Here is a 72089-nt window from a genome sequence, read left to right as displayed (position 1 = left end):
GATAAGATTAGAGCCCAAATAAATAGAATAGCCACGGATGGACTTGCGATCATCCCCGTTGCCACCTCAATCAGTATCAGTGAAGGCATGCAGAGTGGACCCTAGAGACCATTGTAGAAGTAACCCATGGGAGTGAGTGTGTCTCAGATAACGTGGAATAGACTTGATCAAGCCCAATGATCCTGAGTGCGAGCTGAAATAACCTAGATGGAGGTGAATAGGTTGTACTAGTGGAATAAAAAATTATTTATTTAAAACCCCCAAATATATGATTGTAAATAAAATACGAAATATAAATAGTAATTAAAATCACACAATGAACACAAGGATTTATAGTGGTTCGACTCAACTTGAGTCTAGTCCATTCTCTACAAGTTCCACTTGTAAGGTATAACACTAGCTCTTCCCTTTCAGTACAATAAATAGGGAGCAAACACTTTTACAATCTCTTTTTGCAGGATAAGAAAATCATTTACAAAATTTCTTTCACAAGTAGAGAGGGACCTTCCAAATCTTTTTATGGGCTGAGGGGGACCTTAAAAATCTTTTAGGGATAAGAGAATCCTACACACTAGTCTAATGACAGTCTAAAACAATGTGTAACAACAGTTCAATACTAGAGTTAATGTCACACTCTGCCTCAAATATAGACCAACATATGCGGCACTGGATTCTCAACCAATTAGCTTAGCTCTAACAAGATCACAGATGTAGTCTATGGACTCACAAAAACCATGAGATCACTACCAAAATCAGGGTACACGTATAAAGTTCATAATTTAATATTACCCCTGGTGATCAAGTCTAAAATGATAAAGATATTATTACAGGCACAAATTGAATTCAACCCATAGATACATAAATAATTACATTATACAATCAATGTAAACATAAATCACAATAATAAGAAGGGAATCACTATCTTCTTTATGGTGTCTCGTAAACACGGGCTCACAACCTTTGTTGAATACTTGTCCGCTTCAGCTCCGGTTCCACCATCTAAAAATAGAAAATCCACGAGGGGTGAGCTTCATAAGCCCAGTGAAGGGTGAGCAGGCAAGCACACACATTCATACTTGATGCCAAATGCATGCTCACAATAATAGTCACAATATGATGCCACAGATGCACAACCAGATGATCCATTTTCATTTATAATAATTCCACTCTAATTACTAAGTTTCAAATGTGGGTATAAGTTCTATAAGCAACGTAAGTGATATCCCCTCCCCATTATGTTGGGCTCCAAAGATACAAGCAAGTTGCAAGTAGCAGCCAACTAGTCCTAGAAAGAACCTTGGTATCCCATTTAACCCCTAACAATCATGGTCCCAAAAAACCTATCGATCACCCATGTTGTCCATTAGTCATGTGTACAATACGTCGTACCATGATGTGCCCATCTAGGATAAAATATGTCGAATCTGGGCATAATAATCCCCAAAGACCCACCACTGAGTGGGATTACTCAATACCTTACCCCTATTGGCGAGGGTTATAACACAGTGTAGACAACTGATTTTGTCCCCCCTTGACAATGATGAATTATGGGCAATGATAAAAAATGTATTTCACTTTCGCAAAGAAATCCAATTTTTGGCAGAAATCTAGTCTATCTCATCTAATTTCAGTTACCCCCAACCTAAACCCATTATTCAAGAATTTTTCGAGTACGATTGGGTGTATAATTGTAGACACCCAATTTTGTCACCCTCTCCTGGCTATGATGACATATGGATCTTGGACGCGACTTTCGTTTTCAATCAACAAAGATGATAATTGACTAAGGTAGCTATTCCCAAGGGTATTCCACACTCACCCAAAATTCCCAGAAAACCCACACGAGAGAGAAGAAGGGTCTAATTATGACATTTTATATACGAAGGAGTCCGGTCAAAGTGACCACACAAATGCATAGTACTCAGAATTATAATTCCAACGATATATGGTACGTCCAAATCTGACAAATGGATATCCTGCAATTATTCTCGAAAATCCCACTGAGTGCCCAAACCCCACCCACGCGAGCACCCATGCCTTGCCTTAAGTGCCCACCACCAAGCCCTGTGTGCATGCAACAAAGCCCCTCATGCACGCAACCAAGCCCCACATGCCCACCACCAAGTCTCGCGTGCACGTAACCAAGCCCCGCGTACACACAACCAAGCCCTGCATGCCCACCACCAAGCCTCGTGTGCACAACCAAGCCTTATGTGCACACAACTAAGCCCCATGCATTCTCGACCAAGCCCTGTGCATTCCCAGTTGAGTCCCTCGCATTCTCGATGGAGTGTCTCACATTCCCGATCAAGTCCCACACATTCCTGACCCGTTCCCACACATTCCTACACCCATGCAGTAACCCAGCCCCACTTTCGGAGCCCCAATACCTGTGCTGGAGCCCCAACGGTTGTGCTAGAGCCCCAACGGCTTTGCTAGAGCCCCAACACCCCAGTTGGACCTCCAACACCCCTGCCGAAGTTGTTACACCCCTGCTGTGACCTCCGCCATTCCCATCGATGATCGAAATCCCCCTTTCGATGATCGAATCAGAGAAGGAATTCCCTCTTCACCCGCCTACGTACCCTACATTGCCCCACTAGCGTACCCTACACCGTGGCCTTCCATTGGTCCAAAAAGGAATCTTTTCCCATGATTGGTAAAAAAAAATTACCTTTCACCCTATTGGCTATTTTTTATTACCCTTCACCCCATTGGTCCAAAATTTTTTCCTTTCATCCCATTGGTTGAGAAAAATTACTTTTTACCCCTATTGATTGAGAAATTTTCTCTCTCCTCCCTATTGGTTTAGAAATTCTATAAATACCCCCCTCGTTTGGATTTAGACAACAATAATCCATGTCTCTTAGTGAGCAATCCATGGTAGTAGAGCTCTACCCTCACTCCTCCTCTTTCCCCCTTGAGGTTTTCAAGTCTTCGGAGAGATCTTTATAAGATCCAAAGTGTTCTTTAGGCATTCGGGACTCTTCATTCCTTTGCTTTCTTTGAGTGAGATTTTTAGGAAAGTTTTCCTCCTAGCCCTTCGATAGCCTATCCCTAGCGGAAGCTCTATTCGAGTGCCACCTCAGCCTAGCCCTCTGATAGCCTATCCCTAATAATGGCCCTGTCTGAGCTCCACCTTAGCCTTGCCCTCCGATAGCTTATTCCCAACGGAAGCCCTTTTCGAGCGCCACCTCAGCCTAGCCCTCTGATAGCTTATCCCCAGTGGAAGCTCTGTCTGAGTGCCACCTCAGTCGAAACCCAAAAATAGCTTTCCCTAGCTGAAGCTCTATCCAAACCCAAATCCTGAAGTAACCGTTCCCAACTGGAACTCTGCCCGAATATCATCACAGTTAACATCTCTCGAGAAAGAAAGTTGGAGGTCAAGACCATCTTTCCATGAGCTAGGAGAATCCACAAGAGATCCTGTACCAGCATCAACCAGGGGTTCCACCCCTCTTGACCCGAAAAGGGGTCAAGCTCAGGTATAATTTCTCAGCAGAATTAGCACAATGTAGACTTTCTATAGACTTTATTTTAGTGTATATAGTTATTTAAATTCAGTCAATGTATATATGTGTGATAACTTAGCCATGCATTCAGAATAGGAATAATTATGAAAAATGTTTGTTCTTAAGCATCTAGTAGGACGACCGGTTTAACCGAGCAAATTGGGTGCCTAACACCTTTTCAATTCTGTAACCTGACACTTACCCTAAATCTTTGGATCAGACCAATTTTCAAGACCTTTTCTCAGGAATTGGGCCCACCCCTGGGTCCTGGGCCCAAAATCCTAGGTGGTGACTCCAAACCCTTTTGTATGATCCCGATCCACATATTGGACCATCATCAAACCCCCGTCTCAAATGGTGCATTTTACACTCTTGTAAAATAGGCCTCCACGTATCTCTGAGTGACGATATGAGGGTACGGGGCCCGTAGGGTAAGCACACACGACAGACCCCTCCCTCACATAAAAGAGAAAGAGAGGAGAGAGGACAGAATTGATGCATAAGTCCATTTCTAGCCGCTACCCTCATAGTGGTGACTCCACTAGGGACAAATGTCAAGCTTTCGACACTAGATGCTACCATTAAATGCAAGAATATTTTTCACTACATCTGTTTGAAAACGTGTTTGGCTAACCCCAAGTTTGTATTTGTACTCGCTAACGGCATCATGCATCATGCTCAAAGTGAAATCATTTGGCGAGGGACTCCCTATCATGCCCGTACCCTCGGGGAGGTCAGTGCATGTCATGGAGAGTACTCTGAGAGCAAATGGTAGCCGCTTCCTATACAAGGGTGTGGGGTATTGTTAAACTGCGAGGATATTCATAATTGTGCTAGCACCCTCGGGGAGGTCCGTGCACTTTATGACATTCTGAGATCGAATAATGATATTCCAACATTACACTTTTGCACACAATCACTCATGGTTCCACCACCCCGTGGCCAGTTGCTTAACCTCGTGTGTAATCACGAGTAATGGGCAAGAAAGTCACCCCTTTGATCTCGTACCTATGGGTATATCAAAAGAATCACGTACCTAGCGCATATAGATCCTGTCAATGAAGCCTTGTCGATCCTATTGCATCCACTACATACTTGCATCATATAGGAAATAGATGGAGAACGCTAGGAACGCCACAAGCTGATCTGTAGAATTTGTTTACGGTCTTGAAAAGGAATTTTCCTATAATGTATTCTAGTAATAAAGAAATGCTCTCCTAAGTGGGTTTGTATGAAAGGTGTTCTTCCTCCTTAGAAATGAAATGGATGATTTGGTATACGTGATCCGGGCTAATTTTTGTCAAAGTCCCGCAAAATGCTGAATTATATAAAAGACCCGAGGAAACTAGGAGGAAGCTTACCTAGTGGGATAAGAGTAAGGAAAGTATGACTTTATTGGCAAAGAAAGTATTAATAGGGGTATTTTGATTAAGTCATTTGTACGAATCTCCCGCTTATGGCATTAAGTGGACTAGAAGCATCAACCCCTACCCACTCCCCTACCATTAAGTGGACTAACTTTTGATGGATCATTGGTTGTTAATCTAGTGAATGTGTGAACAAGGGGTTGGGAATTCAAGAATCCTAAACTAAACCATTTTTGGTTTAGGCACAATTCCACACCTCAAGTATTCTCCACGGTCCATTTGGACACATCAGGGTAACCACTCGACTCGTCTAAGTCCAATGTCACCCCTGTCGTCTCTCTGAGATTGTCTACCGCCAAGTGATTATAACCCAGTTAGCATGGATCCACACGATTCTAAATTTCCCGAACAAGCATGGGTCCATCCTGTAGGACTTTGCAAATAGAAATGGCTGAGGTCAAGAGAGGAATAGCCCAGACATTGAATGGACTCCAAAACACTCCCAGGGTTGAACCAACACAAGCAACAGGAGAGTTAGATCATAACAGAGCTATGGGCCATCGTGAGAATTCTTTTTGAGTTGACTCAAGAGAACCAGAGCAAGTTAGGCCAACCGATCAAAGAGGAGTTTCACCTACCTGTCCAAATGTTCAACGGAGGACCTATTCCAGGGTCCCTCCTCCTAGGGTAGTGAATGAAGATGAGGAAAAGGAATTTGCAGCACATGTTCCAATTGAGCCTCCAAAGACAGAGAAGGAAAGAAAGCTCAGAGAGCAATTAGAGAAGTTGGAGAATATGATCCGACTGAGAAAGAGCTCGGAAAGTCAAATAGTGGATTCAGATGAAATTAGTTTCTTTTCGAGGTAAGGATTCCCGAGAAGTTCAAATGGCAAACTGATAGGTTTGATGGGTCAGGAGACCCCAAGGCTCATTTCAAAGTTTTTCTCAACATCGCCAAGTTGTGGCAACTCGTGGATAACCAGATGGGACAAGCCTTCATGTTAACCCTATTAGGACCAGCGCTAAGGTGGCTCACATAGTTGGAGTCATCTCAAACTCAGAATTGGACAATAGTGGTGAAAGCCTTCACCAAGCAATACTCATACAACACCAAAGTGGATATGAAACGTTGGGAGCTTGAGACATTGAGACAATAGCCTAGAGAAGGATTCACCGCCTTCTTGATGAGGTTTAGGGATAAGGCCGCCAAGATGGCAGATCGACCTTCAGAAGCAGAGCAAGTAGAGATGTTGATAGAGAACTTATCAAAGCCATATTATGATGTTCTTTACTACCAACATCTACAGACCTTCGATGCCCTAATAGCCACCGGTACACTTGTGGAGAACAGAATTCTGAGAGAGGCTAAGTATCAAGGATCCTCCCAAGATGCAAGTAAGAACACTAGAGTTGGACGGGGAAAGGGTCCTAAAACTAATGTGGTAGGCACAATCCAGCAGTCAGTCTCACCTATCACCTCTTCACAACCCTTTGTGATACAAGTAGATACACCCTCCCAGAAGGCTCCTCACCCAAGAAGACAGTTTTCCGATTTGGGAATGCTGGTGACAGCAGTGTATAAAAAGCTAAGGAAAAAAAGATTCATAGGGATAGTGGCTCCAAGAGTGATCAGCAACCCTCCTCCAACTTGGTATAGAGATCACGAATATTGTACTTACCATACTCAGAAGAGGCACACCACTGAAAGATGCATAGGTCTCCTACATGCGATCCAGGATTTGATTGATAATGGGACAATTGAAGTCAAGGTTAAGCAACCTCCCAATGTCAACATCAATCCACTTCCTAATCATGTGAACAATCTAGATAAAGAAGCCACAAAGAGTGATCCCACTTAACTCATTGCACCCAGAGCGCAGAAGAATCACATGAATACCCACGCTTATAGGAAAATCATGAGTCAAAGGGCCAGAGTCACGAGGACTCTCAAAAGAAGAGAGTCATCAGAAGAGGAATCAGAAGATCGGACTCCCACGGTTCATCCTTCCTCATCAACAGAAGAATCCACCTTACCATATTACCAACCTCCACCATATCATCAACTTTCACCATACCATTAAGGAGGAGGAATTTCCTCATCCTATCACCCCCAATCTTCATATCCTACCTCTCAATTACATAACCTTTATACCACCCCGCCTCATATCCCTCATCACCCTCATACCAATCCCATTCTCATGGTTCGGTGTATAACCTAAAAGAATGATGGACTAATGGGTACAATTGGAAAGATATGCTTACACCACCAGATTCCTTAAAGATGACTTCGTCAACAGGATCAATGAATGCTTTAGGAGAAGACCAAGAGGGTGATCCCACTTCTCTAATTCAGCTCACCATACCTTTAGAGAATAATCAAGAGATGATTGAAGAAATTACAGATGATCTTCTCAGAGCTGTAATAGTATTGTTAGTAGGAGAACAAATCAAAGAGCATGCCTCCCTAATCCACATACGGAGTGACACAAAGGATGATGACAAGGACCAGAACGAAGATGAGAAGGATAAAGATGACTCTAGTTCTCAAGATGATGATGAATACCCAGATTGGTATGACTACCAAGGACTTTGGCACAATGATATGGATGATGAGTCAGAATATTACTCACCGGATCACCAAACACGTTTCTCAGTTTATGCTATCGGTGGTGATGATCTAATAGTTGATCGGAAAGGTGTCATTTACCCTTCCTTCTATATGGGAGGAGATGATTCTACATCAGATTTAGAAAATGATGAAGAATCTGGAGAGCCGATGCAAGTCTATATGGATGAACATAACTCCACATTGGAAATGGAGGAAAAGTTATGGCAAGTGTACTCCAACATATAGAGGACGTAGGAGAGAGTAGAAGAAATTAACAACATACTGGGTGAAGTAATTATCGGTGATCGTTACTACCATGAGCAGCTGAATGATCTAGAGGAAATAGGGCCAGATGACACATTCACAGAGGTCGTAGATGCTGCATTCCAATGGCTTTCTAATCCAGTCAAAAGATTATGAGCTAGGACTCTCGACATTTATGGAGGACCTCGACTTCCCACTTCGAGTCGAGAAGGAGAATCTGAAGAGGATGATCTTATGGTGGGAATAATCACCATATGGATAGTGATGATGAGGACAATTATCCCACAAATTATTATGAAGAAGTCAGTCAATGTGATGGAGACCCAAAGTGGGAGAGATTACAAGGGCAAGGCCCTAGCAGTGGAATAGTCAAGGGCCAATGAGGCCAGAACTAGTAGCTTGAAGAAAGAACCAGAGAATCTAGTCTTGGCTCAACTCTAGAAGTCCTAGGCTAATATCTCAATTTGGGGATTGTTGATGGCCTCCCCCACACACTATGAAGTAGTCTTGAAGTCTCTCACCAACTTGTAGGTGCCGATTGAGATAAATTCGATGCATCTCGCACACATAGTAGGGGCAACATATGCAGTACAATCCTTAATATTCTAAGATTCAGAGCTCCCCAAAGGAGCCTAGCACAATAGAGCTCTCCACATCATAATAGAATGTCTTAACAAGGTGGTTCCCCAGGTGCTTGTTGACAATAGTTCTGCTTTGAATGTTCTACCCTTAAGATCAGCAAATAATATTGGCATCAACCTGGAAGAAATGAGGCCGACTACCCAAACTATAAGAGCATATGACAATACCAAGAGGAAAATCCTTGGCATCCTCACCCTTACCATAAAGATTGGCCTGGTGAAGTTTGATATTGATTTCCAATTCATTGATATCTCTGCATCTTTCAACATGCTCTTAGGAAGGCCTTGGGTACATCATACGAAGGCAGTGTCCTCTAGTTTCCATCAAAAGATGAAATTTATTCATGAAGAAAAGGTGATTATAGTAGCCGGAGATCCCGAAGTGGTTAATACCTTAGCCAATATTGAAAATGGGGAAGAACAAGACCAGGAAGTTCAACTAAGTGGTTCTGAGTTAGATGTAACTTACGCAGCCATTGCCAAAGAAATTCCAAATGAGAAAATCTCGGCTAACTATGAGGCCGTCTGGAGTCCACCAGAGAATCAGATGATGAAGAATATGCAATATTTTTTTGGCATGGGACTAGGGAAATGTCATCAAGGATTTCCAAAGTAACCTAGTTTAGTAGTGAACAAAGGAAAGAATGGTCTCAGGTACACTCCTCTGACCACCAAGGGGCAGAAAATGTTGAAGATGACTAGGAAAATCTCCATCTCTTACTACCCTATTCTCAATGGGTATTTTATAAAAGAAGGAGAGGATTTCCCTTTCTGCGGAAATGTGGAGCCATGGTTTGATGAAACCGCCACAAAGATGCAACCAGGATTTGAAGTATTTTTTCAAGCCAAGTTCTACTGGGTGACTCATGAAGTAGAACAACAACAAATGCTAGTCAAAGAAAGTGATCAAAATAGTTGCATCACTGGGATAGCAGAGATTGCACTGATTGAGAATGGGTCTTCATCTAGTAACCCTACAACATTGATCCGATCAAAGGAGGCATAGAGTCCTCGAGTCCTCCTGAAAAGAGAATGGGAAGAGAATATAAGGCTCACATGGAGCCTACAGCTTCCCATTGATTTGAAAGGCTATATTTTCTCCCTCCTACAAGAACCAAGGGCCCTGAGAACTACATGAACTCAAGCCTCATCCTTTCAGAGGAAGAAGTGCATATGCAAAGCAAAGAAGAGCACAAAGAATGATAATTTACATGTACTGTGCCCGAATCGACTGCAATGGGAAGGTCCGTGAAGGTGGTCAAGGATGTGACTGAGGCACTGGGATGGCATTCCTTAATAGGTTGAAAAAGATAGATTTCATAGAAAGAGGATTGAGTAGTCTCCACTAATCTTCACCCCTCAGAAAGTTTGGTTTCAAAAGCACGAGGTTGAGCAGCTAGTATTTGTTAAAAAGCAGACACCTATCCAGAAGAACCATTGTGCTGCTAAAGAGATAGCAGCAACTTTTTCAGAAGGGAAAGAAGACCATTTGCCATATCTCCTCATCCATCGAGCCATCGGACCGCTCTTGAATTGGACCGGCATTGGAGAAGACTTCAAGTTTACTCATGCTATCGAGTCAACCAACCTGAATACCACTGAAAAAACCATCAAGTCTGTTGTCAAGTCTATAGTTGAGTTTGTTGTTGAGTCTGTTGTTTACGATTCCATGTTGGCCTCCCCTTTTGAGGGGAGTCCAGAGTTTGTGTATGTCGAGTCTATTACTCCTTTTTTCATGAATGAAATTTTTTATTTCAAGTATGATTTGCCTCCTTTTTCTGATGGTGATCTTAATAAATATCAAGAGTTAATAAAACAATGCAACCCAAAGAAAGCCCAACCTATCCATGAGGATACCTGGGTTATTAACCTAGGAACTGACCAATGCCTTCGAGAGGTAAAAATTGGTACCACCCTAGATGATGAAGAAGCAGAACAGATGATTAGCCTTCTAAAGGAGTTTGTTGAAGTATTTGCTTGGTCTTATAAGGATATGCCTGGTATAGACCCTAATATCGTGCAACATTGATTGCCGACCTACCATGGGGCAAAAATGATAAAACAGAAGCTCTGAAAAATGCGACCAAAATGGAGTGAGAAGATCAGAGAAGAAGTTGTGAAGCAATGAAATGCGGGGTTTCTACAAGTAGTGAAGTACCCCCAATGGTTGGCCAATGTAGTACTAGTGCCAAAGAAAGATGGCAAGGTACGAATGTGCATAGATTTTCGAGATCTTAACAAAGTAAGCCCTAAGGATGACTTCCCATTACCTCACATTGATGTATTGGTCGACAACATAGCGGGGCATGCCTTGTTATCATTTATAGATGGATTCTTGGCGTACAACCAAATAAGCATGCACTTAGAGGATCGTGAGAAGACAACCTTCACCACTCCATGGGGAACCTATTGTTACAAGGTGATGCCTTTTGGACTAAAGAATGCTAGGGAAACTTATCAAAGAGTAGCTACGGTCTTATTGCATGACATGATGAACAAAGATGTGGAAGTCTATGTGGATGACATGATTGTGAAATCAATAGATCGACAGGGGCATATTCCCGCACTAAGGCAATTCTTTGAAAGGATGAAGAGGTATCAACTAAAGTTGAATCCTTAGAAATGTGTATTCAAGGCAATAGTAGGAAAGTTGTTAGGCGTTTTGGTAAGTGAAAGAGGCATTGAAGTCGACCCTATCAAGATCAAGGTAATTCAGGAGATGCCTACACCTCGGACTAAGAAGTAAATACAAGGATTTTTGGGTCACATCCAGTACATCAGCAGATTCATAGCTCAGTAACTACAATCTGTGAACCAATTTTCAAGCTGCTAAAGAAGGATTAGCCCACAGAATGGAATGACCAATGCCAACAAGCTTTTGATAAGATCAAAGAATACCTCATGAACCCACCAGTATTGACACCACTGGTGAGAGGAGAACCACTTCTGTTGTATTTATCCATGAGAGAATATTCCAGGGTCTCATTGCTGGCACAAAAGGAGACAGAAAAAGGTGCAGAGCATGCCATATATTACCTTAGCAAGAAGTTCCTAGAGTATGAGATACGGTACACATCTTTGAAAAGAACTTGTCACATTTAATTTGGGCAACAACAAGGTAGCGACACTACTTGGTGGCATATCTGGTACGTTTGATCTCCAGAATGGATCCAATCAAGTACCTTTTTGAGAAATCAGCCTTAACAGGAAGGATGACATGTTGGCTACTTTTGCTATCAGAATTTGACATCACCTATATTGCTCAGAAGTCTATCAAGGGGCAAGCTATAGCCGATCATTTAGCTACACACCCTGTAGAGGATGGAAGAGCCTTGAATGATACTTTTCCCAATAAATGGATCACAACAATAGAGGAAGAAGATGCAACAAATAAATGGCAATTATTCTTTGATGGAGCGGCTAATAAAAAAGGGTGTGGTACGGGAATATTGCTTGTCAGTCCTGACGGCCTTTATTTACCTTCATCATTCTGCCTCAATTTTTCTTGTACCAACAACCTTGCTGAATATGAAACTTGTGCCTTGGGACTTGAAACGGCCCTGACCATTGGGGTTAAAAGGATCAAGGTGTATGGAGACTCATCCATTGTCCTTTGTCAGATACAAGAAAAGTGAAAAACCAGAGATGAAAAGCTGAAGTCATATCAAGAACATCTGGAGGAAGTGATTGAGCACTTTAAGAAGATCTCATTCGAATACTTCCAGAGATATAACAACAGGTTTGCTAATGCCCTTGCAACCTTGGCTTCCATGGTAGAATGCAACCCTATGGCTAGGGTTTGACCATTCTTGGTAGAACAAAGAAGCAGACCCATTTATCAAAATTCGGTGAACTCTCTCACAGTGGATGGTCGATCTTGGTTTGCTCACATAGTGGATTTTATCAGGGAAAGGAAGTATCCGAGTAGAGCAACTATCAGAGAAAAGAAGTTTCTAAGGAGATATGCCACCCAATTTATTCTTTAAGAGGATTTGTTATACAAAAGATCCTATGACGGAATACAACTGTTTTGTGTGGATGAGGAATAAGTAGCAACAATCATGGAAGAAATTCATCAAGGCCTTTGTGGACCCCATATGAATGCCAAGATGCTAACTAAGAAGATTTTCAAGCTATGATACTATTGGAACACAATGGAAGCAGACTGTGTAGGCTTTATCAAAGAATGCCACAAATGTCAGATATTTACCAACATTATACATATCCTGCCAATAGAGTTGCATTCGTTCACTTGGTTATTCTCCACTTGGGTATTGACATCATTGGAAAGGTCAACCCCAAAGCATCCAATGGACACCAGTTCATCTTGGTAGCCATTGACTATTTCACCAAGTGGGTAGAAGCTCAGTCATATGCAGTCCTCACATCTACTAAAGTAATAAAGTTCATCTAAGAAAATATCATTTCCCGATATGGAGTACCTCAAAAGCTAATATCGGATCAAGGTCCCACTTTTGAGGTAAGACTAACAAAATCTGCACAAAGTTTAGTATCAAAAGGCATCGCTCTACCACCTACCGACCACAGACCAATGGGGCAGCAAAAGTAGCCAATATGAACATTAAAGTAATCCTATAGAAAATAACTTAAACACACTAGGATTGGGCGGATAAGTTACCGCTTGCTTTGTGGGCTTATCGGACTTCTGTACGATTCTTGACAGGGGCAACCCCTTTTTCTTTGGTGTACGGGATGGAGGCAGTTCTACCTGTGAAAATCCTAGTACCATCCTTGAGGGTGCTTCTTGATAGTCAGTTACCTGAAGGAGAATGGGTGAAGGCCAGACACGATGAACTCAACTTCCTCGATGAAAGGCGTATGAAGGCCATGGATAATTTGAAGAAATATCAATTGAGAACGGCAAGGGCCTTCAACAAGAATGTAAAGCCCCATCACATAGAAGAAGGTGAACTTGTTCTTTGAGAATAAAGACCTCTAATTCATGACCCAAGACAAAAAATCAGGCTCAATTGGAGTGGCCCATGCACTGTTAAAGAAATTCTATCGGGCAAAGTTGTAAAACTCATAGACCACAACGGCGAAGAAATACCTAGATTGGTCAATATGGATCAACTCAAGAAATATTATGTCTCAAAGGGTGAATAGCCCGAACTACGTCAGACCTGATTCCTCTCAAGGGATACATAGGCAACTTAACATGTGCAAGTGCGGGCTCAATAATCTCAAGGAAATAAATTGGTTCCTAAATTAATAATCAAGGTATCACAAAAGATCATCATAGTTTATATTCCTCAAGAATCGTCATTTGGCATGCAAGGCCATTAGGTATCTGTCATTCGTCTATTGGTCCATCAATTCTTATCTAGGATTCTATCCCCTAAGAATAGTCATTTGGCATGCAAGGCCATTAGGTATTTGTCATTCACCTGTGGCCTTTCCAATTCTTATCTAGGATTCTTTCCCCCTAAAAGTCGCCACCCGGCACCCGTTTATCAAGGTCAGTTTGTTCTCCATCCTTAATCAGTAAAAAAAAAGAAAAAGAGAACTTGATGCAACAGTGGTAAGGGTTTGGTTGTGTCAATAGTTAATAAGTAATACTTTGAAAAATCATCACATCTTCTCTTTGCTTGTGATAACTGCAGAATAAGTCATGAGCTCCTTGGATGAGACATTAAGGAAATGGAACTTGAACACAAGCATAGTGACACCAGGACTGCTAGAATCCCTAAATATGTTAATGCTCAGTCGAATTGGGTGCATAAAGCAACATCACAATTTTCTTCAACAAGTGCCTCAGCATTGGGATGTCGATCTTCATGCGTTTCGATTTGGGTTGGTTGAGACATTTCCAACTCTCGAAGAATTTTGAGTTTATATGTTATTCCACCTAAGGGCAAGTTGATTTAACCATCTTTAAAGAAAGATCACTCAGAAGAGATTCAAGACTTTTTTTGGATGGGAAAAAGAGGAAATAAAGCAATTCATCAAATGTGGAAAGATCGACATTCTAAAGGTGGCCAAGATCTTCGTTCAATACCTACCACTAGGAGGAGTCCATCAGCAAAGGTCACAAGATGCTTACCTATTGTGCATGATAGCCTGTTATGGTCTTCAAACTCTAGGATGCGGTGCGCCAGTTGTGTTGATAGAGGTGATAAATCAATTGAAGAAAGGAAGAGATATCATTCCTACAGTCCTTACAGAGACATTCAAAGGACTTGATGACATGAGCCATAGCCATAGGTTTGGACTCGATCATTATCATTGAAGTCCCATCATTTTCCAACTATGGCTACTTGATAAGCTGCGGCTGAACCAACCATCAAATGGAGGTCAATTTAGGTTTGTTGGTTACCAAGAAAGGAGGGAAGCCCCGGAGTTCAAACTCATAAATGATTGGGAAGAATACCTATAAGGGAGAACTAGAGAAGGCATTACATGGAAATGCCCAGAGAAGCCACAAGAAGACTTTCTGATGAAGATCCTCGGCTACAACTACGTCAGGCTAATGGGATTGATTCACACGTCATTTTATTTGCCTACATACATCAATCAATAATATGGTCTCGAGGCTATGGACCCAGAGGAGTTAGTGAACTTTCACCCACCCCAAGAGATGTCTCCCCACCTTGTTACTTACCTATCTTGTCTATGGTAGGAGGGTTATTTTCATGTAATTCACTTAGTAGTAGAATGAAGGAATATTTGGATTTTGTGTCATCCTGATTATTCTAATTATGACTTGAGTTGTGGAATTGATTATGCCTAAACATTTCAAACCATAAACCATTAAAAAAAAAATGAAAGGAGATTTTATTTGTGCCAAAGATAGGTTTTCATTCCTAAGATGCCATATTAAAATGATAAACAAACAAAGGGGAGGGAAAAAAGGAAAAATAAAATACATATGTTTGTGTTTACAGGAAATACAGGAACAAATCCTTATGGATCAAAAGTCATCATCTGAACCATGCTCGACATCATCATCATAAAAGGCCATAGAACTGGAGGGTCCCAATCCTGAGCTTTCCAGCCTCTGTGCCTGGTCCTCAACCTACCTCCATAAATGGGCAATATCCCATCGGTAAGAGCTAACTTGTCTCTTCAGAGCGTCGTTCTCCCTTTCCTGAAGAACATGTAGAATGATCAAGAAAAGAAGCAACCAAAGAGGAAAAAGATTAAGGGCAGAAGGGTACCTTCTCAACCACAACCTCTAATAGGCTCTGATGCATCCTCCTTAGTTCGGCATTGAGCTCTGGAGACACCTGAGAACATACATGCCAGTCACAAGATTTAAGAACCAGTTAAACAAGGGGTGTTTTGATACTCACATAGTCATATGGGATAGGATGTCCAAGGGAGGCATCTCTATGCATTCTATGCTCCAAAAGCTCAGGAATGCCCGGACACGTCGCATTGGGATAGGACTAGCCCAGGAAACCACTAAAGGGGTTGAGGCCATCCGAAGAGGTCCCCTCACAACAGTGGAAGCCATGACCTGAGAGGAGGACGTAGCACCTGCTCGGACCGAGTAGGAGCGGGAGCCACATGTCGTGCCCTCCACTGAAAGAACATCAATAAAAAAAGAGAAGGATTTGAAAAATGAGAAAAAATGTTCAAGAAAGGAAACACACCAGTGGCACCCTGGGACCAAATGGAGCACAAACTGTCTCCTCCTCAAGGAAGGCCTCATAATCCCTGCTATCGTCCAGTATGGAGTCATCCCATACTCCTTCGGCCCATGTCTCTATCTCACCATTGGGAAGAAGCTCTAAGTAAAGCATAGTCAATGGAGGGAAGCAAGGTAGAGAGTGTATAGTAGAATCAAACCACTGAGGAGTAACATACTCCCCCAGATACCAGGTGTGGCCCCAAATACCCCGGAATAGCACTCGACTCTCTATCAAGCACTTGGCCGAGAAAATTCATCAGGAAAGAAAGGTGGGAGATGCCAGAATGGCCTCTAGTTGACCTGCAAGATGAAGAAGAATTCAGTACAACATAAGGCAAAGACAGAACTTGGTACTGGATGTGGCTTACCTCTGTGAGATTGTCTAGAAGAGAGCGGTGAGTGATCTCGGTGGGATAGCATCGGTTCCTCGATACCCGGCTATCTCCCCATCTGCTTGCCATGGGGAATGGCGAATTCAGAGAGTCCTTCAGCATAGGGGCGAAGATCTCTATGTGCTCATAACACCAAGGGTGAATTGAGATATTACAATAAGGATGTGTAATAAAAGAAAAGAAAAAAACAACAAGAAATGCAAAGTTACCTGAAGTATGTAGCCTGCCCCCTTGAGACCCCTGTCTCCATATGCCAGTAGGTCTAGGGTACGCAGAAGATACGCATATAAGGCCCCACCCAAATCCCAAGAATCGATCTCCTGAAGGTTCCGGAAGAGGGCCACCATGTGGATGTCCACCCCGCCTTAGAGAACACTAAAGAGGCACTAGGCCACAGCAAACAACAAGAAAGAGCGGGTCACCTACGTAAGGTTACTCGGATTCACTCTCAAATCCCTCCTCATCCAGCGGGCAGTAATCACACTAAGGCTGATATGTGTATCGTCACCCAAAATCTCAATGCCCGTCAACTCTAGGAACTCCTGTGCTGACAATGTCTCAGGAAGCAAAAGAGGCCTCTCCCCGAAGGGTATGCTAGTCAAGGTATAAAAGCATAAAGGAGTAATCGTGATCTCCCCAATGGGAAGGTGAAAGGAATGAGTGCTCAGCCATCACCTCTCCACCAAAGCTCCCGTCACCGTCGAGTTGAATTTCCTAGAGTCTAGTAGAGCTAGGTGGCACAAGTAGGTAGAATTTATTTGTCCCTACACTCTATGAGGGAGCATCTCGTACCACTCCCAAACTACATTGGGGTGGCCATATCTAGCAACTACGGGGGTGTCCCATCACCATGTTCCTAAAATAAAAAAAAATGATAATGAAATAAATGCAAAAAAAAAAAAAAAAAAAAAAAGCTTGCCCATTTACCCTGTGCCGTGTTGCAGATATGATCTCGGGTTTTTGAAAGTGTCCGCCCAGTGTACCATTCTACGTGGCTATCATCCCCTTAGGAGGATTTGCTGCATCTCTCCCCAATCCCCAGTCGGATCTCCCCTGGAGTCCTCCTCTTTCTCCTATAAGCCATATTTCACAAATTACAAAGAGCACCAAGAAGTTTCCCAATTTGCAAAGAAGCCCGAGAAGACTTCAAATTCTACAAAATGGCCCCCTCCTCAAGAACTATGAAGAACTTCATGGAGACTATGAAGAACTTCAAAGGAAAACTCAAGAAAACCCAAGAAAATTTGAATCCTTGAAGAAACTCAAAACCCGTATTCACCCACTCACGAATCATTCCAAAACTCAGTAAACTTGGAATAGTGAGTGAACAGGAGGTGGGGGGAGCATTTGATGGTTAAAAAATTCATCCTTCACCAAAAATAATAAAAAAGATTCTAATTCCAAGGTGTAATTTAAAAGTTTTATCACCAAAAAGAAAAATTCAAAGTAAATCCTCATGGTAGGTGAAATTGGAATCACATGGCAAGTAAAATCTACTTGGTAGATGAAAACACATGAAATTGATAGATGAAGAGTCAAAATCAAAAGATTCTAAATCAAGGCTCAAAATTCAAAATTCCAAATCAAAAGTCAAAATCAAGAGATTCTAAATCAAGGCTCAAAATTCAAAATTCCAAATTAAGAGTCAACATCAAAAGATTCCAAATGAAGCACAAGAAAGCAAAAAAATCAAGATGCCAAGTCTCAAATCAAGAAACAAAGAATCAAGACTCAAAATTCAAAGAGCTAAGATCAAGATTCCAAATCAAAAACCAAAATTCAAAGTTCAAAAGCCCCACTCAAGAAAAGAATCAATCTCATTGAATCGGCTCCGAGTGATCAGATCTCATGGATAAATCCCTAGGACTGGCAGATGGAAGTCCAGCCTAGGAAGAACATTTTTCATGTGCTAACATCTTCTGCGGGGAGGGCTCAAATCTCTGCAAATGATGGATCAATTCCTAGGAATGGCGGATGGAAGTCTAGCCTAGGAAGAACATTTTTCATGTGCTAAAATCTTCTGCAGGGAGGGCTCAAATCTCTGCAAATGATGGATCTATCCCTAGGGCTGGCAGATGGAATTCCAGCCTAGTAAGAACATTTTTCATGTGCTAACATCTTTTACGGGGAGGGCTCAAATCTCTGCAAATGATGGATCAATCCCTAGGAATGGCGGATGGAAGTCCAGCCTAGGAAGAACATTTTTCATGTACTAACATCTTCTGCAGGGAGGGCTCAAGTCTCTGCAAATGATGGATCTATCCCTAGGGCTGGCAGATGGAAGTCTAGCCTAGGAAGAACATTTTTCATTTACTAACATCTTTTGCAGGGAGGGCTCAAATCTCCACAAATGATGGATCTATCCCTAGGGCTGGCAGATGGAAGTCTAGCCTAGGAAGAACATTTTTCATATACTAACATTTTCAGTAGGGAGGGCTTAAATCTCTGCAAATGATGGATCAATCCCTAAGACTGGCGGATGGAAGTCCAGCCTAGGAAGAACATTTTTCATATACTAACATTTTCTGCAGGGAGGGCTCAAATCTCTGCAAAACAATGGTTCAACATTTAATAACAGGATCGAAGGGGCTTAAATTTCTTTCCTGTCATCAGCGGCCAAGTAAGTTCTCAACTTTAAAATTGTTAAGAGATATTACCTGTTGCACTTTCAACTCCATCATTGATGAGAAAGATGACGGCAGTACATACTTGGGTGACAAAATGTGGTTGTTATTTTCTTTGCTCTTCGGCTGTTGGCACAGGCCTTAGCCAAAGAGGGGCATTCCGTAGACACCCAATTTTGTCACCCTCCCTTGGCTATGATGACATACTTTCGTTTTTCAACATAGATGATAATTGATTGAGGTAGCTTTTCCCAGGAGTATTCCACACTCACCCAAAATTCCTAGAAAACCTATGCGAGAGAGAAGAAGGGTCCAATTATGACATTTCATATACGAAGGAATCTAGTTAAAGTTACCACATAGAAGCATAGTACTCAGAATTACGATTCTAGCAATATATGGTATGTTAAAATCGAACCAATGGATCTCCTGCAATCATTCCCGAAAATAGCACTTTAAGTGCCCAAACCCCGCCCATGCAAGCACCCATGCCTTGCCTTGAGTGCCCACCACCAAGCCCCGCGTGCACGCAACCAAGCCCCATATGCCCACTACCAAGCCTTGCATGCACGCAACCAAGCCCCGCGTGCACACAACCAAGCCCCGTATGCCCACCACCAAGCCTCGCGTGCATGTAACCAAGCCCCGTGTGGACACAACTAAGCCCCGTGCATTCCCAACCAAGCCTCGTGCATTCCCGACTGAGTCTGACATGTTACTGACTGAGTCCAGCACATTCCCAATCAAGTCCCGCACATTCTTGACCCATTCCTGCACATTCCCGCACCCATACAGCAACCCATCCCCACTTGCAGAGCCCCATCACCTGTGTTGGGGCTCCTATAGTTGTGCTAGAGCCCCAGCGGCTGTGCTGGAGCCCCAGCGGCTGTGCTGGAGCCCCAGCGGCTGTGCTAGAGCCCCAGCGGCTGTGCTGGAGTCTCAGCGACTATGCAGGAGTTCCAACACCCCCACCGAAGCTGTCGTATCCTTGCTGTGACCTCCATCGTTCTCGCCGATGATGGAAATCCCCCTTCCGGTGACCTGTTCGAAGAAGAAATTCCCTCTTCACCTGCCTATGTACCCTACACAGCCCCACTAGTGTACCCTACACAGTAGCCTCCCATTGATAAAAAAAAAATTCTTTTCCCATGATTGGTCCAAAAAACTTACCTTTCACCCTGTCCGGCTAATTTTTATTACCCTTCACCCAATTGGTCCAAAATTTTTTACTTTCACCCCATTGGTTGAGAAATTTTATCTCTCCACCCTATTGGTCTGTAAATTCTATAAATACCCCCTCCTTTGTATTTAGACAACAACAATCCAAGTCTCATAGTGAGCAACCTATGGTAGCAGAGCTCTGCCCTCTCTCCTCTCCTTTCCTCCCTTAAGGTTTTCCAAGTCTTCGGAGAGATCTTCATAAGATCTGAAGTGTTCTTTGAATCTTCAAAGTGTTCTTTGGGCCTTCGGGACTCTTCAATCCTTTGTTTTCTTTGAGTGCGATTTTTAAGATATGTTCCCTCCTAGCCCTCTAATACCCTATCCCTAGCAGAAGCTCTGTTCGAGTGCCACCTCAGCCTTACCCTCCAATAGCCTATCCCCAGTGGAAGCCCTGTTCGAGCACCACCTCAAATTAGCCCTCCGAAAGCTTATTCCCAGTGGAAGTCCTATCTGAGTGCCACCTCAGCCTAGCCCTCTGATAGCTTATCCCAGCCCTGTCTAAGTGCCACCTCAGCCTAGCCCTTCGATAGCTTATCCCCAACGAATGCTCTGTCCGAGTGTCACCTTAGCTGAAACCCGAAAATAGCCTTCCCTAGCTGAAGCTCTGTTTGAACCCAAGTCTAGAAGTAACTGTTCCCAGCCAGAACTCTGCCCGAATGTCATCATCGTCAGCATCTCTCGAGAAAGGAAGTTAGAGGTCAAGACCATCTTCCCCTGAGCTAGGAGAATCCACATGAAAGCTCGTACCAACATCAACCAGGGGTTCCACCCCTCTTGACTCGAAACAAGGGTCAAGCTCAGGTATAATTTCTCAATAGGATTAGCACAATGTAGACTTTATATAGACTTTGTTTTAGTGTACATAGTTATGTAAATTCAGTCAATGTATATATGTGTGATAACTTAGCCATACATGCGAAATAGATTAATTACGAAAAATGTTCGTTCTTAAGCATCCAGTAGGAAGACCGGTTAACTGAGCAGATTGGGTTCCTAACACCTTCTCAATTTTGTAACCTGACATTTACCCTAAATCTCTAGACCATACCAACTTTCGGGCTCTTTTCTCAGGAATTGGGCCCACCCCCGGGTCCTAGGCCCAAAATCCTAGGTGGTGACACCAAACCCTTTTGTATGATCTTGATCCTCTTATTGGACCATCATCAAACCCTCATCTCGAATGACGAACTTTGCACTCTTGCAAAATAGGCCTCCACGTATCTCTGAGCTACGATACGATGGTGTGGGGTCCACAACATAAGCACACACGACACACCCCTCCCTCATCTGAAAGAGAAAGAGAGGAAAGATGATGACATCGATGCATAAGTCCATTTTCGGCCGCTACCCTCACAATGATTAGTCAGGAGTTCAGCATGATATCGTTAAATGATGCGAGGAGGGTGACCAAAAGTGGTCATTGATGCCTTTCACTAGAATACTATAATTGAACCTAGCATGTGCTTGATTCCTATATTATTGGAGAGTATTCGGGCTAAGTGTAAGACCAATCAGGAGTTCAGCCCATTATTGTTAAATTATTCGGGGAGGTGACCAAATGTGTTTATTGATACCTTTCACTATAATATGGCAATCGAGAATAGCATGTGCTTGATTCTTGTACCATTGGATAGTACTCAGAAATATGGTCCTGTTGATATTTTGCATGAAAAGAACAGATACCCATATGTGTTGTATTGTCCACCTAAGCTTTAAAACCATTAAACTAGACCAAACCCAAACCAAACTGATGAGCACATTTATGTGTGAAATCTAGTGGTAAAATATGTATTTTACATGTTTAGAATGGAGCTACCTTGGATTTTACTCTCTTTTTGCAGGTTTTATATTTTTAAGGCCTTAAGAACTATCGGGCACTATATCTCCAATTTTATACATAAAGAGGTCCTATTTATTTTCATACTTGCAAAGAAGATGAAATTCTGAGCAAGATGGATGTGTTCAATTAAAAGTACACATTCGTTTGGTTACCCGTACAAGTGATTATTCTTTTCAGGCCAGAAAAAGAATAATGGATCAGAACTGAACCGAGATGCAGAACCAGCCCGTTTGCAGTTGTCCCGGAGATACAAGGAATATTCTAAATGCCAACAAGGATCAATGGATCACATCCTTAGGTGATTGAAGATTCATTTTTGGTAACAACAACTACCTAGCATAGTTGGTGAGTTGTAGTGTGCAAAATCCCTTGCTTATTAGGAGGTCTCAAGTTCGAACCTCTTAGCTGCCATTTTGTTGAAGTTTTATTTTAGAAGATTTTCTCTCTCCTACTCATCACTCAAAGGAGGTCGGCCAAAGGGTTTCTTACGCAAGAGGAAAGAGAAATAAGGAAATAAAGAGAAAAATAGAAAAATGGAGAAAAATAGGAAGGAAAAAAAAAGAAAAAAATAATTAAAAAAAAATCATCCAAGATGCTACCCACGTTTGAAGAAGAGAGAAAAAAAAATAAAAATAAAAGAAGGAAAAAGGAAGAAAAATCGTTGGAGATTCCCTACTTCTTACAATTCTCTTTCTTCTCTCTCCTCCACTTCATCAACAAGATAAAAAAAAAATATTTTTTTAGAAACTAAAATCATTAGCTTCCCTCCCCCATTCTCTATATAATAGAATTAACACAAGGGGAGGAGGCACTTCATTCTTCTTCTAGGGTTTTTTCTTAGTTGCTCTATATCTTTCTCTAGCTGTTGTTCTAAGTTATGCTTTAAACACTTTCGTAAGTTCTTTTTATTCAATTAATGTAAGCACTTTTGTTTTTGATTCAGTCTTTTATTTTTATTGTTTAAACAAGTGAAGTTGTAATTTTCAAGTTCTAGTTCTAGGCTTAGTTCTAGGTGATAAGAATAAGCTATGAAGCATGTCTTTCAAGTTCAATTTTTTTTCTTCAGATTTGTTTTCTCTAGTACTAGAAATTTCAGATTTGGTTTAATCCAGATCTGATTTTTAGTACTGGTAATATCTCAAATCGATCAAGTTTTCAGTTCAGAGGTTGAAGTTCAAGTAAGTAGGCTCCTTCAATAGTCTTCTCTCCCCTCTCTCATTCCCTCTTCTGACTACCCTTTCTTTCTTAATTTAGGATTTTAATTTCAGTCGTTACATTATTGTTATCCCTTTCACCCAAGGTTCATGGCTAGTGTATGTGTTGGCTTTGCCCCTCCTAGCCATAGAACCATCAGTTTATTGTTTTTATTTTAATTGTCTCCCTTTCCCTAAAGCCAAGTAGAGTAACATAAGAGTGACTCTCTAGTCAAGTAGGGAAACTCATATTATGATGCATCCCTCGGGCTAAGTAGAGAAACCTACTTGTGAGTCTCTCTCTAGCTTTATTCCCTTTCTTTTACTTTATTTTTATTTCATTATTATTTTTTCTTTCATTGCTTTTAAATTGCGTGGGGTGTTTATTTTCAGCTATTTATTTATTTAATTTTAATTGCATGGCTTGCGTCTTTAAATTCTTAGATGATGAATGGTTAGGATGTTATTTTAGATACATATGTTTAGGACGGTAATTAGAATTAGATCACAACCATTAATCGGTTCACTTTCGCATTATTAAAAGAAGAAACAAAAATAAGGTGGCTACTCTTCTTGTGTTCGACCCATAGCTACACTGGTTCGTACGCTTGCAGTTACATTTTAAAATCTCAAACACAAACCAAACCTATCAAAGCCTATCTTCCCCTCAGCTAATAGGACTTAGCCGCCCAAGCTACTAGGTAGCCGCCCATCCTATGTGTCCCACGGATCTAGGGAAGTGCTTCCATGGAGAATCGTAAGATAACCATATCTGTGTAAGCCTTACCATCTCCCTTTAAGCCTAACCATCTCTATGAAAGCCTTACCATCTTCATGCAGGCCTTACCATCTCCCTTTAATCCTTACCGTCTCCATGTAAGCCTTACCATCTCCCTTTAAGCTTTCAAGGATCTTAATCCTTTAGATTTTTTCCACTGAGATAATAAGCTTCTTTTAAGGATTTTCACGGATATTTTTCTTTTCCAATAAATAGTGATCGAGGTCACTGTGAGGAAGGGGTTGGAACTTCCTGAGAGAAAGAAATCCCAGTTTTAAAAACCCTACCAGAAAGAGAGGGGGAAAGAAATGTAAAAGTCTTGGAAATTTCAATTCAAATTTCAATTCTAATTGTTCAAAGCTCACTGAATTCGGCATCCTAGTACAGAAGCCTTGCTCTAGTTTTAGAAACCTGTGTCATCCATTTTAGGTTAGTGCGGAGGCACCGCTTAAATGTTTTGTAGTTATTTATTATAATGTGGAAGTACTGCATTAATATTTGTATTCCTATCTATTTTCACGATGTAGCTTGGAAGCCCAACCCACATTCTAGTAATAGGTTCCTATTATAGGAATATAACACGAAAGCCATGCCTATATTCCCATAGCTGATTCTTGTTCTAGGAATAGAGCGCAGAAGCCTTGCCTGTATTCCCACAGTTGATTCCTATTATAAGGAATATAGAGTGAAAACTCTATATGTATTTCCATAGTGGATTCCTGTTCTAGGAATATAGCGTGGAAACATTGCCCATATTCCCACAACTAATTCCTATTCTAGGAATAAAGCACAGAAGCCCTACTCGTGTGCCCACAGTTGATTCCTATTTTAGAATATAACACGGAGGCCCTGCCCATATTCTCATAGTTGATTCCAATTCTAGTGATGTAGTGAGGAAGTGCTGCCTAAATTCCCAAAACCAAAGTCCATTTCTAAACCATAGCACAAAAGTCCTGCTTGATTTCTTACCCAAGTGCTAGAAGTTCTAATTTCTCCAAGAAAGGGAGAAGAAAGCTATATATTTGTGCCTGAGTCAGCGAGAATTACTGGAAATTTCATTATTGTCATCAATTGTTATCATGTAAAGTTTAAATCATAATTTCATTTGTGTTTGCATGACACGGACCCCATCTTCACATACATTATTTTATGTGTTCACCACATAAAATAACGACCTCTTTTTATCATTTCAAGCATTACGTTATAGATTTGTACAGTAAATGATAGTCTACTTCAGCATTCCATATGTCATCATATGTGCTCCTCATATAAGATAACAATCATAATCATCATTTCATAAGGAATCACACATATATGCAAATAAGTTAGTTTCATTTTCGATCATTTTTATGTGATTTCAATATATAGATTATGTGTTCTTCCATCTGATGTCTTAATATTTTCTGCAATTATTTCGTGTAATAGTATACATGTACTACAATATCTCATGTGACAAAGCTTCCATACTGACTTAGGCTGTTAAAATTATTGAGGGAGAATATTTGAAATCCTAGCATCTGATAGAATGACTGGAAATTCCAGGTAAGGTTGGTGCTTAACATCTTCTCATACTCATAATCTGACACAGACCCCTAGCTTTGGAACAAACCAAAATATGAAGTCAAAATTAGGTGGATTCATCCTTTCATAGGAATCCAACCCCTACTAGAGCTCAATCCCTTGATCAAAATTAGGCTCCACAACAAGATTCTAGGTCCTGAATCCTAAATGGCAACTCGAAAAATCATACTTTTCCTATCCCCCATAGTCGCCAGCCATGTTTGGAGACACCACCATGTAAGGCAGACTAGTGAAAGGAAGTAGTGAGAAAATGACAATAGGAAACATTTCAAAGGAACCCTAAGGGAATGAAGGAGAAAATGGGGGAGGCGTAAATCCTCTCTCTCTCTCTCTCTCTCTCTCTCTCTCTCCATCCAATCCCATCCATGCCCCTTACAATGGTGACTCCACTGGGGACTATCAAACTTTTTATACTAGAGCTTAAAACATGCTTGTATATTGCTTGCTAACTGTATCATGCATTATGTTCGAAGTGAAATCACTTCATGATGGTACTCCCTGTCATGCCCGGACCCTTGGGGAGGTCAGTGCATGATATACTATGTACTCTGAGATCAAATGATGCCCACTTCCTACATAAGAGTACTCGAAGTGAAATTGGTTGACGAGGATGGTCGTCAATAGTTCAAAACCCTCAAGGGTAATAGAACATATCTTTCCATTCTGTGATTAACTAATAGCCACTTTTTGCACTACACTTGTGCACACACTCTCTCACGGATACACATGCCCATATGGTTAGCCGACTGAACCCATGTAATATCATGGACAATCACCAGAGAAGCCACATCCCTTGATATAGTACCATACGGTATATCAAAGGAACCATGTACCCATAATTCACTTTCAACAATAGGTATATTGGTTCTGTCAAGGGTGGCTTCGTGATGTCCTATGGCCTTGCATCACATCATGTAGGAACTAGACCATTGAATAACTAGGGTGCACCACAAACTGACTCAGTAATTGTTTGCGGTTCAAGGTCGAATCCCACTCGCCTGTTTCATATAGAATAAGATTTTCCCTGTGTATGGTTAAACTTGATATGTTATTTGACAATTGGGGATGGGAGATGCAACTATATCGGTTTTGGTTCACACAGCCATGCTTGCAGGGTGATGCCCGCTTCACCACATTATATTAGCATGTGTTTCAAACTGATAATGTTCCGCATGACCAATCCAAGAGTCAAGAATGATTAGGTACTTTCATGTTTTTATGGGGAGAAACAAAGTAACTTCATGAAACCAACTTGTTTGTTTGTCAATTTCATTTGAAAATCCATGCAGATTAGTGAATCGAAGACGTTTGGACATAGAAGAAGAAGAATAGAAAAATGGTCCCTTATTCAAAGAATGCCTTCATCCTTGAGGCAACTGAGAAATGGTTGCTATTAAACAGAGACAAGAATGGTGAAATGTTGAGGCAACTGAGAAGACTTTTGTATTAAATTTTCTCTAAAACTGTATTGTGTGTTGTTATATACAAACGGTTTAAGGAATAAGATTGTATTTAGTTTTCTCTACAATACCGTAGAGTGTGTTCTATACAAGAGAGAGCCAAGAGACCTAGTTGGCTGTTGCTTTAAGGATTACAATTCTAGTACAATTGGTAACTAACAAATATGGTCATTATCACATTTGACGAAATAATAAGTCAATATTGTTGGAGATCACATGGGACTCCTTGGAGGTATGCCTTCCTATGCACGCTGAAGTGAGTTGTGCATCGATACACTCCCACATGTGGAAGGACGATGACAAAAAACCATCAACTGTCCCTCATGAACTGAAAATGGGCAGTAGGAAGGGCCCTTGTTACAATGTCAGCGATTTGTTTCATTGTAGAAATAAATTGAATAGAGAGCTAACATTTGGTAACCTGGTCGTTGATGATGTTAAAGTCAATTTTCACACGCTTGGTGCTGGAATTGAAGATTGAATTGGTAGAGAGATAAGTGGCCCAATTTTGTCACACCATAGTAAAGGATGCCCTTTGAGGGGGTACCTAATTTCTTTAAATAAAGATTCAAGCCAGATGAGCTTGGCGGTAGCGTTAGCTAAAGCTTTGTACTCTGACTCAGTGGAAGCGAGCCACTATTTTTTTCTTTTGAGAACCCTAAGAGATAAGATTGGAGCCTAAAAACACTGCCTAGCCATCGGCGGACTTGTGATCATCCACATTGCCAGCCAATCAACACCGGTGAAGTGTTGTACAGTGGAACTCAGAGATTGTTGTAGAAGTAATCCGTGGGAGTGTCTCGGATAACATGCAATACACTTGACCAAGGACCAATGGTCCTCATTGGAGCTGGAATAACCTAGATTGGGGTGAATAGGTTATAGTAGTGGACTAAAAAAATTCTTCGGTTAACATCACCAAATATATGATTGTAAATAAAATGTGAAAAATAAAGAGTAATCTTTTTTCTCCAAAAGGATCATATATAAAAAATGAGAAAGAATATAAGAGTACAAGCTAACAAAAAACCAGGAAAACAAACTACAACCAGTTAACCAACCTCTTCACCCACCTTCGACATTGCCATCAGTAGGGGAAGAGACTAGCATGTACAGGAAAAATATTACATAGAAAGAATCGAGAACCAGCTTAAGTAATTTTGTATCTCGGTCTGCTGAGAGCATCATCCAATAGAAAATGATGAACTGTAGAAGTCCACTCCGAAACCACATCTGATGGCTCCTCTTTTGCCGGAATTGTAGCCAGATGCTACTGGATTAGCTTTCCGATAACAATGAGAAACTTTCCTAACAAAATTGGTTAAGAAAGCTAAAAGATTTGTCCACCTTTGCTAAACGAACCAAGGAACCACTCCTCTCTGCACCATTTGCACTACCGTAACCGAATCAAATTCTATCCACAAGTGGGTGCATTGAAAGTCTTTCTTTAATCAAAGCAAAAAACTCTTCTTGAAAATTTATCATGATCCCCAAATAAGATCATAATACGTAAGAATTACTACTTCGTATTACTCGACCAGCTCCTACTTTTCATGGATCACCCAAGGAGCAACCATCACAATTTAATCTCAACCATCCCTCTTGAGATGGTGATTAAATAATAAAGTAATATCACAAGCACACGGATCGTGTGTAGCTACGGGTCCATCACAAGGAGGTGAGCTCTATGAAAAATTCAGTTCTAATCTAAACAGAATGTACTAACTAATGGGACTATCACAAATTAAAATAAACTAAACTAACAATGGTGAAATGCAAGAATTAATTATAGAGTTAAATTAAACATGCAATAATAAAGTGAACCTAAGATTAAAATTAGAATGAATTAATGAACCTAAAATTATGTAAGCACTAGAAAGGTGTGAAATTATGATGTGGGAAAGCACTTAAGAATTAGAACCCACCATGAGATTTAAATAAATTACAAACAATCTAGCCGTATATTGCATGGTTGAATAAGTCAATAGGAAATATGGATTTTTAAATCTAATATATCCAATGAGTTATTCAACATATACATAGCATTAGATTATAAGCAAGATCGTATTGGAAGTTGATAATTATGCATACAAAAGGTAATCAATGGTGTACATAATTTTAACTTTGCAATAGGGTTTTGGTTACATGGAATTAAGAAAAAGGGCATCAATTGCTTACAAGTTGGTCTTCATCTCATGGTTTCATCCAATCCCTAAGTTTCAAGATTTAGCTAACCATGGGAATGAGGAAAAATGAAGAACAACTAGAAAATGTGGGGAAGCACTAGTAAGGTATGAAATTATGATGTGGAGAAGCACTTGGGAATTAGAACCCACCATGAGATTTAAAAACAAATTACAAACAATCTAGCCATATATCGCATGCTTGAATAGGTTAATAGGAAATATGGATTTTTAAATCTAATACATCCGTATAGCATTAGAATATAAGTAAGACCGTATTGGAAGTTGGCAATTACGCATACGAAAGGTAATCAATGGCATACATAATTTTGACTTTGCAATAGGGTTTTAGTTACATGGAATTAAGAAAAAGGGCATCAATTACTTACAAGTTGCTTTTCATCTCATGGTTTCATCCAATTCCTATGTTGCAGGATTTAGTTAACCATAGGGATGAGGAAAGAAAAAGAACAAATAGAAGAAGGACAAGACATTATATGAAATTAAATCTGAAATTAAAAAGAAAATAAAAAAGAAGTGCGTTACTAAATATGTACTGCAAAATCCAAGCGTAAGAACTTCAAACTTAAAATTTCAACTTCAACTTCAACTTCAACTTCAACTTCAACTTCAACTTCAATCTTTGCTTACAACTCAAGAGAAAAGAAAAGGCTAATAAGAAAAAGCTCTCTAAAAATTTTTGTGCTTCTCAAATTATGAATTAGGTCTCTATATATAGGCTAAGGAGGATGTGTTAGAATAGTTTAGAAATGGGAGAGATACTTGTAAAATAAAAAAATGGAGAGTTAGAAACCAAGTAGAAAAGAGACATATACTTGTAAAAGAAAGAGGGAAAGGAAGAATGCAACCAAGAGGCAATAGGATTTGGAAATAGAGAGTTAGACGTAGGAGAGAGGAGAAAGATAATAAAGTTAATCTTTAAAAATTTTTAAATTCAACTTAAATTCCAACTTAGCCTAAAAAGGTTTTTGGGCTATATCTCTCCATCTTAACCATGGATTGACTCGAACCGAGAATTAAAGATGCATCATTTTTAATTACGAACTCAATGAGTCCAATATTCACTATGTTCCGATGAACTCCTCATCTTTCAAACTTACCATTATGCCCCAACACTTGTGCAAGTTCTCTCGTGTCTAATTCTTCTTTGTTACACAATTTCTTGGTCGATCTTCTAAATTGAGGTGAAATTCCTCCTATGCTCTTGATTGCTTTAGTGAAACTTCTTCCCATCATGTCTTTAATCACATGTGAATCGATCCATGGGTAAACTGGTGTCTAGATTATATTGGATCCTCCGATTTAGCATCTTTTTGTGCATGATCCTATAACTTGCAAATGTAAGAAAATCACATTATGTATTCACTTTTATCATTGATCTAAAATCAAAATGCTCAATTAAAACGGTCATTGATGTATAAAATATGGCTTAATCATCTCCCCCTAAGTTGGAGCGTGAAGGTTATGTATGTCCAACTTGGATAGTAGTAAGAGAAATTGTTCACGACCAAGAGACTTGGTATAGATATGTGCGAGCTGATGTATCATGGCAATTTCGCGAGGGTTAATGAGACCCTGTTGAATTATTTCCCAAACGAGGAGACAGTCTATTTCAATATGCTTGGTGCGTTCCTGGAAATGGGATTAGCCGCAATATAGAGAGCCGATTGATTGTCACAATATAAGGGGATAGGACCTTGGCAAGGTAGTCTGAGTTTATTAAGTAGGGTTGACAACCAAGTGAGTTCACAAGTAGCAATAGTCATGGCCCGATATTCAATTTTTGCAAAAGATTGTGAGATTATGTGTTGCTTTTTTGTTTTCGAAGAGAAAAGATTTGTCCCTAGGAGTATACAGTATCCCGTGGTGGAACGCCGCATCATTGGACAAGATGCCCAATCGGAATCACAATAAAAGCTTCAAGACACAGTATCGAAGTAGGAGAGAAAAATAGGCCTTGGTCGGGTGTGGCCTTAAGGTATCATAATAACCGATTTGCAACATCAAGATGTGATCATCGTTGTTGATGCATGACCTGACTAAGGATATTGACTGTGCGAGGAATATCAGGCCTTATGACCATTAGATAGATCAATCATCCCACCAAACGGTGATAAGATGTAGGATCGGGCAGGATATCACCATTGTAATTTGTCATTGTACATTTTGCTCCATGGGGGTTTCAACTAGTCGAGTGCATGTGAGACTGCTATCAGCGAATAGATCCAGAGTATATTTGCATTAACAAATGTAAATGTTTTTTGATGAACGAGTGACCTCAATACCCAAAAAATATTTGAGTTTGCCAAGATCTTTGATATGGAAGTGTTGAGTTAGCATTGCTTGGATGGACTTTATTAAGGCAGTATTGGAGCTCGTGATGAATGTCATCCACATATAGGAGAACATAAACACAAGCATCATGACGCTTGAGCATGAATAACGAGTAATCAACCTATGAGTGGGTGAAACCAAAATCATATAATGCTGTGGAGAACTTGGAGAACTACTGGCACAAAGCCTGTTTCAGGCCATATAAGGACTTATGAAGACGGCAAACAAGGTTCTCCCCCTTACGACGATAACTAGAAGGTAGAAGCATATATACTTCCTCATGAAGATCGCCATGAAGAAAGGCATTATGGACATCCATTTGGTGCAAATCCCATCCGTGAGCTGCGGCTATAGCAAAAGAACTCATACGGTACCAATTTCACCATGGGAGCAAATATGTCATTAAAATCAATGCCCTCAACTTGATTGTAGCCTTTGGCAATGAGATGAGCTTTATAGCGTTCGACATTGCCATCAGATTTATGCTTGGTTTTGTAAATCCATTTTGATCTAATGGGTTTTTTGTTTTGAGGTAAAGGAACAAGAGACCATGTTTTATTTTCAGAGAGAGCCGTGATTTCAGCCTGAATTGCATCACGCCACTTCTGGTGCCTCATTGCTTCTGCAAGGGTGTATGGCTCAGTAGTATCTGAAAGAGAGGTTATAAAAGCCATATGGGGTGCAAAAAAATGAATGTAACTCATGTAGTTTACCAAAGGGTGAGATGTACCTGAACCAAGATCGTTTGAAGAAGATTGAGACGACGTAAGAAATGGTAGTCTTGCAAATACCGTGGTGGATTGCTTGGGCGCTAGGGACGAGGGGTTGGGTTCACGAGTGTAAAACTAAATGGTATGAGTGAGGGTCTTCAGTAGTGGGAATTCGTGGGTCCATGTGTTCAATATCAGTGGTTGCATCTTCTATAAGAATGGGCAATGGGAGCACTAGTGTTCCAATGGCAGATGGGAAAGGGATCAAAGCATAGGGAAAAACATGTTCGTGAAATGTAACATCACGTGAGAAAATAAATTTTTTTGTTAATAAGTCAAAAACATCATATCCCTTTTGGCCATATGGATACCCACAAAAACTCCAGATGATGCATGCTTATAAAATTTATAGAAAGATGATGTATTCTTAGCAAAGCATAAACAACCAAACACATAGATATGGGAAAAATTGGATTTTTTTCTAAAAAAGAATGTCATAAGGGGTTTTGCCATTAAGCACATATGTGGGAAGGTGATTGATGATATGCAATGAGAAAGTAACGTGCATCGGATAAGGAGGTGGTGCGGTATGGTCCCCAAATATCCAAATATATTATTTCAAAACCCGATGTGGTGGAGATCATGCTACTAGGAAAAGGTAGTCTGGTGTACTTTGCCAAAGGACACACAGTGCAAGTACATTTATTTGAAATTGATATGCTAGAATCCAAAGCCTTGAAATAAGTTGTTAAGCTAGGGACAGGATGACCCAAGTGCCAATGCCGAAGATCAAAATGGAAACCAGGCGATGTAGAAGATGAAAATGGAGATGGAGGGCATTATTCCAGGTAATATAGGCTGCCATAAAGTTTACCCGTCACAATAATCTTCATCGATCGTTGGTCCTAAAAAATTCAAGAATTAGATGTAAAGATGATTGTACAATTATTTGTAGCAGAAAATTTAATGATGGAAAGAATATTATATAGAAATGCAGGTACATGCAGTAAATGGTCAAGGGCAATACCAGGGAGCAAGGGAATGATACCAACATGTGTACAGGTGTATATTTACCATTGGGTAATGTAATTGGAAAGGATGTGGTGGGACGGAAATAACTTGAAAAAAACAGAGAAGTCATAGGAAATATGATAGGTGGCACAGGTATCCAGAATCCAGGTGGCCACCTGATATGGCCGAATTGATTGCCCGGTAGGGTAAGGACACGTGTCACCCACCAGATAGAGGCTGTAAGGACTTCACCACGTCAACCGCGTGAAGAGAATATTCCCCGTGAAGGGGATAGGACGTATTCAAGTAGAACTCTAAAAAGAAAAGAGGTGGATCCGAGGAGGACTCCTTCAAGGAAAGGAAAAACCCTAAACCCTAAGAGCTATATAAGAGGGCCCGAGAGGAAGGAAGAAGGTAAGCATCAATATCCACACCATTACTCCTGTAACAAAAACTGTGCGGCCGATCCCTAACTTGAGCGTCGGAGGACTAACCCCGGACAAAGCTCTGGGCCTCTGCCATCTGTGGGAAACGACAGTAATGGTGGGGAGAACCTACAATAGCAAGAAGACGAGAGCAGCATCAAACATGAACATGGGGGAGGAGGAACCTTCAGTAGGCCACCCTCCCTCAACGGAAATTGGATGAGAAAGGGGGAACGATGACCGGGAAGGTTCCGTGAGGTACCAGCATTCGGCCGGATATTCGGTGTGCGGAGATAGTAATCCTCCGCCCCCTCCTGGAGCGTAGGAATATGTGACGAGGGAGCAGTTCGAAGCCCTCCAGGACAAATATGACCAAATGGCCGAGGCAATGAAGGAGGTCTCCAAAGCTGTCTCCCAGAAGACCGATGGAGCACCGCGAGGCCCCCATATCCAGCACGAGAGAGCTCGAGACGAGGACCGGAGCAGTACAGGATCCATAAGGTCTGGTCATAATCTTCAAAACCGAGCAATGAGGGAAAGTCCCACCCCCAGGGGAAGGACGCGGTGTGCCACCGAAGACCGACATGGGGAACCACGCCAAGGAGACGAGCAGAGACACGAGGACTCGGGGTTAAAGCAGATGATCTTGGACCTGAAAGATGAGATCAAGAAGGTGGCAGAAAATTCGACGGGAGCCCACGAGCCAGACCTCACTAATGACATGGCTCTAGCTGATGAGGTCATGAGGGACCCACTCCCGATTGGCTTTCACCTGCCAAAGTATGACACTTACGACGGGTCTGGGGACCCCGTCGATCATCTGGAAGACTTCAAGGTCGCTATGCAGTTCCATCGAGTCTCGGAAAATATTATGTGTCGCGCCCTGCCATTGATGTTCAGAGGAGCGGCAAGGCTATGGTACAATCGTCTGCCGATGAAGTCGATCCACAGCTTCAGCGATCTAAGCTACTTCTTCGTGAAGGGATTCTCCAGCAGCCAACCCCTTCAGAAGACTACGTTGAACTTGACCAACGTCAAGCAACATGAAGGAGAATCACTGTGGAACTACATGAAGCACTTCCAACAAGAGAAGATCATGATCAGAGGTCTAGACCCGAAAGAAGAGTTCACAGCCCTGCTGGGAGGCGTCAAGGATGAGGAGCTGAAAAGGTCTTTGGCAAAGCATACATTGAGGAACCTAGCCGAGCTGAGAGCTCGGTGCGATAAGTACATCCAGATGGAAGAAACCCTCCAAGCCAATGAAGAAGCTTAAAGGAAGATGAGAAGGAAAAGGATCTCAAGGGCCGACGACAAACCCTCTGAAGAAGGTAAAAGATTAAAGTCTGAGTGTGGTCGGGCACCCAGTCCACCCAGGAAGTTTAAAAAATACGCACCCCTGAACCGGAGGCAAATGGAGGTACTGATATAGATAAAGGACTCCCCGGATGCCAGAGCTATGAAGTGGTCAGGGAAGATGGGACGGCACCTCGAGAGACACAATATAGACAGATATTATCACTTCCACAGGGACCACGGCCACGACACCAAAGATTGTTGGCACCTCAAGGGGAAATAGAAGGAATGATCCGAAAGGATATCTAGGCCGATTCGTGGACCGCGAAAAGGAGGATGCCCAAGACGGTAATGACCATAGGGACAACCATCGGAGAGATGACAGAGGTCGCTATAAAAGAAGGGGGCCAGCCCGCAGAGGCAATCAGGAACGAAAAAGTGAACGGACACCTGAGGAAGCTGACCATCGCCTCCGGGATGAGAATAAAAGCCCAACTAGGGTTATAGTGACAATCTGTGGAGGCCTAGCCGCTGGAGAAAGTTCAGTCTCGGCCAGGAAATCTAAAGCCTATGCGAGAAGCATACATGTAGCTGAATGGTCGAACAAGAAGGTGAGGACGAGGATGGTTATTTCCTTCTCAGACGACGATCTGGAAGGGGTGCACACTCCGCACGACGATGCCCTGGTAATCACCATGACCATAGCGGGTTGCAGAGTGAGGAGGATCTTAGTGGATAACGACAGTTCAGCTAATATCCTGTTCCTTGAGGCGTTCCAGAAGATGGGCCTGGACGAGGGAAAGTTGAAGAAAGTCGAACACCCGTTGCAGGGATTCTCCGGCGTCCCAGTAAAAGTGGAAGGATCGATTCAGTTGCCAGTAAGAGCCGGCACCGGAGATCGCCAAGTAACAGTCATGATCAACTTCCTGATAGTAGGCATTACTTTGGCATACAACGCCATACTAGGGAGGGTTGGCTTGAACCTACTAAAGGCTGTCGTCTCCACACCCCATCTCAAGATGAAATTCCTAACCAAGAACGGTGTCGGGGAATGTCAAGGCGATCAGGAGGCATACCGAAGGTGTTACGCCACTACCTTGTGGGGAAGAGAAAAGGCGGGCGAGGCACCCCCAATAGAAGATCTACGCAATGACGCTAGTCATCAATGGGGGAAACTGGCTGAGGATCTGGTACAAGTTGAGGCCGAAGAGGGGGATAACGCTCGGCAAATCTAGATCGGGGCTACAATACCAAGGCAACAACAAGAAAAACTCATCTCATTCCTTTGAAACAACTCTGACGTCTTCACCTGGTCGGCTTCAGACATGCCTGGAATAGATCGAGAGCTAATAGAACATCATCTGAATGTTAACCCGATGAAGAAGCCTGTGCAACAGAAGAAGAGGACTTTCGCCCTCGAAAGGCAGTAGAAAATAGACGAAGAAGTAGAGAAGATGCTGAAGGCCCAGTTCATTCGTGAGATCCAATACCCGGAGTGGATATCCAACATGGTGATGGTCCCGAAGGCAAATGAAAAGTGGAGGATCTGCATCGACTTCACCGACCTGAACAAGGCCTGCCCGAAGGACGCATACCCCCTGCCGAAGATAGACCTCCTCATTGATGCCACGGCAGGATATGAGGCGCTGAGCTTCATGGATGCATACTCGGGGTACAATCAGATCAAGATGTCAGAGGTTGATGTCCCAAAAACATCCTTTGTGATCGAGGGAGGACTGTACTGCTATGAAGTCATGCCCTTCGGGCTAAAAAACGCAGGGGCCACCTATCAAAGGTTGGTGAATAAAATCTTCCAGGGGATATCGGCAAAACCATGGAGGTGTACGTGGATGATATGCTTGTAAAAATCCTGACGGCGGAACGACACATTCAAGACTTAGAAGAGGCGTTCCAGGTGCTGAGGCGGTACGGCATGAAGTTGAACCCGGCAAAGTGTGCATTCGGAGTAGCCTCGGGAAAGTTCCTCGGCTTCATTATCTTGGAGAGGGGAATTGAAGCCATCCCGGTAAAAATACAAGCCATTCGGGATATGAGGTCACCCCAGAATGTGAAGCAAGTCCAGGAGCTAACAGGTCGGGTCACCGCCCTAGGGCGATTCATGTCTCGGTTGGCTGACAGGTGCCTCCCCTTCTTCTAAACACTGAAGGGGACCAAAAAGTTCGAATGGACGGAGGAGTGCGAAAAGTCCTTTGAACAACTGAAGGAGTACCTGGCCGCACCCCCATTGCTGACGAAGCCAAACACTGGGGATACCTTGTAACTGTACCTTACTGTATCAGCAGTGGTGGCAAGCGCATTACTGACGAAGGAAGAAGGAAGGCAACAACGGCCAACATACTACGTCAGCCGAACCCTGCTAGATGCCGAAACAAGATACAAAAAGACGAAGAAAGTGGCGTATGCCCTGGTAACAGCGGCAAGAAATCTGAGGTCCTATTTTCAATCACATACGGTCTGCGTACTCATAGATCAGCCCCTGAAGAAGATACTGCAACGGCTGGATATGTTCGGTCGCCTAGTAAACTGAGCCATAGAGTTGGGAGAATTCGACATCCAGTACAAACTGAGAACCGTAATTAAAGCACAGGCCCTCACAGACTTCATTGCAGAGACGACGCTCCCTGATGATCCCTAGGAGTTTACCGAGGACTGAGGAGAAAAGGCTTGGACATTGTACGTGGATGGTGCTTCCAACAGTGCAGGAAGCGGCGCAAGAATCATATTGGTCAGCCCCGAGGGTTTCAAGATAGAATACGCCCTATGGTTCAACTTTGATGCCTCCAACAATGAAGCAGAATACGAAGCGTTAATAGCCGAAATTAATCTGGCTCGGGCTTTTATGGTACAGGAGCTAGTGTTGCATAGTGACTCACAACTCTTGGTACGACAGGTGAATGGAGACTACGAAGCCAAGGAACTAAGGACAGCTGGATACTTGAAGACAGTGCGAGAAAGAATAACAGCCTTTAAGGATTTTGAGATAAGGCAGGTGCCATGGGAAGAGAATGCTAGTGCAGACGCACTATCATAGTTGGCCACCTCTGACTTCACCGACTTCGGATGATCGGTGTATTTTGAAGTGGTACCACAGCCAAGTACCGAAATACCCCGAGAGGTATTACCTATAGGCAAACAAGGCTATAGCTGGATGGATGCCATAACTGAATACCTCGAGGAAGGAAAGCTCCCAGAGAATAGGGACGAGGCAAGGAAAGTAAGAATGAGGTCAGCACGCTTCCTTCTGAAGGAAGAGACACTGTACAAAATAGGGTTCACCGTGCCGTACCTCAAGTGTTTGGACCCCACCGATGGCGAGTACGCACTCTGAGAAGTGCATGAAGGGATATGCGGCCAACACCTGGGAACCCAAGCCTTGGCACATAAAGTGCTAAGGCAGGGTCTGTACTGACCGACAATAAGGAAGGATGCGGAATCATTAGTCAAGAAGTCCGTCAAGTGCCAGATGCTCGCCCCTGTTCCCAAGCTACACTCTACCGAGCTCTCATCTCTATCGAGCCCAATACCATTCACCATGTGGGGAATCGACATCCTGGACCCATTCCCTCTGACCATGAGACAAAAAAAATTTGTCGTGGTGGCGGTAAACTACTTCACGAAATGGGCAGAAGCCGAAGTACTGGCGACGATAACCGAAAAGAACGTAAGGGACTTCTTCCAGAGGGCGGTAGTCTATCGATTTGGAATCCCTCGGGTTGTGGTAACGGACAATGGAACTTAGTTTACCAACCCAACCTTCGGCTTGTTCTGTGATGCCCTCGGCATTGACCACAGGAAAACCTCTGTCGGTTATCCACCGACCAACGGGCTGACAGAGGTCACCAACCGTACACTGCTTCAAGGAATAAAGAAGAGACTGGATGACGCCAAAGGACTATGGGCATACGAGTTACACCACATCCTCTGGGCTTACCGCACAACTGAGAGATCGGCCACCGGAGAAACACCCTTCATTTTAACTTACGGCACTGAAGCTGTACTTCCAGTGGAGATAGGGGCCGTAACCCATTGGATTTAGTACTACAAAGAAGAGGAAAACGAGGGAGGGCTCCGAGCGAATTTAGACCTCTTGGCCGAAGTCAGGGACACCTCGCAAGAAAGGATGGCCGCTTACCAATAGAGGGTTACGAGGCACTACAACACCAAAATTCGAAAGAACGAGTTCAGAATGGGTGACCTCGTCCTCAGAAGGGCTGAAGTACTAGACCCAAGACATCAAGGGAAGCTAGCTCCAAATTGGGAAGGTCCCTACAGAGTCTCAAGGGTAATACGACCAGGGTCCTATCACCTAGAGACTACGAGGGGAGAAAGGGTACCCCGATCGTGGAACTCTGAAAACTTAAGAAAATTCTATCAGTAGTGAAGTAGCAAGCACACTTGTTTTTGTAATTTTTGCTCCTATGCACTTTTAAGTTGTAATTCCTCATCCTAAACTCCAAAGGATCTAATTCATGAAAAATAAGAAAGCTGATTTGCGGCAATTGAGAGGAATTCTCCTGTTTGGTGACCTTAACTCTGCCGAACGGATACAGCCGAAGGTCCTCACCTCGGTTGGGGGCTCAGGCAAAGGCCGAGCCGAGGTGACCGAAGGTCCTCACTTCGGTCAGGGGCTTAGGCAAAGGCCAAGCGGAGCTGATCGAAGGTCCCTACCTCGGTTGGGGGCTCAGGAAAAGGCTGAGCCGAGCTGACCGAAGTCCTCACCTCAGTCGGGGGCTCAAGCAAAGGCCAAGCCAAGCTGACCGAAGGTCATCACCTCGGTCGGGGGCATAGGCAAAGGCTGAGCCGATCTGACCGAAGGTCCCTACCTCGATGGAGAGCTCAGGCAATGCCGAGCCGAACTGACCGAAGGTCCTCACCTCGGTTGGGGGCTCAGGCAAGGGCCGAGCCGACCTGACCGAGGGTCCTCACCTCGGTTCAGGGCTCAGGCCAATGGCCGAGGGGACCTGACCGAAGGTCCCTAATTCTGTAGGTGGTGACGACGCCGAAGGATCTACCCTCGGTTGGATGTTTGGATCAATACCAAAGTTTAAAAGACCCTTCGGCCAGAGCTGAGGGGGAACACAACACTTGGTGAAAACCACACTTGTTCAAGATCCCTTAAAAGTCCATAGCCCTCAGACTCGGGAAACCTCTCGGATAAGCCGAGGGAGCGAGACCGAGCCATGCTAAGGTAGAGACGTGCAAATCCTTAAGCTGCCAACAATGGGTTTCGGCCTTCTTACACCTACCTACAGGCTAAAGATCACCTTACCCGAAAGAACACAAAAAAGCCGAAGTCGAAGCATACGAAGAAAGGGAAATACATTCAATAAAAGACCCGAAGGCCGAGAGTATATGAAAAGGCCCGAAGGTCGAGATTACATAAAAAGACCCGAAGGCCGAGAGTACATGAAAAGGCCCGAAGGCAGAGATTACATAAAAAGACCCGAAGGCCGAGAGTACATGAAAAGGCCTGAAGGCCGAGATTACATAAAAAGGCCCGAAGGCCGAGATTACATGAAGAAGCCCGAAGGCTCATATATATATAAAAAGAGAGCTCAAAGGCTGAGCTAAGACCCAGGGTGGCTTCAGGGGGCGTCCATCAGATTAATGACCTCATCCTCGACGTGGTGTGTCTTCGATCGGAGCCATCGTGACCGGGCATCGGAGGCACCTCGCATTGCGGCTGAACCTCACCTTGCTCACTACAGCCTTCGCCGTTAGCATCGGCAACCTCGGTGGCTGATGGGGTCGCCTCAATACACTCCTCTTCGAAGATGAGCCCGTTGTCCTCGAAAGAGACCCCTGGGTAACGCTCGAGGACCCAGTCTCGGACCTCGGTAGCACCCATGGGGAACCCAGGGGTGATGGCACGCTTAATCTCTTCAGGAAAGTCCTCGGAGGACCTATACTTCTCGGCCCCTTGGGCCTCGGCCTCCTGAACCCTTGCCTTCATCTGAGCCTTCAGCTCCGCCAACTTTCGATCGCATTCCTGGGGCGTAAGGAGGAGGTCCTCTTCCAGGTGCTCGACCTTCTTGAGGAGAACCGAACGTTCATTCTCCAAAACCGACTTCTCTCGTTCGGTAGCCTCGAGATCTCGGCCCATAGCTTCGGCCCGAATTACCAGCTGACCCATTTGGTTCTGGGCCTACATAAGACACCGATGGTCAGAATGTCGCGATGATAAATAAACGAAGGTTAGAGGACCGAAGCTTACCTCGGCCATGAAGATGCAGGCGTTCGTTATCATGGCCGCCATCCCTTGCCGTTGAGCTTCGGCAGCATCTCAGGGAAGACTGCCCTTCATCACCAACTCACGAGCAACACGCCCGACTAACAAGGTGTCATCTTCCTTGACCGACCACTGAGGGACAAATCCAACTTCGGCCCTCACGTTCCCCACCCTCGGGCTTCTAAAGTCCGCAACGGGGGAGGAGTCTTGGGCAGGCATGTTATGGCCCGGAGCAGCGAGGGCCTGGACTGCCTTGGTGCTTGGTCCCTCGCCCCTAGATATTTTCTTTGGAGTCTCGAAGGAGGGCCCCTTATTCTCTTTCCTCTTCGGCCTCTTTTGTTACTGGGCATCCTACACCCTGGCCTCCCTTATTTGAGCTTGCCTCGCCGCTGTGGCAGCCCTAGCCTTAGCCCTGGAGATTTGCACTGCATGAAGAAACGAAGGGAGTTAGTACGAAACACCGATGCCCGAGGGAAATAAACTTGGGCTGGCCTAACTCACCCGGGCTAAGCCCAAATCTGAACAGGATGGGGTCAGACTTAAGGCAATCGGCCTCGACTGGAGGGCAGGTTTCTTGCTGCCTCGCCATCGCCAACAACTCCGAGTCTCCCCCTAAAAGGGCAGGGGCGGAGTTCACCGCCCTTAGGTCAGGGATATCCTAGACAGTGCTGAAGGGCACCCCCTCGGACGACCTCACGAAGAAGAATTTCTCTTTCCACCCGTGGATCGACGTCGGGTAACCACTCAGCAGTCGAAGGTCCTTCCAAGGGCAGAAGTAGTACCAGCCCGAAAGCCCCTTACAGGCCTGAAGGAAGAAGCAGTTGATGAAGAGAGGGAGGGAGAGAAGCCTCTGGTGCCTTGAGAAAAGGACAAGGAAGCTGAGCACCTGCCGCCATCCGTTCGACGTCAGTTGGGTCGGACAAACCCCGTAGTGCTGAAACACTCGGGCGAAGAAGGGATGGAGGGAAAGCCGAAGGCCGGCCTTAAACGCCTCCTTGTACAAGCACAGCTCTTCAGAGTTCCAATAGCTAGCTCGATCAGACGGTCTAGGTAGCCGGAGCTCGAAAGCGTCCGAGATACAGGAGGCTCTCAGCTCCTCCAGTTCCAGCTCATCCATGGTGGATACGATGTGGAGAGCCTCCACCTCTAAGGGTTCCTGGGTCTGGGCTCAGGAATCGAGCATCCTCTCCCTAAATCCTGCACTGTTTGAGCCACCCTCGGACCCAGATGGCGAGGCCGCAAACGATGAGTCACGGGAAGAGGGCAAATCGATGGAGTCCGAGGACATCCCTCGGACCTCCCCTGGACCTCGACGCCTATGGTTAGACCTTGTCCTCTCGGAGGACGACGGATTGTATCCCGACGAACAAGACATGGAACTTACTTTTGGAGTGTTGCTAAACTAAAGGATAGCCGAGACCGAGGCTAAGCTCTCCGAAAGGAACACCGAGACCGAAGGAAGGCTCTCTGAGGGAAAAAGAAAAGTGCCCACAAATGGACCCCCACACTATATAACTAGAAGAAAAATGGTACGACCGCCCGAGCATTAATGACGTCACCACGTCACCGAGTACCAACCCTCAAGGTTTGTGCCCAAACAGACCTGACTGAAGGTCCTTACCTCGGTTGGGAGTTCAGGCCAAGGTCAAACGGACCTGACTGAAGGTCCTCACCTCGGTTGGGAGTTCAGGCTAAGGCCGAACGGACCTGACCGAAGGTCCTCACCTCGGTTGGGAGTTCAGGCCAAGGCCGAACAGACTTGATCGAAGGTCCTCACCTCGATTGGGAGTTCAGGCCAAGGCCGAACGGACCTGATCGAAGGTCCTTACCTCGGTTGAGAGTTGAGGCCAATGTCGAACGGGCCTGACCGAAGGTCCTCACCTCGGCTGGGGGTTCAGGAAAAGGCCGAACGGACCAGATCGAAGATCCTTACCTCGGTTGGAAGTTCAGGCCAAAGCCGAACGGACTTGACCGAAGGTCCTTACCTCGGTTGGGAGTTCAAGCCAAGGCCGAACGAACCTGACCGAAGGTCCTCACCTCGGCTGGGGGCTCAGGCCAAGGCCGAGGGGACCTGACCGAAGGTCTCCACCTCGGTTGGGGGCTCGGGCAAGGTCGATCCGAACTAACCAAAGGTCTTCACATCGGCTAACCGAAGGTCTCGATCATAAGCAGAACTAAAGCCGAAGCCGAAGGAACAAGGCCGAAGGGATGCAAAAAAAAAAAAGTGGGAGAGAAGATGACGAAAAATTTGATTACTCCCACAGAAAGAGTCTCCTGGCGGGAGTAAGGAGGCTTCTGATACGGCCAAATTGATTACCCAGTAGGGTAAGGATACGTGCCCACCAGATAGAGGCTACAAGGACTCCACCACATCAACCGCGTGAAAAGAATATTCTCCGCGAAGGGGATAGGACGTATTCGAGTAGAACTCTAAAAAGAAAAGAGGTGGACCCGAGGAGGACTCCTCCAAGGAAAGGGAAAACCCTAAACCCTAAGAGCTATATAAGAGGGTCCGAGAGGAAGGAAGAAGGTAAGCATCAATACCCACACCATTACTCCTGTAACAAAAACTGTGCGGCCGATCCCTAACTTGAGAGTCAAAGGGCTAACCTCGGACAAAGCTCCGGGCCTCTGCCGTCTGTGCTTGTGCAGGATCAGCTCATACGGATTTTCAGCAGCAACACCACCAAAGAAGAATGAGAGAGACATGCTTACTAGCCAAGGGATGGGGAACTAGTGAAAGCAAGGACAAAAGTTGGGTGATTTGGTCCATGGTGAGAGATGGTTCTGCAGTAGAAGCGACACCAGTTGCAATATGAGAAGACCTTGAAGATAGACGAAGACCACGATCAGAAGCTAAGGCAGTAGGGTTGGTGGCTTTGCGAGAGTTCCACCATTCCGGATTCCCGTGCTTTTGATAGCATCGAGATTCTGAGTGGCCGTTTTTGTCGCAAAAGTTGCAGTGATATGTTGGTTTGGCCGAGAAGATGAGCGGTGTTGGTGTATGATGTCTTGTATTCCGTAGCAGTTTAATCCAGGGAGTACTGGTGCAGTACCTAGACAGGCAAGACGACGGTCTCACTAGCCAGTTAGCGGGCCGTGGGGGTTGCAAGGGGGAGCAGGAGGCCCCCCTGCATAGCAGGAGGTGTAGGGGGGTGCAGCCCCTTGCTCGAATTTTTTATTTGAGGGCAATTGTGTACTTTCCGGATTAGGGTTTTTTCGCTATATATTTGTAGCGAGGGTTTCTTTCTCTGTAATGCAAGCACTACTGAGAGGTGTGAAGATGAACGTTGTAACCCTATTCTCCATTGATAGTGAAGTAGGATCTCATCTCACCGGGGACGTAGGCAACCTTGCCGAACCTAGTAAAAATCCATGTGCATTGTTTGTTTTGTTTTTTTTTCCATTATCTTCTACATCGTTTTAGGGTTGCGTTTCTACAGAGCGATTGGTAGACATTGAAGCCATAGTTGCATGTTCCAATGGAGGTGGATGGAGATCGTGCAACGAACGCTATTATTCTTCTTGAAGCAATAAGAAGTACGCCTTGGTAAGGGAAGGCAATGGATCCATCAATAAAATTTGACTACAAACCGCAACATAAGAATCATAGAGGCCTTGGAGAAAATCCACAAGGGCGTAGGTCTCAAGTAGAGCAGTGAGAGTTGTCATGGCACCAAATTGGCAAGAGGGCAGCGTCCGATAGGAAGATAACTCATCACGGTAAGCTTTGCTAATAGTGTAGTAAGTTGAGATGGAATCCAGACCTTGAATCTCGAAGATGCGAGAAGCATTTTTCTTGGAGAATCTTTCATGGAGATCAACCCAAACGTCACGGGTTGTATCAATCCAAAGAATACTATTCGAAATGGACGTAATGCAAGAGTGCACAAGCCAAGAACGAATCATGCTATTGCATCGGATCCAAAGGGGAAACTCGGATTCGGTGGTAGAGGGTTTGGGGAGAGTACCGTCAATGAATTGCAATTTTTTTTTGGCTTTAAGTGTCATGTGCATGGTACGTTGCCATGTAGGAAAATTGTCCCCATTGAGTACAGGACTCACCAATGGAGTGTTGTGCTGATCTGAGTTGTGAAGAAAATATGGCAATATTGGTTGATAACTATTAGGCTGAAACCATGTTAAATACACGAAGACTTGCAATTGCAAAGGCTTGAATAATTCTATTACATGGAACCAAATATATACCAAAAAGAGAATCGGTTACAGAGATATACATACCTAAAATAAGTCTATTAAAATGGTTATACAAGAATGTGCTTGCTGTAGAAAAGCAATTAAAGGGGTCAGATGGATAATAGATGGAATAAAATTAAATCCAAAATAGAAGGTGAGGTGGCATGTTGTGTCATGCTAAGAAGTTTCATTGAAGAATTAAGGGTGAGGAATAGATAAGTATAGAAGGATATGTCATTGAATAGGGATGTAAATGGATCGAATTTGGCTCGAATAGGTGTCCACCCAAATTTAATCCGTTTATCCAGCAAGATATCTAAAATACTATTCAATTCGAATTCATTTATGTAAACGGTAATTGGATATTATCCAATCTGATTCGATCCGTCTAACAAACGGCACAGTTTGAGTCAGCGTCGATCACATGGGGAAAGTGTCCTCACCTCCATTCCATTCGTTTTCAGATTACTTGATCTAACATAAGAAAATAGCGGAAAAATGCTTTGAAGAAAAAAAAGGTAAAAATTTAATAACTTGCAGGGATTGATCAGATTTCTGGCTTGGATTATCATCAAAGTCGAGCAGTTGGGGAAAGAATCATCACTTCCATCCATTTGATAAAATCTCATTTTTCAATCCAAAATTAAAACCCTAAATCACATAAACGCAGAAATTGAATGGATCGAAGATGGTTTGCTGGCCACCAAAAACGCTTGGGATTAAGACATTGCCACTAATTTATGATTTGTTCTGTACCGAAGCTAATTGCAGAGAACTCTTCACAGATTGGTAGATGCTTGGTGTGTGGTACTTCCTCAATGTGACAGAAAAGGACATCTGTCTTGTAATTATAGAGCAGGGGAGGGAGGATTCCAGTACCTTTTTCGGGTTTTCCATTTTTTTCAAAAAGTGTGAAGACAAAGAATTATAATATGTTAAAAAAAAATCTAAATTTCTAATGCTTTCAGTGATTTTTTTTTCATTTTTAATTAAAATTTTCGTGAACATTCTGGCACTTTCTGAGACATAAAGTAATTGAAGTGGGCTAGTTAACATAGATAACCTTTGGTTAAGGTCCTTATCATGTCTACAACACCTCTTTTGAAGATCTAATAATTAAAGAAAAAATTCTTTCATTCTTCGGTACTTATCTTGTATTTATTTAAATTTTTTTATTTAATTTTTTCTTAATTCTCTCAGAAAGGCAAACTTCTACTTCTCTTGCTTTCCTGATAGTTAAAAAATTTATGAAAATACTTAAATTATCCTAATGTTTTAAGAAAAAAAAAAAAAAAAAAGCTTAGAAGGTAGTGCAACTTCTTCACCACGACATAGGGAGGGATGAAATGATCGCCTTGCCTCATGAAAAAATTGAAATTTCGCCCCTGTTGATGCTTCCATATATATGTTCCCATTATTCCTCGTATTGATGTAGGACTATTCAACCTATTAGAGAACCTTCTCCCTTTATTTATTTTGACATAATTACGACACTTGTAGAAAGCAATAACCTCTTTGTCGAAAAAAAAAAAGAGTAGTAAAGTAAGGGCAAAACTAAGGAGTATGAGCGGAGACAAATCATGTTCATATACGAGAACAATCTCATACACCTCTCAGTAGGGGTGTCAATTAGTGGCCCGACCCTACTAAACCGACCGGGATCGACCGTTTATAGACCGGCCCGGCCTGGACCGTTTATTAAACGTGTCGGGCTTGAGCCCGGCCCGTTTATAAATGGTCGGTCTCGGTTTTGCTACTTGGACCGTCGGGCGCCCGACCGAGACCGACCGAATAACGCCCGACCGAGACCGGCCTATTGTGCACCGACTTGGCTCGACCCTTTAATGATTGTAAAATACCTATTTTACCCCCCAAATTAAAGAATTAAAACTAAAAAGGAAAGACATGTTCACATTTTAAATAATGGTTATATTTGGTATCATTTATTAATTTATTGTCATTTTTTTGGGCTTGCATGAGTGGGCCAGAATATAATAGCACATTTTAAAGAGGGCCCGTTTAAAAACCGGTTAAAGCCCGTTTAACATTAAACATGTCCGTAGCCCGGTTAAGGCCCGACTAAAACCCGATTAAGGTAGTCCGATTATAGCCCGAGACCGACCGACCGAATATAAAGTGTACCATGCCCTCAATAACTAAGCCCGATTAGTTAAATGGACGGACAGGGTGTAGCCTTTGAAAGTCTTCAAGCCCGATTAAGCCCGACCGAAACCGAACCAGCCCGACCGATTGACACCCCTACCTCTCAGTGTTGACATTTGGAATTCACTAAATCTCTCTCTTGTAAGCATTGCTTCGGACTAAATGGATTCTAAATGGCAAAATTAGGGGAATGTGAGATTGTTCTCATACGTGTATTTGATCTGGCCTCGTGTGGGTGCTACCTCGTACTAAAATTTGGACCTAACATATACTGCTACGTCATAAAGAACAAATGGGCACAACAAAGCTACCCATTATATAGTGCACATACACATTAACATCTGGAATCAATAAGAGAGAGAAGCCCATGTACACACCAGCGCCCACAACCAATGAAAGAGGACCCGTCAATCATCATGGTGGCATGAAAAAATGGGCCCAGCGAAGGAATCAATCCCTAATTGTGACCCTACAAGCGAATACTCCAGAGTGACACTCTTTAGTCTCAACTTTGCCGGAAACTTCATGGTCTCTCTGGTAGTCTGGTATAGCTAAAAGAAGAAAAACCAGGGAAATTACTAGAATTCTCTTCCGCACAACAATTCAACTATAAATTGTGGAACTCCACAATCCTAATTCTCATAGAAGAGAAACAAAAGGATTCCAAGCAAACCTTTCCATTAGTTCCTTATCCAAATCTTACCCCTTTTATCCAATTAAAATGTCGCTCATTCCAAGCTTCCTTGGTGGGTTTTGGGATCCATTCCAGGACTTCCCATTCTCATCTTCACTCACAACCTCTCGCCCTCAATTCTCTAGCGATACTGCTGCGTTTGCCAATTTCGGCGTGGATTGGAAAGAGACCCCAGAAGCGCACATCTTCAAAGCTGACCTTCCTGGGCTGAAAAAGGAAGAAGTTAAGGTCGAAGTTGAAGAAGGCAGAGTCCTTCAGATCAGTGGAGAGAGGAGCAAAGAACAGGAAGAAAAGAATGATCAGTGGCATCGTGTCGAGCGTAGCAGCGGCAAGTTCCTTCGCCGGTTCAGATTGCCTGAGAATACTAAGATAGATCAAGTGAAGGCCTCCATGGACAATGGTGTTCTCACTGTCACAGTCCCCAAGGAAGAAGTTAAGAAACCAGAGGTCAAGGCTATTGAAATCTCTGGTTAAAATGGGAGGGACAACGATTGTGTCACCGAGACCTCTTAATAAACCTATGTTTTTGTTTACGTGTGTGCTATTTTACAGTACGAGTGTGATTTTTTTTTTTTTTCTTCTTCTTTTTCTTTTTGTGGTATGACTTATGAGTGTGGTTGAAAAGCATTTGTACTGAAGCTTTTGGTTTTAATTTCATGTTGTATCCTCTGTTTATTTGGTTTTGAGTCTTTTAATTAGAAAACAAAATATAATTCCTCCCTTCCTTACACAAGCTCTATCGTCTTACAATATAACATCTATTTTTAAAGAAAAATGAATCATGTCCTGCTGACATAAAGAAACATCATAGATAAGATACATGAAAAGATAACATTGTCCCACACTCAGGGCTTTAAAGATGCTTGTGCATTCTCTCATTGGTTTCACGTGCTAATGCTTCTGTTAATTAATATGGGTTGGACTGGGTTCCGATTCATTTCCTTCATGGGTTGCCCATTTGGGGTAATCATAAACCCATTAGGATTGGGAACCCTAGCTAGCCAATTTTCTATAAATAAGAGGGTTTTGGCCACAAAGCCAATTAAGGTTTTGACGTAATCTCTTTCTCCCTATTCTCTTTTGTCTCTCCCAATCGAGAGTGTGTGTCTCCAAGGATCTCCATTGCAATCCTTAAATTTGAAGAATGGAATATTGTCTAGCGATTGCCTAGTGAGATCGTTGCAACCTTTCATTTGTCACTGTTCGTGCGGATCGACGCATGATACAACCCGATCCATTCTGCTACGAGGAAAGCTATACTGAAGTATTCCCCGATACCCATTTACTTTTCGTTTTAACATTGGTATCAAAGCCAAGTTGGTTGCGTAATCCCTCACTTATTTAATTATAAGTCAAACTGTTCATCTAATTCAAAATTGGATTTGGATGAATAGTGATGGTGACTATACTTTTTGAAAATCTTTTTATTTTCAAATTTAATAAATGGTGGCCGTGGGCTACTGAAAGGAGATTGGCCCGTTTGATAACGTTTCAAGAAACACGTTTCTGCCATTTCTGTGTCTAGAAACAACAGAAACAGAACAAAAAACATTTGATAAAACTGTTTCGTTTCACTTGTTTTCAGAAATAGAAATTGAAATTTCCACCTATTTATGGTACAAGAAACAACCCAGGCGAAACAAGTAGAACTTGTTTTCCCATTTATGGAAATGACTCGTGGCCATTCTTTCACTGGTTACTATCGACTTCCAGAAACATGACTTATCAAACACCTTCAATCCGGTTTCTGTTTCTAGAAACGGAAATTTATGTTTCTGCCGTTTCTTAAAACAGAAATGACAGAAACATTATCAAATGGGCACTACGTTTTTGCTGTCAGGCTACGGCCTCCACTTCTGCTTATCGCATGGAGAAAACAAAAGGAATGTGTGCCTAATGTTTACCTTGCAAATTCCTATGTATAATATGACCACTAATCATGTTGTTGCGGACTTCACCAAGGGTGAAAAATTGATTGAACCCAACTATGACATGTGGCATCGAAAGATTTAATATTTGCTCAATGAGTAAAACTATCTTGAGTAGTTGACCAATGTTATGGACAAACCCGCTGAGGATATTACCGCTCAGCATCGTCGTGATATAGATGCCTACAATCAGTGGATGAATAAAGATCGTAGTATGCGCTTTATTATGTTAAGCATATGATGAGTTGATTGGTGATTATGAGAAACATATCACAGCTAAGTCCATGTGGGAGCAACTGATTATTGACTTCAAAGGTACATCTACTACAAGTTAAGGGGTATGATCTTGAAGTTTGAGATGTATAAGATGGATCCTAAGCACACTATGCTTGAACACCTTAGGGTGGTCAAGGACATGATTCGAAAGCTAAAAAATGCTGGGACCACTCTTACTGATGAACAGTAGGTTCAAGCTGACATTAAGACACTACACAATTCTTGGAACCCCCATAAAGCTCGTTCTTACACACAGTGACAGCATTAGAAATTTTACTGATGTTGCACAGCATGTGAAACTTGAGGCAGAGTGCCAAGAGGCGAGCTATGTAACTGCCATAGTTGCCCAGGGAGGCAAGCACAAGTTCAAGCACAAAAGACCGGGCAACCCAAGAAATCAGGGTATGGCTCAGAACCATGAACCAAAAGAAGGCAAGCCTGCCAAGCGCAAAAGACGCAAGATTTATCCAAAATCAAATGCTACAACTGCCAGAAGATGGGGCACTTCGCTCATCATTGCACTAAGCCAAAGCAAGTACCATTTCTATCCCACTCTTCTTGTACATATGTTTGTACCCATGTTTTGGTTGCCCATACATAGTCTGACTGGATTGTAGATACAAGAGCAACAAAATATATAGCGTGAGATCGAGGGGGTTTTGTAGATTAACGTAGAATTCCAAGTGGAACCCAAAACGTGTTCATAGGGAATAGCACTAGTAAGGCAATTCGAGTTATCAGCTCAAGATGCATAATGGATGCACCTTGCTTCTTCACGACGCGCTCTACGCACCGGATATTCAATATAATCTACTTTTGATTTTTGCATTATTACCGTTAGGATATTCATTCCATATTGATGGTTGCACTTTAGAGTTTTATTTGAGCGGTATTTTATTGGACGTAGATCCTTGCTTAATGGATTTTTTAAATTAGATTTAATTGATTCTCCTTCATATGTTTCTTATGTAGTTAATACATGTGACAATTCTAAATTTATTACATGGCATGCTAGATTGGGGCACATAGGGCTAGACAAGATGACTAGGCTAGCTAAAGAATGCCTTTTAGGACCACTCGCTAAAGTCAACCTCCCTATGTGCGAACCCTGTCTAGTAGGTAAGGCTCATCGGAAGCCTTTTGGAAAGGCAGTTCAAGCTACCCAGCCTCTAGAACTTGTTCACTCAGATATTTACAGACCTATGAATGTGAACATATGCCATGACGCCTCTTATTTTCTCACATTTATTGATCATTATTCGCGATATGGTTATGTGTATGTGATCGCTCACCGCTACGAGGCATTAGATTGCTTCAAATGCTTCATGGCAGAGGTTGAGAATCAGTCAAGTAAGAGTTTAAAAACTCTACAAATTGACTGGGGACGAGAGTATCTATCTGACCAATTTAAAACACTATGTGAAGAGAAGGGGATTCGCGGGTAGTTAACCATTTCTTATACTCCACAGCAAAATGGTATAGCAGAGAGGAGAAATAGGAGACTCTTAGATATGGTTAGGTTGATGATACTACAAGCCAACCTCTTGATATCTTTCTGGGGGGATGCTCTTCTAAGTGCTACCTAAATCCTTAACTGAGTGCTTTCACAGTCAGTTCCTTCAACCCTCTATGAGTTATGAAAGGGCACAAAGCCAAATTTAGGGCATATACGACTAGAGGGATCAGCAGGTTATGTCCACAACACCTTCCATAAGTTTGGGAAGTTTGTCCATAGAGCTAAGAAACACATCTTTATAAAATAGTCTGATAGTTCGAAGGGTTACATTAGGTACGATGAATACTTTGACAGAGGAATGACTGAGATAGAGTCACAGGATATCGACTTTATTGAGATAGATTTTCCTAGCATTGGTGATGCCAGCAAGGATCTCGACCTCTTTGAGATAGAGGACAAGGAAAGCATCTCACCTTCTCTTGGTGAGGGTGGAGAATTAACTCATCCTGTAATTTTCAGAGAAAGTGAGGCTGATCAGCCTAGTAGGAGTGTACCACTAGACAATCATCAGGATTCCCTCACGTGTAGGAGCACTTGTGGGAAAATTCCCTGTCTTCATTATGAGTTTGGAGGGAAAGCTTTCATTAGTGTTGAAAAGGATGAGGATGAGCCCGCTTCTTTATAAGAGGAGCTCTCCTCACCTGCTAAGGATAAGTGGCAAGCTGCTATAGAGGATGAGCTGAGTTCTATGAATAAGAATCAGGTATAGGAGTTAGTTGACCTATCTCCTGGGCATAAGACCATTGGAAACAAATGGGTTTTAAAGGTCAAACGCAAGGCGGATGGTTCAATTGACAAGTATAAGGCACGCCTTGTGGTGAAGGGCTATACCCAAAAGGAGAGTGTAGACTATGATGAGACTTTCTCCCCAGTGGTGAAACTTGCCTCAATTTGCCTCATTCTAGCCATTGTTGCAAAATTAAATTTGGAGCTCTTTTAGATGGATATTAAAACTACATTTCTCAATAAAGAACTAGACGAGAAGATTTTTATGGATCAACCAGTGGGTTTTGAGGATAAAGGACAAGACCGCAAAGTCTGCTGTCTCAAATGTTCTATATATGGCCTTAAACAATCGTCTAGGCAATGGTATTTTAGATTTCATCATGCCATTACCTCTATTAGTTTTGAAATGATTGAAGAGGACCATTGTGTGTATTTGAAAAGGTCCAAGGGAAGTTTCCTTATTCTATCCTTATATGTTGACGATATTCTATTGGTTGGGAATGATATGGAGATGATTGTCGCTACTAAAGAGTGGTTGTGCTCTAGTTTTGAGATGAAGGACATTGGTGAAGCCAACTTTGTGTTAGACATCAAGATCATTAGGAATCATTATAGGAATATTCTTAGTTTGTCTCAAGAGACTTACATAAAAAAGATCCTTGAACGGTTTCACATGGATAAATCTAAACCCATTGACACTTCCATGGACAAGGCTTGTGCTTTGAGTCTTGACTAGTGCCCTAAGACTGATGAAGAGAAGAATCAAATGTCCAAAGTACCCTATGCAGCAGCGATAGGCAATCTGTTATACATGATGATGTGCACGCATCCAGTTATATACTTTGTAGTTGGCATGGTTAGTAGTTACCAAAGTAATACAAGACCATGCCATTGGCAGGTAGTAAAAAGTATCTTTCAATACCTTTGTGGGACCACTAATCTCACCCTCACCTATAGTGGTTTAGATTTGATATTGAGAGGCTATAGTGATGCTGACTGGGCTAGTGACAGAGATGAGTTCAAATCTACTTAGGGATATGCATTTATCCTAGGAGGTGGGGCCGTATCTTAGAGTAGCAAGAAGTAGACTTGCATCATCCTATCGACGATGGAGTCTGAGTACATTATGTGCTCAATGGTCGTTCAGGAGGTCGTTTGGCTGAGGAGGTTCCTACAGTGCCTTGGTGTTACCGCTCATTCAAGAGATGTGATGCTTGTACACTAGCAAAGTACGGTAGTTTTGGCATTCGCTAAGGACCCCAAGTTCCACAGGAAAGTCAAACACATAGACATCAGATATCACTACATTAGAAAAATGGCTGTGCAAGGGAAAATTATCTTGAAGCATATCTCCACGAGTAGCCTGGTGGCTGATCCATTGACTAAGCCTATTGCTCGGGACATTTTCCTTCCTTACTAATGTTATGAATATGGGATTTAGACGTGGATGATTTGTATTTTGAGTTTTGACATTTTCTTTAGACATTATTGTTATCACTCCTTGATTTATATATATGAGACATATAATTATTTAGGGTGATTTTTGTATATACACATTTTATTTTGTAAATATGTCACCAGGATTGAATCGACCCAATCACACGGGTGATTCACCTTAACGCTTGGAAACAGCAAGCAAGATGAGCCAAATTTACCTTGATGATTGAAGATAGCGAGCGAGATGAACAGATAACTTCTTAGCTAAGTGACGCCTTAGTTAGAGCTAAGATGAGACCTTTCTATGGTCGAACACAGATATCCCACATCTCAATGTAGCCTACTTATAGCCGAGTGTGAGAACTCAAGCAGACGCGATGGGGGTGACTGGGTTGATTTACTCAATTTAGGGGCTTCAAAGTGCGACTGAACCCAGACTCGTATGGTGTTCTTTTTACTTTATGAGTGACATGCCCACCTTAGTGGGAGTTGCATCATAACATACATTTCATACTGTATATGCTTTACTTTGATCGTTTGTGAGAGTGACTGAATGGATCCATTCTTCATCACTGCGTGAGCCACTTGGATCAAACTGAGTTGATCATATGGATACCCTTTACCTGAGACTATGTTATGGAGAGGATTCCCAATGACACTACTTTGACGTGCTCCTTAGGATCATGGTTGATGCAGTCCTGTGGGACACGATTGAGAAAGCGATTGGGAATAGTCTGATTGACATGTGGGCTTAGGGAAAACTATTCAAAATCACACCTTTGTTATGTGGCTTATTACTCGGGTGACTTGTCGTATTTATGTTTCGACGTAGTCATAATCACATTACATGTTTTAAGATCAACACTACTCATTATAAGGGATCGAGAGTGCTAGACTTGGTACAATTGGATTATTTAGGGTACCCCAGATTATTTGTGAGTGATGTGCTATGTTGGTTAGATGGAAGCTTGATATAGCACTCCTACATTCGTATTATCTCGTTAGGTCGCATGCTCTATTTCCTGTATGATGAGACACCTATGGTAGAGACACTTCTAGAATGGACAATTGAGTATGTCCATCCTGCGTGGTCGTGTGGGAGATGTTATATAATACCCTACTTTCTAAACCCGGTCTAATTAACTGTATTGAATTTGCTTGATCATATAGGGGCTGAACCGGAGAGAACTGATACAGGTACCATATGGAATATGGTAGCAAGGGTGACCTTGAACTCGGGTTGGCCTGACACAATTGGACGGGTACCAAGTGTAATTCGTGCACCCAAGCCTTGCACTTGCACACACCACGAGGCCATGTATAAAAAGTAAAGGTACGTACTTGTATTTGTGGTTGCCAACGTAATCTAATATTATGTGGGAGTTTATTCCTATTAAAGCCCACCTGAGATTTAACCCACCTGAGATATACCCATCTGAGATATACCCACCTGAGATTTAGCCCACCTAAGATAGCCTACCTGAGATTTAGCCCACCTAAGATTTATCCCACCTGAGTTAGTCCACCTGAGATTTAGCCCACCTGAGATTTAACCAACCTGAGATTTTGAAGATATTTTGGAGGCCTAAGTATAAAAAGGGGGGGAGACATTAATTTTCTTTTCCCTCATTAATGTTAGTTGGTCGGTGGGAGAGTAAAGAAGAGAGAAAGAAGAAGAAAGGAAAAGAGGGGAAAGTTGACCATAGAGCTTCACCGGAGTTGGGTCTTAGTATTTCGAGTCCGGATTTATGATTAACTCATCAAGGTCTTTGATTTGAGGTAGGTATTGCACACTTTTCAAGGATTCTTAGGAAAACCCCATCCTTAAACCCTCTTTTTGAATTTTAGGAAAAAACTCACCTGAATCTACTAATTCTAATTGGATAATCAAATCTAAGGTCTAATGGAAGGTGTGAATAATGATTTTGAAGGATTTAGAAGGAGTTTTGGTGAAGATCTATAGTATTTGGAGGTTCTTGAGCAAAAGAAGTGAAATTTGGGGTTTCATTGGTGTTCTTGAGAAAGAGGTAAGAATCTTCCTTTTCTTTTGATTTGATCTTAGATCTAGGTTGAGGGTACGTGATTGGACCTTAGATAAGTGATTTGAGTTATCGAATCATCCCCAGATAAGTTCCCTAAGCTGGAGGAAAGTCGGGAATGATGTTGAAAAAATTTCGTTCAAAGACTGGGGGTATTTTTACCCCTCCTGTCTTCTGGTTTTAGCCCACCTGAGTTCTCAGAACTTAGTTTTTGGACTCTGGAGTAACTGGTGGGCTGAAACCGGAGGGCTACATTATCCATCTGTCTTCTGGTTTTAGCCCACCTGAGTTCCTAGAACTCAGTTTTTAGACTCTGGAGTAACCAACAGGCTGAAATCGATGGGCTATATAGCCCACTGGTCTTTGGCTCTAGCCCACCGGTCTTTCTAGAATTCCCAGAATTAACCTAAATTTGACAGGTAACCCCCATTTGTGATTCTAAACTCGATTCTAGCATTCAAATATGATGAGTTTGACCCCAAAATAGTGAAATGATAAACCATTATGTTTATGATAGGTTACACTCAATATATGTGTACCCACACATCGGATCTTTTTCTCACCGAGTACAAGCACCGTGTACATATATAGGTAAGTGGGGAGTAGACTCTGATTTAATTTCAGAATGTTATGCATCATTTAACATATGTTAGTCTAGCCATGTCATCATATCACTTGTGTGTAGACTAGACATCACATATGCCATATCATGCATTTGAATGTGCATTTACATGATATACTATACTTTGTGTTGTGATGGAATATTCATTTTGACTTGATGTATGTGATGGAAGAATTTCATTTGGACATGATATGCATGCTAGATTCTAGATGTCATCGATGGCTTGAAAATGAGTGCATAGTGGCACGTGGTATGGGACACGGTGCCATTGTGTAATCATACTATGCTCAAGTAGAGGCATGTGGCTAGGATGTGATTTATCCTTGTGCTACGACCCTTCCTAATAAGGGTTTACATATTGGGGGATCCTTGGGGGAAAGCATCGGATTATAGTTGCGAACTACTGCAGCTGTTAGAAGTATGCAATGTTGATCACTAAGACAGTCGGTAACCCCGGTGATATATTCAGAGAGCCGATCATACTATTATTTCGGGTGGAGTCATCCATTTACTTTCTGTCATTTAAATTTTCTAGGAGTCGGCTTGTATTTTAAATTCTGGTACCAAAGGTGGGCCTTCTCCGACAACCCTATGGGCATATCAAGGGATGAGGTTTGTGGGTCATACCCGCGGCATACGCACATAGTGGTTGTGAGTAGCACAAAAACCTATGACCTAGTAATGTTGTTAGGCTAATAGGTTTAAAATGAATTGCATATAGCTGCATTTGTGTGGTGACTGTTTGTGTGGCTTTCCTTGTGTGGTTTTCCTTTCCACTTACTGGGCTAGTGAGGTCATCCCACGTGCACAACTCTTTTTAGGTGATTTTACAGGTTACCCACCTGATTATTAGGAGCCGGACCCTACTGTGGAGTTTCCATTTGAGGACTGGTAAATCTCTAACGAGTTCGAACACGGTGCCGATTGAACGTGCGAGGTTGTGCTGCATGACAGCTGTGACTCGTGAGTGATTCTTTTGATTCTTTTTTTTTATGTATTCACTTTTGTTACTTGATGCTTAAATTGTTATATTTTTGTATATATATCATGCCTTCGGCCCCAAAAATACGTAACATTTTTAACTCAATTTGGGTATTAAGGATTTGAAAAAAATTACAGGTATTATTATGAACAGGCCTTCCATAGAAAATACAGGTCTTATCTTAGTTTAGTAGATGTATTGTAGTCACTGCATTGTTGATCCTGGCAGGTTTGTGAGTTAACCGGTGTTAACTTGATCATCGGCTCGGCTTTATGTGAGTGCGGTGTGACAACGGTGGTATCAGAGCGCGATGCTCTGCCTACCTACAACATACTGCTTAGACCCCATAGAAACTATAATAGGTCTAGGGTGGGTGAAGATTAAAACCTTATGAAAAGTTAAAAAGCCTTAAATTTAAATGTAAAAATTTGTAACCATTGCATTCATGGCATGCATGCATTGTTAGCATATATCATGGTTAACTAGTTTTGAAATTGTCATAATAGAATTCACTTGGTGGTGAAATTTTAACAAAATTTTGGCAACATAATGGCGTAAAATGAGAAAACCAAAAATTTTCAAACATAAAAACCTAATAAACAGCAAGAATATAAGATAATAACATATGGAGGCCGTGTCGGTGACCATTAAACCATGCAGTTTAATATAAGTAAACTATTCAGGAATTCACAATTTCTATCAAGATCACAATTCAAACTTTAAATAAACAAGAAGAAGTAAATTACAAAATGAATGACAGATGCTATCATCTCTTAAAGTTATACTAGTTCGATCATGTAAGTAAAGTAGAAAAGTCAGCTATGAAACCCACAATAGGTGGGACTGTCAAATAAAGCTAAAAATTCAAATAGGAATGACAAGTAGAAGGTCAGGAGAAGATAATAGGCCATCAGTCTAGAGCAGTAGTCGGAGTCAAAATCGGAGCTAGAGACATCGAAAGGCTCTCCTAAGTGGACTAGAGAGTCAATGTCAAGACACGTGTCCCAATGAGTGAATCGATCATGGAGGTGCACCACTCTCCTCTATACACTACGGACATCCGTGGAGATCACCCTAGAAGAGTGATACATATCCCAGGTAAGTCACCGAACCCTGGACTCCATCTCTCCAAACTGCCTCCACATCTGGAGCTCTCTACTGGTGTTCTCCACCCTCCTGAGAAGCTCCTGCTCCCTGGCCACAGTCTCTCTAAGTTGACCTCTAAGCTCAGCTTGACTCTCTCTCAGGGACCACAGCTCTGATAGGATATCCTATAGGATAAGTGCCTCTCCAGCAGGTGGCGAAGCTGAAGTCTGTATGCCAGAAGCACTAGGCATGTCCAGGCCACTGGCTCTGGCTGATTTGGAACTGCCAGCTCCATGGAAAACAGGGTCTGCCACCCTAGTGTCCAAGGACACCTCCTCTAAAACCTCCCCCTCTCTGATCTCCTCCTAGTACGGGAAGTGACTCCCGTCGTCTCTGGTACGTTTATCCTCCTTTATGGGCACACCCTCCTCCTGCTTGTCAGCTACCTGAGGCTCTACTATCAAGGCACGGAGGTTCATCTGCCTTAAATTCTTAGCAGAGAACTTGTCCCTCTAGACCGATCCCTTCTCCTCAGAAAGGTCGACTGTGAAGTGCTCGAAGACTAGAGTAAGGGCTCTGCCATATGGTAGGCTGGCATCCTCAGGATGTAAGGCATGGCGATGTATGGACCTCAGCATGAAATAGGGGAGGCATAGTCTAGGTATATTACCCTCAAGCTCAAGGGCATATAACAGACAAGCAGCTAGGTAGGTGGGCATGAAGCCTACCTGATTCCAATGACCACTCCTAGGGGCTAGGTTGAACCGCACTAACCTAGAAAATACCCTACCCTTAGGAGAAAAGTCCAACTTGGATGCAGGCCTCATTGGTGAACCCCTAATCACCTCGTAGATGTGCTCTTGCATGTCTTAGCTCATCAGTGGGCCTATGCCTCTGGTCCTGGGAGGACTGTAGTAGTGTATGCCCTCTGAGGAGATGCCCATAATTTCTACCAATCTATCCATGGTAAGGATGATCTCTACACCCTTTACCATACTGACTATGGCAAACTCCCCCTCCTCCTCTGTGGCCTCCAGGTTGCAGTAGAAACTCCTCACCAAATCCTTGTAGCATGGCCGGTCAATGTTGAGAATGGACTCCCAACCCAAGGCAGAAAACCTCTCCAAGAGGTGAATGCAAGAAAAGTTTCCCACATTCACCTGTTTCTCCAATATCACCGGTAGTGAACGAAAGGTACTCCATAATGATGTAGCTCTCACACTGTAGAAGACCATCTCATCATAGTCGGATGAGTCCTCCTATTCCCTAGACGGTGATGGGGTTGATGAACTAGACCCCACCTCTCTCTTCCTAGTCTTGGAAGTCTCTCTCTTCCTTGATGGCTCAACGGATTCCTTGCCTCTTCTTGGTGGTATCCTGTAATTTCAAAGAAGAGAGATAAGTACATGAAGTAAAATAAGAAGTCAAAGTATAAGGAGTATCAAGTCGAGACAGATAGTCGAAATGAAATCAAAGAGATGAATAAAATGAGCTGTAACAGCATATGGCAAAAAATTTTTAGGAAATGTGATCTAAGCTCATATTTTACAAATCATTAAACTCGGATACCTAAACTGGCTAAGTGAAAATACATGGATATGAAGGATTATGGTGATGGAAATCACCAACCAAACACAGGAGATGCAAAGTGATGAATGAGAAAATGCTTGTGTGGATTGAGGTATATAATGACCTAAATAAGATGTGGTCTTAAGGCTTGAACAGTCCAAGAATGTATACAATGAATAAATCCTTTTAAAGAGAACACGAGATACCGTACTAGATTAAACAAGAGATAGCATATCCCTAATCGGGTTTAGAATAAGAAATTGAAGGATTCCAAACAAGTATACTAACCAAGTAGAAAATTCAAATTTTGGGAATCTAGCCAAATTGAAGGTTACATTCAAAGGAAACAACTAGTGATGATTCCAATATGCTTAAAGATTCAAAATTTAAATGTAAACAAAGAATTCAAGATATGGCTAGGCATAATTTTCCAAACGTTGCTGCCCTCTTTGTTTGGGCAAATTATACAAGGATTAGGGCTATCATACCATCCAAAATTTGGGGTAAATTGCAAAGAAACGGATTTTTGAACACAAGAGAAGCCTACATTGTAATGAAAACAAGGGAAACTCATAATGTGAATGCAAAATTAACACAGATAAGAGAAAGGTACAACATAATCCCCAAAATCGCCGTTTAGGGCACAAAACAGGGAGAAATCTCTCCAATGGTCCATTTCAGGGATTAAACTAATTGGGAACTTAAAGCTAAGCTTTACAATAGCATATGAATCATTTTCCATGGAGAGAATCAAAGGAAAAGCCAAAGCCCCAACCCCATTGGCGATTTTTCCATGTAAAAGAGAGAAAACCCAAAAATTTTGAAAAGTAAAGGGTTAGAACCTTACCTTGAAGATGGAGTGATAGAGAAGGCAAACTCGAGCAGATCGTTACATTGTTTCAATGAGTCAAGTCGTGAGGAATTGCCTAAGGATTGCCCAAAGTCGCTTGAGTTCAAGTGAGAAGGAAAAAGAGGAAATGAGTGGAAAAATAGGGTTTAAAACCCTTAAATCGCAGCCTCGGGTAACTCCAACGGGCTAAAACCAGTGAGGTGAACAGCCAGCCAAGCCCGTCAGTCTTTAGCCATCGATTTGTAGAAAGGGCCCGACTCCACCGGTGGGTCCTATATGGCCTGCGTTGATGGGTTTAATAGTCATTTTTGAAAAACTATGAGTTTATATGGAAGATTTGGGTTGATACGTATAATGAAATACAAATTTGGAGTTAAATTGTTATGTGCACGTTTCTTCGATTGTTTTGGGATGGAAATGCACGAAGTTGAGAACTAAGCTTTAAACAATTGTGTAATGAGTGGTAATACTAACATGTACTAAATTTTTATGTAAATCAGGTACACTAGCGATGGTACGCACTAGATTCGAGAGTATCACATGGGGTGCACCTCGAGGTACTAATCTTGTTGGTAGGCCACTAATCAATAAGAAGCCTCAACCTACAGTGCAAGCATCTAACCCACAACCTCAAGAGACAATTGATCAGAATGTGGCTCATAAGGATCCACCCATGGCTACATTTCATGATCCTCCACCAGTACTTACCTCTGGTGCTGTTGAGAACTTAATTCAACAATCAAATCAGAATCAGAATCTCCATTAGCACATTCTCCAGCAACAGCAGGCATTTATGATTGCTATGCAATAGCAGTGGTATGCTACACTACCAGGTCATCCTCCTCGGGTAGATATTCCACAAGGTCCAACTGGAGGACCTAATGTTGGCGCACAGATTGGAGGTACACCACCTGGCATCAACCCTCAGAATCAAGTTGGAGGTACACCACCCATACTACCTCAGGGTACACCTCCATATGTGATGCCACCTTCTTATCCGTACCATCCGACGTATGCACCATATTTTCAGTTGGTGGGCAATACCACAAGAGTGGTGGTGGAGTCATTCAAAAGAAACCTACCACCTACATTCACTAAGGTGGGTAGTGACTCTTTGGAACCAGATCGATGGATCCAAGAGATTGTGAAGATATTTGAAGTGATTGAGTGCACTAATGCTCAAAGGATTATTTGTGTGGGGTTACAATTTAAGAATGAGGCCAACTCCTGGTGGCAAGCCTCCAAAGCCATATTGTTTGCTACACACCCAGAACCCACATGGGAACAGTTCAAGGAGTTGTTCTTAGAAAACTACTACCCTCATAGTTTTAGAGAGCGCAAGGAAGAGAATTCTTGGCCTTGACTCAAGGAAGCAAGTCTATCCTTGAGTATCAGCAATAGTTGAGGTCCTATTCTACTTTGCACCCAATCACATGAAGTCAGCTGAAGAAAAGGGCAAGAAATTTTTGAAAGGATTGAAGGTATCGGCATGATACTTGAGGCATTAGATCTCACCGACTATACCTTGATTGTACAGAAGGCCAAAACCATAGAGGATAAGATGAAAGGTGAATCATCCCTTACACCCAGAGTCTGGAAGAGAGCGAACCCTTATATAGATTCGAGTGGCCCGAGTAAGAATTTTCGTGGATCATACTGATTTGGCCCTTCATATAGGTAGCCCTATAGGCCATCGGGTTATCCTCCTTGACCCGCTAGTGGGCCGGGTACTACATCTTTTTGCCCAAATACTAATATGGCACCCACAGCTACTAGGCCATCTCGCCCTCCACTTGCTACAGGTCAGGCTCAGAGAGCTCGTGCTCCAGTTCAAGCTTTGCAGTACCGTTATTTTAGTTACCATTCATATGGGAATTTTGCTAAAGATTGCCGAGCTTGACCAGCCTTACCATCTAATCAGCCTGCTGGCTACAGACATGCTTTGACTCAAGGGAGTCAACCACAAGGAATGATGTATGCTTTGTCTGCTGAAGAAGCTGAAACTAACACAGAAGTAGTAGCAGGTACGATTTAGATTGAGAATTACCTTTTTGTAAATATTGATGGCATGCTATACTTATGTGTATTGCTATATTAGGTTTTCTACCTATATCAGGTATACCGGCATATGTCTTGTTTGATTCACGGGCCTCACATTCATTTACATCAAAGAGATTTGCTGAGAAACTAGACATGACACCTAAAATATTAGAGCATAAGATGATAGTACACCTACAGGAAAAATTTCATAGCTGAAGGAAGTAAATGGGCCATGCACTATTGAGATCAATGGAAAGTAGTTAGATGTCCAACTCATCAAGTTCAATATGAAAAACTTTGATGTTATACTAGGCATGGATTGGTTATCAGCACACCAAGCAAGTGTGACGTGTGCTGAGAAGAAGATCAAGGTGATTGATAATGAAGGGAAGGAACTGATATGTAAAGTGATAAAGCGGGCTAAGAAGGTCCTCATGTCCACTCTGCAAGCAGTAAAATTGTTGGAAAATGGATGTCAGGGGTACCTCGCATCGGTGATTGATTTAGATGCAAAGGTCACACCTCTGGAGGAAGTAGAGGTAATTAAAGAGTTCCTAGACGTCTTTCCAGATGATCTGACTTATCTACCACCTGAAAGGGAGTTGGAATTTACTATAGATTTGATTCCTAGAGCTGCCCCGATGTCAAAGGCTCCGTACAGAATGACACCAGCAGAATTGAAAGAATTGTAAGTACAGTTACAAGATCTGCAGAAGAAGGGATTCATATGCCCAAGTGTATAACCTTGGGATGCTCCAATGTTGTTTGTTAAAAAGAAGGATGGAAGCTTGAGTATGTGCATTGATTACCGAGAGTTAAACTAATTAACCATCAAGAACCGGTATCCATTACCACGCATTGATGATCTGATTGATCAACTATAAGTTGCTAAGGTATTTTCGAAGATTGACCTCAAATATGAGTATTATCAACTCAAGATAAAGAATAGTGATATACTAAAGGTAGCCTTTAGAACTCAGTACTATCATTATGAGTTCTTAGTGTTGTCTTTTGGGTTGACTAATGCACCAGCAATTTTCATGGATTTGATGAACCGAGTGTTTCACGATGTTCTTGACAAGTGGGTCATTGTTTTCATTGATGATATCTTGATCTAATCAAAGGCAGGAGAAGACCATGCAAAACACTTGAGAATGGTACTACAAAGACTGAGAGAGCAACAGTTGTATGCGAAATTCAACAAGTGTGAAATTTAGCTCAAACAAGTTAGATTCCTAGGACACGTGTTGTATGAAAATGAAATCGAAGTGGATCCAGATAAGGTGGAGGCCATGGTAGATTGGGAGGTACCCAAGAGTATAACAGAAATTAGAAGTTTCTTGGGTTTGGCAAGTTACTATAGATGCTTCATCGAGAACTTTTTTCGTATTTCAGCACCAATGACCAAGTTGACTAGGAAGGGTATAAAGTTTGATTGGTCAAAAGAGTGTGAAGAAAGTTTTCAAGAGCTGAAGAAGCGACAAGTGTCAACACCAGTGTTGACTATTCCTGAAGGCACAGGTGGGATAACAGTGTATACCAATGCTTCCAAAGTCAATTTGGGTTGTGTACTTATGTAACACGGCAAGGTGGTAACATATGCGTCCAGACAGTTGAAGGACTATGAAAAGAACTACCCTACCTATGACTTGGAGCTAGTAGCGGTCATATTTGCTTTAAAGATTTGGCATCACTACTTATACGGTGAAAAGTACAAAATATACAGTGACCACAAAAGTCTTAAGTACTTTTTCACCCAAAAAGACTTGAATATGAGACAAAGGAGATGGCTTAAGCTTATTATAAAGGATTATGATTATAATATTCAGTATCACCCAGGGAAGGCCAATATAGTGGCAGATGCATTAAGTCAGAAGCCTCAAACTATGTCACTTTCCTATCTAGTTGTCAGCCCAGAGCTCGTACAGGAAGTGATATTAATGGACAAAATCCTCCTGTATGAGGGAGTGACCTTGGAACTAGAGCACCAGGCAGATGATGTTGAACAGTTGACTATGTCCTTGGCAGCTCTACAGCCTTTAGATCCTGAGTTGTAGTGTATCAAAGAGAAGATTCAAGAGCAAACAATGAATGAACCTAGCTTTACATTAGCCGGTGATGGGGCACTGTTGTTTCAGGGCAGATTATGTGTACCCTATGACGAAGTAATACAAAACAAAATAGTTTCTGAGTACTCTCTTCACCCTGGAAGTACCAAGATGTACAAAGACCTAAAGCAACACTACTAGTGGCCAAAAATGAAGTCCAAAATAGCTTTGTATGTGTCGACTTGTCTCTCATGTCAGAAAATCAAAGCTGAACGACACTGACCTTTTGGTACTCTTCAACCGCTCCTAGTACTTAAATGGAAGTGGGATAACATTACAGTGGACTTCGTCACAGGACTACCACATACACCCAAGGGAATGGATGCAATTTGGGTAGTGGTTGACAGGCTTACTAAGACAACTCACTTTATTCCGATCAGGACCACTTACATTATGGATAAGCTGGCACGACTTTACATGGGTAATGTTATATGCTCACATGGTATACCAGTGAGCATTGTGTCAGATAGAGACCCAAGGTTTACATCCAGATTCTGAAAAAGCTTCCAACAAGCCTTAGGATAATAATTGAACCTGAGTATGGCATTCCATCCACAGACAGACGAACAGTCTGAGTGGACAATACAAATATTAGAAGATATGCTCCGAGTCTGTGCCATGGAAATAAGTGGAAGTTGGGAGGAATATATACCTCTTAAGGAGATTGCTTACAACAACAGCTATCAAACTACAATTGGGATGTCTCCATATGAAGCATTGTATGGTAGAAAGTGCAAAACTCCTCTATACTGGGACGAAGTAGGTGAACGTCGAATGCTTAGACCAAAAATAATTCAAATGACATGTGATAAAGTCAATGTCATTAGAGAAAGAATTAAAGTAACCCAATCACGTCAAAAGAGCTATGCAAATAGCCAAAGGATGGAAATGGAATTCCAAGAGGGAGAGAAAGTGTTCCTCAAAACATCTCCTACCAAAGGCCTGTGCAAATTTCAAAAGAAATGCAAGTTGAATCTGAGATATATTGGGTCATTAGAGATTTTGAAGCAAGTTAGAGCAGTAGCATACATGTCGGCATTACCACCTTCCCTCAATAGTGTTCATAATGTCTTCCATGTATCCATGTTGAAGCAATACGTTCATGATCCATCCCACGTACTACCTGTGGAACCGGAATATTTAGAAGCTGATATGACATATGAAGAACATATGACTGAGATCTTAGACTAAAAGGCGAAAACCCTCCACAATCGCTCTATCGCTTATGTGAAGATTCGGAGGGCCAACCACCCGATCGAAGAGGCATCTTGGGGGGAAGAGGATGATATTCAAACTTTGTATCTTCATCTTTTTGGACAACTAGGTACTACAATTTCGGGGATAAATTTTTCAAAAAGGGGGGGTAATGTGATACCCTACTTTCTAAACCTGGTCTAATTAACCGCATTGACTTGGTTTGATCATATAGGGGCTGAACCGGAGAGAACCGACACAGGTACCATATGGAATATGGTAGCAAGGGTGACCCTAAACCCAGGTTGGCGAACATGACCGAGCAAGTACCAAGTGTAATTTGTGTATCCAAGCCTTACACTTGCACGCACCACGAGGCCATGTACAAAAAGTCAACTACTTATATTTGTGGGTGCTAATGTAATGTAATATTATGTGAGAGTTTATTTTCATTGAAGCTCACCTGAGATTTAGGCCACCTGAGATTTAACCCACATGAGATAGCCCAACTGAGATTTAGCCCACCTGAGATAGCCCACATGAGATTTATCCCACCTGAGTTAGCCCACCTAAGATTTAGCCCACCTGAGATTTAACCCACCTGAGATTTAAAAGATATTTTGAGGTCCAAGTATAAAAAGGGGGGGAGACATTAATTATCTTTTCCCTCATTAATGTTAGTTGGTCGGTGGGAGAGTAAAGAAGAGAGAGAAAGAAGAAGAAAGGAAAAGAGGAAGAAGAAGAAAGAAAAAGAGGGGGAAGTTGACCAAAGAGCTTCATTAGAGCTGAGTCTTGGCATTTTGAGCCCAGATTTATGATCAGCTCGTCGAGGTCTTCGATTTGAGGTAGGTATTGCACACATTCTAAGGATTCTTAGGAAAACCCCATCCTTAAACCCTCTTTTTTATTTTTAGGAAATAACTCACATAGATTTAATAATTTGATGAGCACATTTATGTGTGAAATCTAGTATAGTAAAACATGTATTTTACATATTTAGAATGGAGCTACCTTGGATTTTATTCTCTTTTTACAAGTTTTATATTTTCAAGGCCTTAAAGACTATCGGGTGTTATATCTCCAATTTTACACATAAAAATGTCCTATTTCTTTCATGGTTGCTAAGAGGATAAAATTCTGAGCAAGATGGACATGTTCAATTAAAAGTACACATTCGTTTGGTCAACCATACAAGTGATTACTTTTTTCGGACCAGAAAAAAATAATGGACCAGAACTGAACCGAGATACAGAACCAGCCCTTCTAAACAATATTCTAAATGCCAACAAGGATCGATGGACCACATTCTTAAGTGATTGAAGATTTGTTTTTGGTAACAATAACTACCTATCGTAGTTGGTGAGTTGTGGTGTGTGAAATCACTTGCTTATTAGGAGGTCTCAAGTTCGAACCTCTTAGTTGCTATTTTGTTGAGGGTTTTTTTAGAAGATTTTCTATCTCATACTCATCACTTAAAGGAGGTCGGCCAAGATGGTTGTACGCAAGTTTGAAGAAGAGAGATAGAAAAAGGGGGCAAAATAGGAAAAAAAAGAAAAGAAAAATCGTGGGAGATCTCTCTCCACACGTTTTATCTCTTCTCTTTCCTCCACTTCATCAACAAGATAAAAAAATATCTCTTTTTTAGAAGCTAAAATCGTTAGCTTCCCTCCCCCATTCTCTATATAATAGAATTAACACAAGGGGAGGAGGCACTTCATTCTTCTTCTAGGGTTTTTCTTAGTCATTCTATCTCTCTCTATTTTTCTCTTTCTCTAGCTCTAGTTCTAAGTTTATGCTTTAAACACTTTTGTAAGTTTTTTTTATTCAATTAATGCAAGCACTTTTGTTTTTTATTCAATCTTTTATTTTTATTGTTTAAACAATTAAAGTTGTAATTTTCAAGTTCTAGTTCCAGGCTTAGTTCTAGGTGACAAGAACAAGCTATGAAGCATGTCTTTCAAGTTTAATTTTTTTTCTTCAGATTTGGTTTATTCTAGATTTGGTTTTTAGTACTGGTAGTATCTCAAATCGATCTAGTTTTCAGTTCAGGGATTGAAGTTCAAGTAAGTAGGCTCCTTCAGTAGTCTTCTCTCCCCCTCTCATTCCCTCTTCTGACTACCCTTTTTTTTCTTAATTTAAGATTTCGATTTTAGTCGTTACATTACTGCTATCCCTTTCCCCCAAGGTTCATAGCTAGTGTATGTGTTGGCTTTACCCCTCCTAGCCATAGAACCATCATTTTATTATTTTTATTTTAATTGTCTCACTTTCTCTAAAGCCAAGTAGAGTAACCCTTGTAAGAGTGACTCTCCGGTTAAGGAGGGAAGCTCATATTATGATGTATCCCTCGGACTAAATAGAGAAACCTACTTGTGAGTCTCTCTCTAGCTTTATCCCATTTCTTTTACTTTATTTTTATTTCAGCATTTTTTTTCTTCATTGCTTTTTAATTGCTTGGGGTGTTTATTTTCAACTATTTATTTATTTAATTTTAATTGTGTGGCTTGCGTATTTAAATTCTTAGATGACGAATGGTTAGGACGTTATTTTAGATACATATGTTTAGGACGATAATTAGAACTAGATCACAACCATTAATTGGTTCACTTTCATATTATTAAAAGAAGCAAAAAAATAAAATGGCCGTTCTCCCTGTGTTTGACCTGTAGCTACACTGATCCGTACACTTGCGATTACATTTTAAAATCTCAAATAAGTTTTTAGCACCATTGTTAGGGAGACAGTTCCATGTTATTTTTCACTTTCTTTTAGTAAATCAGAGTGCTTCATTTGCTTTGTTTTGTTTTTTCTTTTCTTTTATTGAATTCTTGAGAAGAACAACTTGCAATAATATTTGTATCGATGGAGGTCACCATACCTCACAGTATGATAAAGACAGGTTTTGACCTGTAGCAGTTCCTCAGGAATTGACCTGAGTAACCCTGGTCCCTACCGGTAAGCTCCCAAAAAGCCAAACAAAAAATAAAAAAATCATAAAAAAAAGTTTTTCTATCCATTCTTTTGTGCTGGTCTTAATCTAGTTGTGGGTAGTTTTCTATTGCATGAGTGTTAGGTGGATACATAATACTAAGAATCGGTTAGAAAGAAGAGATCCAACAAGTAGTAACCCTATACGTTTGCTCTTTTTAAAACCTTTTAATATGGGACACCAACATCAAAATCCTTCACCTAAATCTCTGAAAGATAGGTTCTACACTGCTAGAACAGCCCAACTTTCCTACATAGTTCTACCAAAAGCCCAATGCAATAATTTTGAACTCAAATCTCAATACATCACTATGTTGCCCCACTTCCAAGGGTTGACTTCTGAGGATGCATACCTATTTCTAAGGGAATTTGAAGAGGTATATGTTCTAATTAAGATCGAACAACCTTCTGATGATGCTATTAAGCTTAGGTTTATCACTTCTGCATAAAAAAACCAAGCTAAGAAGTGGTTGTATGGACTACCCATAAATTCCATAACCTCATGTGAACAGTTCACAGTTGTCTTCCTTAAAAAGTTTTTCCCAATTCACAAGACCAATAAACTTAGAAGTGATATCCTTTAGTTTAGGCAAAAGCCTAGTGAGTCCTTTTCCAAACTTATGGAGAGATTCAAGGATCTACTCCAAGAATGCCCTCACCATGGCATAGACTTAGGGCATTATGTCAAATAATTTATGAGGGTATTGATTATCCAACCACACAAATGATAGAGTCTATGTGTCCTGAGGGATTCACACCCTTTACAGATGAAGGAAAGGTATAGGAATTCTTACTTGACTTAGCTGACAAAACCCTTGAGTGGGAATCAACCCAAGAGAGTGAAGGAACCATAGAAGGGAAAGGATATTTTATGGATGGGATAGTAGCCAAGGAAGCCCATTTGGATAGCCTAATCAAGAGGATTGAGGCTATTGTTCCTAGAGAGCCATCATCAGTCAATTTGCTTAAGATTTGTGCTTGGTGCCAGTCCCCTGGACATGTCATAGAAGAATGGCCTAACACCTTTGAGGGCACTTCTAATGATAGTGTTAATGCCTTATACCAGAATAATCCATATAGTAACACCTACAATCTAGGATGGAGAAATCACCCAAATTTCTAGGGCCTTCCAATTTTTATAATCAAGGTCAACCTGGACCCAAAGGCCTCCCTTTACATAACAATCTTTTTCCTATAATACTTTTTTTAGGTCAAATGTAGGACCTCCGACTAGTTTTCCTAGGGGCCCCTCTCTCATCTTATCAGCAACCCCCTGGGTTTACCAACACTGGAGAGGTAAGTAGAATAAGTGACTTGAAAAAAAATATGACCCTCATAACAAGTCATCAAAATCTTATGAGAGAACTCACCCAAGTTATCTCAATTATACGTGAGAGGGAGAAAGGTATTTTATCCAGTCAATCAGAGCCTAACCTTAGGCATTATCAACCTATTAGTTCACAAGCACCGACTAATGCACCACTGAATATAGTACAAGGTCAGACCCAACAAGGGCCCTCTAATCAATATAATATTGTTTATGCCCTTAGGAGTGGAAGAGAGTACCAATAGAGCATTCCTAAATCTTCTCCATCTATTACTCTTGTTAACTCTCCTTAGCTGAGGACACAAGTGTGCCTCTTGTTCTAGGTTTGTCTGATGAATCTAAAGATTCTGTTAAAATTAAAGATGATTTGGTTAAGGAAATAAAAAATGATTCTTCTAAAAAATGGCAAATCCCTAACAGTCCTTATGTTCCTCCTGCCCAATTTCCTAATCGCTTGGTAAATAAAAAGAAGATTGCTTCCATGGATAACATTTTAGAAGTCTTCAAAAAGGTAGAAGTGAACATCCCTCTTTTGGATGCCATATCCCAGATCCCCGTCTATGCAAAGGTGCTGAAAGATTTGTGTGCCTAAAAAAGCATTCTTAGTAGGTAACATTAGTTCCATAATTACTCAGCCTATAGCAGCCAAGTATAAGGATCCAGGGAGCCTTATCATATCTTGTGTCATAAGCAACACCTACATTGAGCATGCCTTACTTGACCTTGGCGCAAGTGTGAATCTTTTACCTTACCATGTGTAACTAGGATTGGGAGAATTGAAAGCCACTGGAACTACTCTTCAGTTAGTAGATAGGTCTGTTAAGATTCCTAAATGGATGGTTAAGGATATCTTACTAAAGGTGGGGGAATTTATTTTCCCTATTGATTTCGTTGTGTTAGATACCAAGCCCTTCTCAACCAAGGATGAGATCCTAATAATTCTAGGAAGACAATTATTGGCTACCAGTAATGCATTAATCAACTA

The 72089-nt window shown here is 42.1% G+C and overlaps 2 protein-coding genes and 2 non-coding genes across 4 annotated transcripts; 1 reads left to right on the top strand and 3 right to left on the bottom strand.

Moving 5' to 3' along the window:
* Positions 1–13984: 13984 nt before the first annotated feature.
* Positions 13985–45271, bottom strand: LOC122060643. The gene is made up of 4 exons (XM_042623769.1): positions 44957–45271; positions 15571–15639; positions 15433–15500; positions 13985–14099 (listed from the first exon to the last, which is right to left on the bottom strand). The coding sequence occupies exons 1-4, from the start codon at positions 45269–45271 to the stop codon at positions 13985–13987; spliced, it is 567 nt and encodes a 188-aa protein (XP_042479703.1).
* An 830-nt stretch (positions 45272–46101) lies between these two features.
* Positions 46102–46169, bottom strand: LOC122062216. The gene has a single exon (XR_006134844.1). It is a non-coding gene; the product is annotated as a small nucleolar RNA Z103 (small nucleolar RNA).
* Positions 46170–48221: 2052 nt separating this feature from the next.
* LOC122061371 (class I heat shock protein-like) lies at positions 48222–49091 on the top strand. Its single transcript, XM_042624615.1, has one exon. The coding sequence runs from the start codon at positions 48444–48446 to the stop codon at positions 48888–48890; it is 447 nt and encodes a 148-aa protein (XP_042480549.1). The 5' UTR covers positions 48222–48443; the 3' UTR covers positions 48891–49091.
* A 21246-nt stretch (positions 49092–70337) lies between these two features.
* On the bottom strand, positions 70338–70444 carry LOC122062281. The gene has a single exon (XR_006134901.1). It is a non-coding gene; the product is annotated as a small nucleolar RNA R71 (small nucleolar RNA).
* Between the last annotated feature and the right edge of the window lie 1645 nt (positions 70445–72089).

This window comes from Macadamia integrifolia, chromosome 14 (assembly GCF_013358625.1).
Source record: "Macadamia integrifolia cultivar HAES 741 chromosome 14, SCU_Mint_v3, whole genome shotgun sequence".
NCBI classification, from domain to species: Eukaryota; Viridiplantae; Streptophyta; class Magnoliopsida; order Proteales; family Proteaceae; genus Macadamia; species Macadamia integrifolia.
This window is presented reverse-complemented; position numbering and strand designations above follow the sequence as displayed.

What these genes read in the sequence shown, in the direction of transcription:
- LOC122060643 (XM_042623769.1), bottom strand. Translation starts at nt 45,271, where the DNA reads ATGATTCGTTCTTGGCTTGTGCACTCTTGCATTACGTCCATTTCGAAT. An exon ending in TAGAGGTTGTGGTTGAGAAG is followed by an intron (nt 15,501 to 15,570) that starts GTACCCTTCTGC and finishes CATGTTCTTCAG; the next exon opens with GAAAGGGAGAACGACGCTCT. An exon ending in GATATTGCCCATTTATGGAG is followed by an intron (nt 14,100 to 15,432) that starts GTAGGTTGAGGA and finishes TAACATATTTAG; the next exon opens with GGATTCTAGCAGTCCTGGTG.
- LOC122061371 (XM_042624615.1), top strand. Translation starts at nt 48,444, where the DNA reads ATGTCGCTCATTCCAAGCTTCCTTGGTGGGTTTTGGGATCCATTCCAG.